General features: G+C 37.1%; 1 protein-coding gene and 2 long non-coding RNA genes across 4 annotated transcripts; 2 read left to right on the top strand and 1 right to left on the bottom strand.

Moving 5' to 3' along the window:
* The first annotated feature begins 25,298 nt into the window (after positions 1-25,298).
* LOC145630893 (uncharacterized) lies at positions 25,299-25,676 on the top strand. Its single transcript, XM_081683019.1, has one exon. The coding sequence runs from the start codon at positions 25,299-25,301 to the stop codon at positions 25,674-25,676; it is 378 nt and encodes a 125-aa protein (XP_081539145.1).
* Positions 25,677-36,476: 10,800 nt separating this feature from the next.
* LOC145580286 (uncharacterized) lies at positions 36,477-38,918 on the top strand. The gene is made up of 2 exons (XR_014099381.1): positions 36,477-37,040; positions 38,488-38,918. It is a non-coding gene; the product is annotated as an uncharacterized LOC145580286 (long non-coding RNA).
* Positions 38,919-49,332: 10,414 nt separating this feature from the next.
* On the bottom strand, positions 49,333-52,966 carry LOC145580208 (uncharacterized). 2 transcript variants are annotated; one of them, XR_014099359.1, is made up of 5 exons: positions 52,624-52,966; positions 51,302-51,418; positions 51,109-51,196; positions 49,771-50,096; positions 49,333-49,680 (listed from the first exon to the last, which is right to left on the bottom strand). It is a non-coding gene; the product is annotated as an uncharacterized LOC145580208 (long non-coding RNA). The 2 variants fall into 2 exon arrangements; XR_014099344.1 differs by lacking the exon at positions 51,302-51,418 and having other exon boundaries at positions 52,624-52,962.
* Positions 52,967-66,099: the final 13,133 nt, after the last annotated feature.

Genomic DNA, 66,099 nt, shown 5'->3' with positions numbered 1-66,099 from the left:
ACGGCCACATCTCCCAAAAGTAAGACGGCCTATCTTCGTCCAGGGAGGTTGACAAAGCTAAAGCTCTCTCTGCAGTGGCAAGACGACCGCATCTCCCAAAAGAAAGACGGTCTATCTCCGCCCGCGCCATTTGTATAGACAGGCGTTCGTTCTAAAATTTCCAGGCGGACGGAAAACCGACAAAACCATAATACCCCTGTACGCACTAAGGTTACTTGAGGTCAGAGGAGTCGGCCTGTAAGCGTACGAGCCACCCCCTCTGAGGGGAAAATGTTGTGGGTAAAAATACCCCGTATACGTGGACCAATACCATAATGACACGTGGCCCAGTTATAGGGTGACACGTGTCACCACGGGAAGATGCCACCTAATTACGAGCCCTTAAGGCCGTGGACCAATCCCATAGTGACACGTGGCCCAGTTATAGGGAGACACGTGTCACCATGGGAAGATGCCATGTGTTAAGGGCATCTGTTCCCTTAATAATCAATATGCCAGAAAGCCCTAATAACGTCAGGGCCCAAATCCCGAGAGATATCAATGAAAGCCGCAAAACGGCGCCCCCAGAGTAGCACGTGGCACTCACTGATTGCACAGCCAATCACGTCACGCAAATCTAGGGTATAAACCCTAGAAAGGGGCACGAGTCCCACCCCTATAAATACCCCAATCATTTATGATGAGGGGGGATTCAGACAATTAAAAAACAACAGAGCATTAAATAGCTCCAACTTCTCTCTCTAGCCTTTTCCGTTCTGATCACTGACTTGATCGTCGGAGGCGAATATTCCGTTGATCGGAATATTCGTTGTTTTGCAGGTGGGACCGACTCATTGCCAGCAGAGCGTGACCAGTATCCCAGGAAATCCAAAAAAGACTCGAAATATATTATAATATTAATTCCGAGCTATAACGAATATGAAAAACTCTATCCAAAACAGACACCCTTTCACTATTTCGGCCATATATTTTATTATACAAATGATTTTAATCTGATTCTAATTGATTTGGAAATTAAAAATTCAAGATATTTCCAACAACATATTATATGACTTATTTAGACTTCTGGATCAAAAGATATGATAAAAACAAAATCCGCAAAAAACTATCCCAGCACCAAACGATAGAGCCTGTCGCCATGCGTGATCCCTATCGTTTCGCAACAGACCTTGTCGGTGCGACAACTCTACGACAGAACCAATTTTATTCCGATTTGAATTCTAAATCTTTTCTATTGTTGCCGGACTTATTTCTCCATAAATAGGTTCGTATTTCCCTGTTTTTATTCACCAACAATCACCAATCATCTCTCTTTTCTCTCTAAGCTAAAGGTTATTCTCTCTATATTCTTTTTCTAAGCCTAGCCATTTTCAAAATACATCATACCTCATTCACAAGTTTTAGACAAACCTAGCCAAGCTCGAAGTTGCCTTTGCCCTAGACGTGAAAGGTTGATAATTTCTGAGGGTTTGGTCCCAAATCCCTATTTCAATTATTTAAATTAATTATTAATATTTTCCTTGAAGTTACTAATGCACGTATTTTGTTATTAGAAAGAGCTACGAGGCATCGAAGTAAGTAATTACTTTTTGTTATTAGAAAGAGGTACGAGGCTTCGAAGTAAGTAATTACTTTAATTATTCTTTTGATATAGAAATCATGTTTATAATTTTATAATTCCTAGTATCATGTTAGAATACTTTTATTGATTTCTAGTATCATGCTTAGGTTGCTTCCTATTTCTTCTATCATGTTAGTATCATGTTATGGATAAAGCTTTAATCATTATTGTTTAGTGACATGCTAGGATTAGTTATTAATCTTGTTCGTATCATGCCTAGGATCTTGCTAATATTATTATGCTTTGAGAATATTATTATGATGATGATTGTTATTATTATGTTGCTTGATATATTATTTTTGTTATTGCTTGATCGCGCCCTCTCTTGCAGGATAAAAGGGAATTTGTATTTGTAATCACGCTTAATAAGATAATTAATAATCTTGTTTATGCTAGTATGATTATAATTCAAGTGATCGCCAATAATAGATTTGTTTTGCGCATATATATTAAACCAACATAGATTCAACAGGTTTAGGATTAATATATTGATTGTATGTTAGTTAGAAAGCGCACATGAACACGAGAAGAATAAAGTAGAGGCCTATTATTAGGGAAAGTTCAATCTCTTTTAGGTTGGAGTTGTACTTTCATCCTAGAATATCCAGTCATGGTTCCAAACCACTATGGAGTTAGCGATCTAATCGATCGTGAAGGGGTGTATTCTTCACCCTGTACGTGAATGGTTTACAAGTTCCTAAAACTTGTTGGTGACTCTTATGCTCTAGCTTCCTTCCCTTTGGACGCCACCATGCTTAAGTGTATGATTTCAGTGGGGCTCAAGTGTGGGATGCTTGAAATATTTCCTACAGTTAGGATCGTATATCTCAATTGGGAGCACGACTTCAGTGCCGTAGACTAGAAAGAATGGGGTCTCTCCTGTTAAACTCTTAGCTGTGGTTCAAATAGTCCACAACACGTTCACCAACTCATCTGCCCAAAGGCTACCAGTTTTCTCAAGCTTGTGCTTGATTCCATTAGAGATAAACTTATTGTAAGACTCAACTTGGTTGTTACCTTGTGGGCGTCCGACCGAGGAAAAACAATGAGTGCTGCCCTGGTCACTTAGCCAATTTTTGAGTTGAGGCGTTTTGAATATGGGTCCATTGTCGAACACCATTGACTGTAGCACACCATAACGAGTGATTAAATTTTCCAGATAAATGTGGACACATCCTTCCATTGAATCCCTCGGATGGCCTCAGCTTCCACCCATCTGGTGAAGTAGTCTACTGCTACTAACACATACTGCCTCTGCCCGGACGTAGGAGTGTACAACCCCAAGATGTCCATGCCCCATTTTGCGAAGGGGATTGGACTGCTTATGGCTGACAAGCTATTTACAAGTTGGTGAATAAGGGTTGCAAACCTCTGGCACTTGTCACATTTTTTCACCATTCTCATGGCATCTGACTTTAAGGTCAGCCAATAGTACCCCAAATAGGTAGCCTTTTCTGCTAAGGCCCGTCCGCCTATATGGGATCCACATTGCCTATGGTAGAGGTCGTCCAACACATCATGCCCTTTCTCTAGGGTGATACACTTCAAGTGCGGCTTAACAAATGCTTTTTTGAATAGCTCCCCATTCTTCATCTGAACTATGCTGCTCTCTTTTTCATCAGCCCACTCTTCTTGGGACCGTCCTGGAGTGTCCCATCCTTCATATAAGAGATCACCCCGTCCATCCAAGTGGAGCTTTGATCTATGATCTGTACGGGCTCAGCATCAATACTCCTCTTTTCTTTTACTTCCCAAAATACCTATCTGGGAGTATCACATGATGCCAAGGATGCTAGCTTGGAGAGTGCGTCCGCTTGATTATTTTCTGAACGTGGAACTTGTTGTAAGGTGAAATGTTCTAGATCATTGACCTCATCTTTCACCATATGAATTAAGAATTTATGTCTTTGTCAAGTGCAATTACTAGATATTTAATGGATCAAATTATTGAGGTAATTAAGTATAATTAAGTTTGTTATTTTTGGTCATCATTACCTGTTTTTAGACGTGACCAATGATCTTTGGGCTATTCAAATAGTCCAAAGCCCAATAGAATAGATCCTATAATGTCACACAAAAGGGTGTTGGATTAAACAAAAGAAAGAAGCCCATTATTGGGCCTCATGGAGTGGCCGACAATATGGGTTGTAAAGGGAGAGTATTGTGGGTTTGGTTTGGACTCTAATTATACATATGATGTATAAATAGAGGCCTTGCCTAGGTTTTGATATAACACACTTGAGCAATCAATTGAGAATAGACTTGCAAGAAACCAAACTCTAGCCTAACACAATCTCTCTCCTTACTCCCTTCCTCCCATCTGTACAACCATACGACCTCCTTGTGAAAGGTGGTGCACGGTGATGGTGTGGTGGTGTTCGTGGTCGGTATTCTCCTCCCCTCTCCGTATAAGGTGGTTTGAAGTGTTCATGCCCAACTACCTAGCAGTAGTGGAGGTTCAATCCTATCCCGTGGACTAAGTAAAGGAGCAACGCTTGGGACTCTATTATCTCCCTGATTTTTAGTCAATTGCTTGTGAAAATCATGCGTCAAAGCTATGTATTATGTCATTCTTTATGTGTTATGATTGTAGATCCTGTTTAGGTGCGAACGAATATGATTCATTAAATTCCGCATTAAAGTACCTAAAACCCTAAAGTGGTATCAGTTAGCCTCTTGCATTTACGCATATTGATCATATATCTTTATAGTCTACAAATTTTAATTCAATTAAGAGGGAGAATAATTTAATTATGGTTCAATCTTTATATAAAATGGAGATTAATTTTTGGAATTTTATTAAATGTGATTTAATTTTGCTCAAAATAGCCTAGAATGGATCGAATTTTGCCATATTATGCTCGAAAATCTCGAAACCCCTAGCCCTTGATTCGAATTTTTTGAAACCCTAAACCCTAAAATTTTGTTTTTGTGTTTTGGTTTTTGAATAATATCGATTGTTTTATGCTTCATGATTTTAATCTAGTTGATTTCATGTATAAATTGTGAATTTTGCATGATCAATGATTTAATTTAAAAGTTAAATTAAATTGGGGATTATTTTTCATGAAGAACCCTAGAATTTGAAATTAGATTGTGAATTTAATTTTAATTTGATGAATTAGCATAAAAGTTATGTTTTAATTTATCATGGATCACTTTAGTTTTATTTAACAAAAGTTGTTGATTAAAATTGAAAAAAAAAACAAAATTTTGATTGAAGTTTTCAGGTGGCAACTGCGGCTAAGTGGCGCAGCCACGATGGCTGCCGCCGGTGGTGGTCCAAGAGGGAGGGCAAGGGTGGGACAGCAGAGGTCTGAGAGCAAAAGAGCAGCAGCAACACCGTGCAAAGTGTTGCGCGGCACTGCTGCACAACCGCTTCGGTAGCGTACACCGTTAGGTGTAGGACCACCGTGGCTGGTGAAAGGTTTTTTTTTTTTTTTTTAAAAAAAAATATTTTTATTTAAAAATATTTCAAGACAAATATGATTTATTTTGGGATAAAATAGAATTATTTTGAAATAAAATCTTTTATTTGAATAAAATCAAATCTTTTAAAAGTTGTTAAATTTGATATTATCCATGTTTAAATTTGTTAACCTTGATGATTTTTTATAATTAAAGTTGTAAATTTTGGATAAGATTTGTTAGGATATTTTGAGCATATCCCAAAAAGATAAAGATTGATTTAAATAATGTGATTGTCCCATAATTATTTTAGGATATAATTGATTTAAATTTTGTGATTGGCTAGTATTTAGGACAGAATTTCCTAATTTTTTTAGGAGAATCTTTGAGGATAAATATGATTTATCTTTTTAGATTAAATTAAGATTTGATTCTATATCATGCCTAATTTAAAATATATGATATTTTATTGATGGTCATGAATAATATATGATATTATCTAATTACAGTAATTTAAATATGAGATATTTAGGCACCGTGTTTCCTTAATTTTGAACATTCGATGTTGTAGTTTAGGAAAGCATTATGAGTGATTTATTATGTGGCGATTTTATAATATATGATATTATGTTGTTATATAATGACTAGTATGGTCTAGTAGATTGCTAAATATGATATCCGCATCGTGATGTATTTTTGTAATCTTAGTACGGGCTACGAATCGATAAAGTATATTTGTAATTTTATTTATTTTGTTTAAGTAGTAAATAGAATAGACTAGAATTACAGGTTGCAGTTAATCCAAGAAGCCCATGAAGTGAAGGCCCAAAGGAGCGAGGTGGATGAGATCCATGAAGGCTCAAGTAGGAGCATTTACTTTATTAGTTTTCTTAGGAATAGGGGCCATGATATGTCTTGTTTATGCATTCAGTATTTTATGCATGTTAGATTTTATTGATGTTTATGATGCTGTGCTAGAGTTCACTAAATTAATCATAACATAATAAATCTAAATCCTGGTAATATTGAGATTGCTTTTCCAATTAGTTACCCAACAATCCTTAGATTGTGAGTGATGGGTCGGTTTCAGCAGAGTGTCACTTGTTATCTTGGGTAATTTGGGGTAGATCACGTTCTACGCATTTAATTGGTTATGCTCAACAAGGTTACCTAAAGCGTTTAGAACCTTGAAGCAAAGGGTAATAATTAAGCATGAGATGGTTAATTATTCAACCAAGAGTTGCAGGAATCGCAATTAGTAAAGAGTTTACTCACCTTGAAAATGTAATGCTTGATGGTAGGGCCTCAGTCCGGTCAACTATTACACGAATAAAGGATCTTGGAATCACGTATTTCAATTGGGACACATATTATGAATAAATTGTTAAAGTAACCTATAAATTTAATTTAGGTACTTCAAAGATAATCATAATTGGATTTTGCATTTATTTATAAGTAATATTTGATAGGCTAAAGTTGTATCACCTAATCAAAAGTAATTCCTAAATCCTCTCACTATTGTAGATAGGGAAGTAGGGTCGAATCCACAGGGAAACTGGTCTTTCTATTCCTAATTAATTAAAGCAATCTAAATTATTAAGTAACCAATATATTGTAATTGAAGGATAACTAAACTACTAAGAGTAAAAGTAGGGAAGAATAAAAATAGAGAAAATCAATGAATAAAAGACCAAGGGCATAGGTTCACCAATAAACAATATTTTAGGGTAAAACATAACAATCAATCATCAATGCATAAATTAATCAGATCATAAAGGGCTTTCGCTACGTATTACAATCACAGAATTAATTTACCGGTATTAAATCTCATCTCTCGAATCTCGACTTAACCATTTATAAATTAACCTGCCTATTGAAACTAGACCTAAACATTAATTCTCATTTCTCGAATCTCGAATCAATATTGTCAAACTCATGCATAAAAGATCAGGCCTAATCTAGTCACAGAGCATTAAATCAATCAATACAAAATTAATCTAGCATTGATAATAAACAATCATAAATTATCCCTTCATATTATTTATGGATTCCCACAAACCCTAGAAAGAAAACTACTCAAATATAATTAAATCTAAACTAAACAAAGCCATTAAAGGAGACATGATTAAGATCAAAGCAAAGAAAATAAGTAATAAAGGAGAAAAGAGATAGTACCAAAAGAAAGAAATATAAAATTGCATAAAATAAAGAGTTTAGACAGAAATAAGAGAGATAGTAATACTAAGAGTTTAATTAAGAGGAGAGAGAGAGAAAAGTTTGAGCGAGAAAGAGAGTAAGAAGAAGTTAGAGAGAGAAAGAGAAAAGAAAATACTAAAATAAACTAAAAACTAAAAACTAATAATAAAACAAAACTCAATTAAGACTAAAACTCAAGAATACTACCTATTGCGTAACTCCTACGTAACTCCTTCTTTAAAATAAGATAGGAATAAGGAGTTTTACTCCTCATCAACTTCTATTCCCACTAGAAGTAAAGCCTGCGTCTAACATCCGCAATACGCAGGCTTTTTACATCTAAGCCCAATTAAAATATAACGGACCAAACACAGCAATGTGCTATCTGATCAAGCCTAGTCAACTGGGCAACGTGTTGGGCTGCTTTGATCCTCGGATCTGTAGCTTGTGATTTTATATAAATTGGCCCAATTTCCTTCTTCTTAATATCCAAGTATTAGACTAATAAAATTAGTACTCCAAACAAACCGAGCCCTTAATCATCGAATTAAATCTCTTCATCTCGGTATTGGGAAGATAATAGTGGATAAAAATATGATCCGACTCAAATGTCTTTGTAGTGGCTAATAAACTCAAGAATTGTCATAAATCTGCAAATTCCCACAAAATAATACCAACTTTACAAAAACACTAAAAAATGTATATTAGTAATAAAAATAGCTCCGCAGAGCTCAAATAAGCACAAATATGACCAAGGGACGGGGAATAAAAATATGTATAAAATAGAATCATCAATATTTCGTTCTAATTTTATTATTTATATAATCTCTTCGATTGAAAATAATGTTGGGAAACGTTAGCGAAAGATCAAAAGATAATCCATACCTATATTCCAATTTTTCTAAGATGGTTCTAAAAGCAAGTTTTAGAAACCCATGTCACATGCCTAAGTTGGTTTTCTTCAAAATGTTTAAATAAAATTCCAACATCATCTTCATTTTTAAAATTGTTTCAAAGGTTATAATGAGATGGGAGGTACAAAACCTTCTAAAAGACAAGTATAGAAGTCTAATAAAATCTCTTATCTTCAATATGATTGAAAATAAGAAAGTGATTGGAAATCCTTATGATAAAAAGTTGATCAAATGACATTATTCTTCATTTATTTCATATAGAGTTAATAGTAGATTAAACTCAAATATGAAAATGAATGAATAGACTTAGCAAAATCATGAAAAAAAGCTTAAAAGTTAAGAAAAACATCATTTTGAACCTAAGAGAAATGTTCTAAGTGGCTCAAACAGAAAAGGTTTAAGAATATGTGAGGTTTGCATTAAGAAGTTATAAACCAAGAAATGCAAACAAGTTGCTACTTCTCAAACCGAGAACTATTTACATGCTAAAAGTTGTTATGAACATCAAATGTTTCCAATTAAATAGACCAATTCCAATTGATTAGAAACAACCTCATACAGGTGGAAGGTTAAAGAATGGAAGTGTTCCAATTAAAGAAGTATATTATTGAAATTTATTTAGCAAATTACTACTTCTTGGATATATGATATCATGTTTAGTTCACGCTCATTGAGACTGTAGTTGAACTAAAAGAAGAAGTATGGCTAAAGGAGAAACAAATCTACAAGTTTAGAAGCAAATGTTTCTACTTCACAAGTAAAATCTACAAGTTTAGAAGCAAAAGTTGCAACTTTACAAGTAGAAGCTTATTTTCACCTTACCTAGTTGTGGCTTAGAATTAAGTAAATGTTAATTATTCTTGCCATAATCAAAATAACATTCAATGTTAGTAATGACTAACCATCGAAGATTCAAAAACATGGAGTAAATGTTATTCTATGCTTTATTGAGTCAATGTGTTTTGAATTGCTAAATAGGTTTAAAAACTCTATATGGTAGATATGATATAAATTGTATCTAAATGTCAAATGATTCGTATGAAAATGAACATTGCATGCGGAAGATCCAAAGGGATGGACTTTCAATATCATTAGATTCTAAGTCTATTGATATATGTGAACTTCATTCTAATTTGAAAATTTTGATACAGTCATCATTTAAAGAAATGATGATGCGAACTCGAGGTCGAATACATATCGATGTAAGAAAACTAAAGGTTGAAAGGCTAGAGTCGGACAATGAAACTTTATTTGTGATATGATCACTAGTGCTTAGTTGAAGCATAAGTGTGAAAAGTTTTGAAAAGTTCAAAAGTCCAGTATGAAGTTCAGAATCAACTCGACAAGATAGTGATTACATTACAAAATGATTGTAATCGTGAAAGTTTGAGTCAAGATATTTACTTGGCAATATATATTCATTTTATTGCGATATGATCGTGACAATGAGAATTCAAGCCAAGACCTTAACATCAAAGAGTTGTGAAATCTTTTACAACAAACTCCGAAATAAAACCTTATGAAGTGTTAATGAAAAGGAGTTATCAATCTATATGAAATATATTTTGATAATGGATGAAAATACCATATCTTCCAACTATTATTCAAGGGATATACTTTAATCTATAAAACTAAAAAAACTACATATGTCAAATCAAAATGTAGCAAAGGCTTCATATGTGATATGAATAAGAAAAGTTCTTATAAAGTCTTTTTACAAAGCAAGGAATGAAAGTTGTATTAAATTGTTTGATACACATTCGATTCCTATACAAAGCATGAGGTACTACAACACAAGTCATACTTAGCACAAAATGTTTGTTGCTCAAGTAGATGCCCTTATGAAAAACATGTCATTTCCAAAAGGTTAAGTGGGAGTAGTGTAAATCTCAAAAGAGTTCGAGAAAAGTAACAAACAAACATGGTTCAAACAATGGTTGGTTTACCCTATGCTAAATATGCCTCTTCAAAAGGCAAGTGGGAGTATAAACTAATTCGAAAATTTTGAGAGTCTTGAAAGAGTTTAAGAAAAATTAATTCAAAAATCTTGAAGAAATTCGAGAAATAATTGAATAAAAGCAACAATATGAGCATGACTCACCTCATGTTATAAATGACAACGCGTGGTCTCATTAAGTTAAATGGGATTAATAACCATGTGTTGAAGGTAGTACATTCCAAGTGCACACCCTCAATTGTCGTTTCTCATTGAAATCTAAACAAAGTTGTTGTATGAATTTTAATTGTTGCATAAAATTGATGAGTGGAATTTATGCCACTCTTTCATCCTTTTTTCTCTAAGGATTCTCCCCTCATTTGCACTTGTTTGGCCCTTTTCTAAGCATTTTACCTTAATTTTGTTTTCTCCTTTCCCTTCTCTTTTATCTTTCTTTTTCCTAGATTTTTGCCTACGCTTTATTTTGATTCCCATGCTTGTGTTTTGTAGGTATCATATGCCGAAAGAGGGAGGACTTCAAGGAGCTAAGTAAGATGTTCTGCGCGACTACTGCGCGGCAACTACGCGGGCTAGAATCCTTAGCTGTGCGGGTGCGCAGCCCTGTTCGAACCCGCGAAGCCAAGCTCAAGAAACAGAGCCAAACCAGAGATTTTGCGCGACATACTGCGCGGGCGCGTATCCTTGGATGTGCGGGCGCGCATCCCTATAAGAACCCTTGCAGCCAAGATCAAGAAACAGAGCCAAACCAGAGAGTTTTGCTACATCCTGTGCGGTCTCCGTGCGGGCGCACGACTTGCCGCGCGGGCGCGCAGCTTTGCAGTGCGAGCGCGCATGCAAGGGCCTCGTTTTCTCGTACCCTCAAAGTTGCGGCCGTGCAATATTGTGAGAGGGCGCGCATTGCTACTGCGCGAGCGCGTAGAATTTGTGTGCTGGCGCGCACCGCTGGGTTTCTGATTTCTTTGCGCCTTGTTGCTTAAGTTTCTTTCTTTCGGGGAGCCACATATATATAGTCCGGACACTTAGGAGAGAGACTGACTTAGTTCTAAATTCAGAATTTTAGCTTAATCTAGAGAGAGAAAGTGGATTATTACTCAAGTTTCCTTTATTGTATTCAACTTTGATCATGTGTAATCTTCAATCAAGCAACACTTCAAGTTTTCATCTTTCATTAATCCTTTCTTTAGTAATCTCTAATACTTTCTTTTAGCTTTATTTATTTGCTTTATTGTTGCTTATTTTTTTTTAATCTTATTAGTTCATCTAGTTATTATTGATTTCATTGTTCTTAATCAAGTTTTGTTTTGAGTTTCTTGAGTTTATTTCTAGTTTTGATATTATGTTTAATCTCCCTTCTCTAGGCTAATTTCTTAGCTAGGGGAAGGGGGTGGAAAATATGTGTTGATATTGGATGGATGATGATGGTTGGATTGAACTCATGCCATAAATTGATGAAAGACATGATTTTTGATAGCTTGAGATTATTGTTGCACTTTATTTGATGTTTTCTAGTTTAAATGCATGAAAGTGATTTGAACTAGATTAAGATCATCTCTATTTTCATGATTGCATGAGAATGAGTTATTAAAGTGGAGTTTTATGGATTGTGCTTCTTTATTCTCTTGATTTGATTGTAACTAATAGGATGCATGAGAATGATCCTTATTAGCATAGACCCTTTTTCATTGATTTGCCTAGACTATTGAATGAGAATGAATTGTTTAGGTAGAATCTTGTGTTCTTTGGCATGTATTTCATGATAATCATTATTATTTCCCTCTTTTTAATCATATTTGACACCCCCGTATCCCCAGCGTCATTCTCCCTTGATTTTAAACATCATCTTCTTTGCTTATTTGTAGTTTTAGTGCTCTTTACTAAAAAACCGACACAAACAATCCCCTTTTTACTCTTGCATTAGTGAATATTGATGTTGAATTAGTGTGCTTCCCCAGTGGTTCGACCCTTTTCTTGCCACTAACTAGTTTGGTGTAAGTTTAGATATTATAAATGATTAATTTGATTAGGGTAGTAGTTTAACTACCTATTTAACCCTCGATCAAATTTTGGCGTCGTTGCCGGGGAAGCGGCTTGTTTAGTGTCTACTTTTGCTTTTGTTAGAGTCATTGTACTTGATTCTCTTTTTATTTTGTTTGTTTTATCATCCTTGTCATTGTTAATTGTTTGCTTAGCTTTGGTGAATGCTTAGGAGGTCTCAAGGATCACCCTCACATCAAATTGATCATAAGATTGACCGAACTTTGAGACAAGTCCGTAGGCTTTATTAAGAAGAGGGAAGATGTTTTGGTGCAATAGTTAATAGTGAGAGTGGTTCTTACTCCTCAAGTTTGCAAAACGGATCAATGGCGGGACAAGAAGATGTTGTTTTGTTTCGTGAGTTCGGAAATCCGGAGAATTATGAGCTTACGGGAGGAATTTTGCTACCCGTCACGGAAACCAACTTCTCAATCCATCCTCATTATACTAGAATGGTCCAATCGGAGCAATTTTCCGGAAGTGCAAGTGAGGACCCTATTGAACATTTGGACCTATTCCTTAAGTTGTGCGCAATGATGCAAACCAATGAAGTGAGCCAAGACTACATTCGTATGCATATCTTCCGGCAATCTCTCACCGGACGAGCAAAGAAATGGATAAAGCAAGTAAAGCCTAACTCTCTCACAACATGGAGGGAGGTGGTAAAAGCATTCTTGAAGCGATTTATCTCCGAGGAGAAGACTGTCGAAATGAGAAGGAAAATCGCATCATTTGAGCAAGAAGCCAATGAAAGTCATGGTGAAGCTTAGGAGAAATTCAAAGAGTTGGTGCAAGGACCATGAGTACAATCAAGGGTTGCTCATGCAGTTTTTCTACGACAGATTGGAGCTCATGTCAAGAGCCAACTTGGATGCGGGGGCGGGTGGTCAATTAATCAAAATCCCTCAAAATCAAGTTGAAGCCACAATAGAAGAGGTAGCAAAGAACTACTCTTGGGGGGCCGAATAAGAAATGCTCCAAAGAAAGGTGGTATTTACGAATTGGAGAAAGTTGATCAATTGCAACATCAAATTGATCAACTAACAAAAGGAATTAACTCTTTCTCTTGTCAAAATTGCGGAGGAACGAACCATGATACATCTTATTATGGATGTCTGAGCCCCGAGCATGTAGCGGCATACAACAAAAGGCCAGAAGGATTTAGAGGAAGCGGCGGTGGAGTAGCTTGGAGACAACCACCACACGGGTTTGCATCTCAACCTCAACAATGGAACCAAAAAGATCAACCTTTCTACAATTCCAACCCTCAATATCAAAATCCACCTCCATCTCAACACCAAAACCCAAGAGGAAGCTACCCAAGGAACAACCAATACAACAATCAAACCTAAGCACCTCAAAGGAATCAAGAACAAGCACTTCAAGCGGAGCTAACACAAACTCAACTCCTTCAAGCCATGCATGCACAAATGCAAACTTTGGGCAACAAATGCAATAAATAAGAGCTCACAACAAGACGGTTGATTCACAACTAGCTCAATTGGCCGAGAGAACTCCTTTCAATTCACCATTTACTCTACCCGGACAACCACAACCTAACCCTTCTCATAACTTCAAACCCGATACATGCAAGGCGATTACATTGAGGTCAGGAACTTCCTATGAAGGACAAAATGAGGGGGATAGTGAGGAAAAGAAGGGAGGAGAAGAGAGTGTGAATGAAAACAAGAGAAGTGAGAAAGAAAAAGTTGATGAGATAGAAGGAGTTTCGGAGGAGAAGAAGCTTGAAAATGAGAAGACAACTTCAATTCCTAGTGAGGCTAGGAATCTTGATGGACCGGTTCCTTTTCTCGGTTGGCTTGCGGAGAGGAAGTTGAATGACAAGTTTGCAAAATTCCTTAGTGTGATGAAGAATTTGCACATCAACCTCCCTTTCCTTGAATTTGTGACAAAATGCCATCTTACTCCAAGTTCCTCAAAGATATTCTCACCAACAAGAGGAAGCTCACTGATGAGCTTATCACACTTCCACATCAAGTGAGTGCTCTTGTCCAACATAAGATTCCCAAGAAAGAAAAAGACCCGGGAAGCTTCACTTTGCCGGTGAAAATCGGGAACATGGAAGCTAGGGGCGCCTTAGCTGATCTTGGAGCAAGTGTTAGTTTAATCCCTCTATCCATTGCTCAAAAACTCAATATAGAGATGATCCCTACAAGGAAGACAATTCAATTGGTCGTTTGGTCGGTGAAATTACCTTGTGGAGAGCTTGAGGATGTTCCAATTCAAGTGGGACACATCTATGTGCCTTGTGACTTTGTAGTGATGGATAAGGAGGAAGATGTTAACACTCCTTTAATTTTGGGACGTGAAGCTCTTAAAACTTTGGGGGCGGTCATCAATTGCAAGAACAACACCATCACGTGTGAGGTGGCCGATGAGAAGATTGTCTTTGAGTTTTCTAAGTTGCTCAAGACCCCCATGGTTGAAAAATGCTATAGAGTTGGTGTTGTGAATGAGGAGCTAGATCGCTTGGGGAGGGTCATGATGAGGCCTCAAGATCCAATGATAGAGGCTCTAACATGCAAAGAAGAGTTCCACTCTCAAGAGGCAAAAGTGTTTGTCATTGCAATGGAGGAATCCTCAAAGGAGAAGGTTGAACAACAAGTTTAGATCGAGCTTGAGTCTAAGGAGGAGAAACTGAAGGAGAGTTCTAAACTCAAGCCCCTTACCCCTTCTTTGAAATATGCTTATCTTGATAAAGAGGGAAAATACCCTATTATTGTCAATGCTACCCTAGATTGTCTTAATTTGGAAAAAATACTTGATGTTTTGAGAAAATATAAGGATGTGATAAGGTATAGCATTGATGATGTCAAGGGTATTAGCCCTTCTTTATGCATGCATCGTATTCATCTTGAAGATGATCATTCCCCCTCCATTGAACCTCAAAGGAGGTTGAACCCCAACCTCCAACAAGTTGTCAAGAAAGAAATTTTGAAACTACGTGAGGCGGGCATCATATATGCTATCTCCGATAGCAAGTGGGTTAGCCCGGTTCATGTGGTTCCAAAAAAGGGTGGGATGACCATAATCAAGGGTGAAGGAGGAGAGGAAATCTCCACCCGGACGGTGACCGGGTGGAGAATGTGTATTGATTATAGGAGGTTGAACAAAAATACCAAGAAAGATAATTTCCCTCTCCCATTCATGGACCAAATGCTTGAGAGGCTCTCTCACCATGCTTTCTTTGTTTCTTGGATGGGTATTCCGGATTCTTCTAAATCCCTATCCATCCAAGGGATCAAGAGAAAACTACTTTCACATGTCCATATGGGAAATTTGCATACCGAAGAATGCCATTCGGTTTATGCAATGCTCTTTCTACCTTTCAAAGATGCATGACCTCCATTTTCTCCGAAATGCTTGAAAAAGAAATTAAAGTTTTCATGGATGATTTTAGTGTTGGTGGCTCGTCTTTTGACACTTGTCTTTTTAACCTTGAAAAAGTTTTGAAAAGGTGTCAAGAGACGAGTTTGGTTTTGAATGGGAAAAATGCCATTTCATGGTCGAGGAGGGCATTGTCCTCGTCCATAAAGTTTCAAAAAATGGCATTGAAGTTGATCCGGCCAAAGTTTTGGTGATTGAGAAATCGCCCCCTCCTACTTCTATCACGGGAGTACGAGATTTTCTTGGGCATGCCGGTTTCTAGTGGAGATTTATCAAAGATTTTTCGTCAATCGCCAAACCTTTGACAGAATTACTCAAAAAGGATGTTGCTTTTAACTTCAATGAGGCTTTCCTTGAAGCATTTCGTAAGCTCAAGGAAGCTCTCATATCCTCTCCCGCTGTGCAAGCTCCGGATTGGAGCTTGCCTTTTGAGCTAATGTGCGATACGAGTGATTTTGCAGTGGGTGTCGTGCTTGGACAAAAGAAAGAAGGAAAATCATGTGTCATCTACTATGCAAGTAGGACTCTTGATGAAGCTCAAAAGAACTATACAAAATAGAGAAGGAAATGCTAGCGGTTGTGTTTGCCTTTGATAAGTTTAGATCCTATCTTATTTGCTCTAAGGTGATTGTGTACATGGATCATATTGCGATGCGATATCTCATGAATAAGAAGGAAGCAAAGCCTCGCCTAATCCGTTGGTTTCTCTCTCTTCAAGATTTTCACATGGAAATGAGGGACAAAAAGGGAGCGGAGAACTACGTTGCGGATCATTTGTCTTGGCTATCTTTTGAGAACAAAAGTGATGTACCAATCAATGATGAGATAGGATTTGAAGCTCTCATGGATCTAGCTTCAACATGCAGTCATTCCCCCGAAGTTTTCTTCTCAAAATGGATGTACCAATTATCTTGCTTGTGGAGTCATTCCCCCGGAGTTTTCTTCTCAACAAAAGAAGAGGTTTTTCAAGGAAGTGAGGAGGTACTTCTGGAATGACCCATACTTGTACAAACAATGTGGAGATGGCCTTTTTAAAAAATGTGTTCCAGATCATGAAATCAAAGGAGTTCTTGAGCATTGCCATTCACTACCATGTGGAGGACATGGGGGTGTTGATAAGACGGTGGCAAAAATTTCTCAATCTCTATTGTGGTGGCCAACGATGCATAAGGATGCCCATAAGTTCGTTTCACAATGTGATAGGTGTCAAAGAAGTGGTGGCATAACCAAAAGGGATGAAATGCCTCAACAAAGTGTCTTGGAAGTTGAGCCCTTTGATGTTTGGGGAGTGGACTTTATGGGGCCTTTCGTTTCTTCTTGTGGAAATCTATATATCTTGGTAGCAGTTGATTTTGTGACAAAATGGATTGAATTCATACCCTCTCCTACCAATGATCACAAGGTTGTGCTTAAGCTTCTAAAGAAGATCATTTTTATAGGTTTGGGGTTCCAAGGGTGGTAATTAAAGATGGAGGCTCCCATTTTGCCAAAAAGCAATTTGAAGCTCTTCTCAAGAGATATGGAGTTCATCACAAGGTTGGATTAACTTACCACCCTCAAACTCAAGGACAAGTGGAGGTCTCGAATCGTGAAATCAAGAATATACTTGAAAGGATGGTGAACAAATCAAGGAAAAATTGGTCTCTCAAGCTCAATGACACACTATGGGCTCTTAAGACGGCGTACAAGACTCCAATTGGCACGATCCCCTATAGGTTGGTCTACGGAAAGGCTTGTCACTTGCCGGTTGAGTTAGAATACAAGGCTTGGTGGACCATAAAAGAAACTCAATATGGATTTATCATTGGCCGGTGAGAAGAAATTGCTTAAGCTCAATAAACTTGAAGAGCTTAGAGATGATGCTTATGAGAGCTCAAGATTGTATAAGGAGAAGACCAAAAAGTGGCATGACCAACATATACGAAACAAGAGCTTTAAGGTTGGATATAAGGTTTTGCTTTTCAACTAAAGGCTTCGTTTGTTTCCAGGTAAAGTCAAGTCCAAGTGGTCGTGTCCTTTTGTGATATTGAAGACTACTCCTTATGGTTATTTTGAGTTAGATGCGGATGGTAATAAGTTTATGGTCAATGGTCATCGTTTGAAGCATTACTTTTGCAAGGAAGAAGTTGGTCTCATTGAATGTCTAATGCTTGATCCTTTGGATCCTAAGACTCCCCCTTGATGAACTTTTCTCATGGTCAAGCTAGTGACCTCATAAAGAAGCGCTTCTCGAGAGGCAACCCGAGTTTCTAACCCTTTTCTACTCTTCTTTTTTCTTCTTATACCGATTTCAAGCTTCTTATTTCCATTTGAATTTCATTTTTACCTTTTTGGTTGATAGGTGTTTGGATGATGAGGGGTAAAGACATTTTCCATGTCGAAGATGAGAGAAGAAAGAATTTCAAGGCAGCACTGCGCGATCTTTGTGCGCCTTGTGTGCGGGCGTGTAAAGGAATTGTGCGCGGGCGCGCAGCCCTGTTAGAACCGGCGCACAATTGGTCGAAATTGAAGATTTGAGGCAAAAACTTTGCGCGACCCGTGTGCGGGTGCGCGTGTATCTGCGCGGGCGTGCAGAGTGCGTGCGTGGGCGCACAGAGCTGGGTAAATCGGGGCTAAAGTTTCTCTTCCCCATTTCACCCTCACATTTCTCCAACCAAATTTTCGTGCTCTCTTCTCTCACCTCACAAACTCAAACCCTAACCCTTCAAATTCACCCATAACTCACAAATTCCCTTGATTTTCCATAAAATCCATCATACTTTTTCACTTTACTCACAAATTTACCCACTTTCTCTCTCTAAAATACCCAAATTTCCTCCATTTTCATGGTTGTGCAAGCTTGGTTGAAGGTGGTAGTCTTGGGTGTTCTTGGTGGTGTTCAAGCTTCTCCTTAGTAGTATAACTCTAAATTTTGCTACTTTATTGCTTATTTTCACTAGTTTATGCAAAGTTTTGAGTTATTAAGCAAGGTTTAGCTTAAGTGAGTTTTATGTGATTTTGGATTTCTTTGCTAAGGATTGGTTGGATTTTAGTGTGATATTTTGTGACTGTGGAACATGGTTGTTGGCATTATTGATTTTGAAGCTATTTTCATGGAACTTATTTGAGTAATTTTGTGTTATTGTTAGTATTGATGATAATGCGACTATTTACATGAAAATTGCTTGTTAATCATAATATGTTGTGAATGTGTGCATTGTTGTTGATCCTAATTGTTCTTGGAGCTATTATTGTGTGGTTAGTTGTTGCTACTAACCTTTTGCAGATTGTTAAAGCTCGGTTAGTTGTTGTTGTTGTTGTTCAAATTTGGTTGAGTTTGAAGTGAGTTCCTACTTTGTTTGGTTGTCGGTGTGTTCTTTGAGATATTTGTATTGCTTGAGGCTGCAATGAGTAAAAGAAAGAGTAGATAGAATCCCCGGTTGGGAGTCAAGGAGCCTAGTGCCCAAGCTCAAACCCAGGCACCCAATGTTCCCCCCCAAACGAAATTCTTAAACAAGCTCCATTCTACTTTCTACAATGACCTTCAAAGCCGAAAGCTTAATCTCACAAGGCACTATGATCAACGTTCTATGAGGGCTTTTGGGATAGATGAAGACCTAAGGTCACTCCTTGGCAACCTTGGGATGAGTGAGTTCATTAAACACCATCATCGAACATACAAAAAACTCACTTTTGAATTCCTAGCCTCCTTCGAAAAAGAACCATATGGGAATAATGAATTCTAAATTTCTTTCCAATTATTCAACAACCAACATACCATGAATCTTCGTGATCTCAATGCCTTGTTGGACTTTAACCCTGATGCAGATCTCCTTGCCCCATCCTTGAGCCTTTTCCCCGAGTATGATCCATTCCGTTGGTGGCAAACGATTATTGATTTCAATGAGTTCAATACAAGGTATTCGGCAAGCCAAATCATCCACCCTGCTCTCCGTATCCTTCACCGCATCTTGGGGTATGCGGTGTTTAGTAAGCAAGATTTGAGCAAGGTCTCACATGAAGAGCTCTTTACTCTATGGGTTGCAACTAGAGAGGAGTGAAATCGCTCATGGTGGGATGATAACTAGGATTGCTAAGAAGCTTAAGTATGAACGCTTCTTTCCCGCCTGTACTCAAGTTGGGACCAATAAGGATCTAGTCATTGATATCCAGCAAATGAGAAGGTCAAGGTTCATCCAAGCAACTGCCGATACCAACAATTTTCATGATTGGTGTGTTGAGCGCGAACACCATTGCATCTTGCCTAATCCCAGCCGCACATCTTTGGAGAGGAATACTAGGAATGTGTGGAAAGTTCCACAAGACAATGGTGTGTTGCCCACCGCCTTGGGTGGCACAACAACAACAACAATAACAACAACAACAACAACAACAACAACAACAACAACAACAACAACAACATCAAGGCATGAGTAGCCTTGAGCAGCTAATGATGAGCATGCAACTTGGCATGCAAAGCTTGATTGAGAACCAACAAGGTATGTTCATGCAAAGTCAAGCTCTCTTCGGTGCGGCCGTGGATAGAGGTGAGGTCACCACCCCGGTCAATTACCCTTATTAGCTGCCTCAACAAGGCCCGGTCCCTCAATGGCAGGGATCGTAGCCTACTTGGCCCTATTGGCAAAGGCCCTCCTCCCAAGGCGTTCCCCGGGTAGACTATCCGACGGAAACCGAGTACGATTATCGTGCCCTAGGAGGGAGTGATTTTAGGGGTGACCCCAACTAACCTTATGTCGACCCTTCCCACCCTTCCCCGCTTCAAATTCCCGCCCCATTCGACCCGTTGCCTCAATGACAACAAGACCTCTATCGAGGTCACTATGGTTGGCCCCCGGATTTCACCGGTGGTTGGGACCCGCATGGAATTCCTCCGGACAGGTTCTCTTATGACCCCAAGGAAGATGGGGATGATGACAAAGCCGACCCTAGTGGCCACTAACCTCCCTCTTTTTTATTTCTCCCCTTTTTCCCTTTCATTGTTTTTATTTGGCGCACCGCGGACGGTGCATTGCTTTAGAGGTTGGGGGGGTGTAAGAAACAAAGGGATGTTTTTTTTGGTAGTGCGGGGGAAGGTTTAGCATCATGCTAGTGTGAGGGGGACTCCATTTTAGGTGGTAGAGCTTGCATGGTTCGGTTGGTTCTAGCATGATTTGATGTTGATTGTTTTTCTTGATTGTGATGATGATGTTTCAGGGCAATTTTGATGAGATCTTCCTAATGAGTTTTCAATGAAAATTTGAGTGTTTGTGTAGATGATGACGCTCCTAAGAAGGAAAATCCAAACTCCCGATAATCCAAATTTTCCTTGATCCAAACTTTGTAGATAGCTTTTTATTTCTATTTCTTCCTTTTGTTTATAGCTTTAGTCTCCTTCTTTGATTATTAACTTTTTTTTATTATTTTTGTTTTATCTTAGTAGTTTCTTTTGTTTTCGATCGTTTTTCAAGATTGGAAATGGAGATGAAGGAAGTTAAGGGGCAACTCGAGCTCCCTTGGTGAGATTGTATGATTTATCTTATCTTCCATTTAAAGTGGCGTTTGGTGAGACCTTTCCTATCTTATATTTTCTTTTTCTTTGGGTGTTTAGTTTAGGTTTAGCTTAAGAAGAAGTTGATTGGTTCGAGGATGTTTGCTTTTGGTTCTGTGGAACCTGGGATCGTTGATGTTGTTATCGAACGATCACTTGTATGATGATTGAGATTTAATTGGATCATATGACTCGTTTGTGAACCTTTTTGATTTCTTCCTCTTTCTTTTGTTTTGTTTTCCCCTTTTTGTGTTACAAGTATGACTATGACAAGTTGAAATGATTTTTGATTTGGAATTTGCTCATTCATTTGGATTGGTTTGCCTCTCATGATGATGTGTCTTTGAATGCTTATCTTCCTAGTTTATCAGTTTGAGAATACTTAGGGTTGAGTTAGACACATTTTAAGCTAAGGTAGCTCGGTTAAGAACTTTTGAGGACATTTGAACCCATAGCTCACGGGAAAGTGGTAAGATGGTGTTGCTCTCTATAGTGGATAGGATTACCTTTAGTTGGTATTTGCTTACTTCCCACCCCTTGTGAGGTCTAATATTGTTCAAGCCTTCATCATTCTTGTTGAACGACATTTAGGATCCTTGAATATAAGTATCTTAATCCTTGTGTTGGCCTCTAGCTCTCGAGATCGTGACTAAGCAACTTTAGAGGAGGAAAAGGGCGTTTTTCATTTTTCTTTGTTTTCCTTGTGTTTTGTTACAAATTTGGTTTTCACTTTTGCATCAACTTAATTGCTAACCAATTTGAGCCTTATTTCCCTTTCTTGACTTTACCATATTACTAACCTATCGGCCTATGTCTTATCGACCCTTGTAGTTAGTGAAGCATTGGCTTGTGATGTTTGAGTTTTGAGATTGTTGGATATGAGCAAGAAAAATGTGTAAATTGGTTCAAGTATAGTTTTGAAAGTTGAACATGAAAAGAATATGCAAAAAGGCTTGAGAAGAAAGATGTTATTCAAGAAGACCAAGTGAAGTTCAAAAAAAAAAAAAATGATGAAAAATGAATGAATGATGAAAAGGGATGAAGTAACGTTGTGAGGTTTGTATTGAAGGTTGTAGTTTGAGTTTAGGTTCAATTCTTATGTTGTTCATGAGAGATGGCCACTCTTTTGCTTCACTTAGGATTTGCCACCAAAATTTTCAAATTGATTCCCAACCTTAACTCTTAGCCATGACATTACAACCCTAGTTAAGACCCTTGGATTTTAGAGGAGCGAGGCCAAAGACCGGTGGAGGGAGATAGATTTCAACCCTATGGAGAGAGTATTCATAGTTGAGATGTCGGGATGATCTTATGATTCCACATTAAATTTCTTTTTCCGGTTCCCTCGAGGAATCATGAGGAGCTAACTAAGGGATGAATTGAAGCTAGTGGAGAGAACGTGGACCGTCTTGGTAGGGGCTAGGGAGGAGAATGAAATCATTAGTTCTCTATGCTTAGCTTAGGTTTGTCTCTTTCAACCTTGAGCATCTTAGAACGTGTTTTCCCTCTTTGAATTGAGAAAGGCAAGTATTCTTTGGTGCATTTATCTTCGTTTGAGTCCAAATGGAGCATTTCCTACCTTGAGGCTTGATTGGTTTTTCTAAAACCTTGTCATGTTATGTTTATTGTGTTTGTCTCTTTGTTTTAGTTTTCCTTTCTTGAGGACAAGCAAGAGGCAAGTGTGGGGGATTTTGATGAGTGGCATTTATGCCACTCTTTTATCCTTTTTTCTCTAAGGATTCTCCCCTCATTTGCACTTGTTTGTCCCTTTTCTAAGCATTTTACCTTAGTTTTGTTTTCTCCTTTCCCTTTTCTTTTATCTTCCTTTTTCCTAGATTTTTGCCTACTATTTATTTTGATTCCCATGCTTGTGTTTTGTATGTATCATATGCCGAAAGAGGGAGGACTTCAAGGAGCTAAGTAAGCTGTTCTACGCGACTACTACGCGGCAACTGCGCGGGCCCGCATCCTTGGTTGTGCGGGCGCGCAGCCCTGTCAGAACCCGCGTGTTGGGCCTGAATTAATATACGACCCAGTACATTTAGGGCACCACTCCATGATCAAGAAGTACATCAAATAAGACAAAGCGGCTTGATTGAAACAAGCAAGGAAAGCGAGATAAAGAATATCAATCAAGAAGATACTTACCAAAAATACACCTACAGAACAAGGAATGGAATAAATTAAAGAGATCTCCTACACTTTGAATATATTTTCAATATCTATGTAACCCTAGGAGTTCCTAAGTATAAATAGGAAAAGTCAGACACTATAACACTCATGTACGCTCACTGATATTTCAATATAAACTAGTTATTTTACTTTTGTCTACGGATCTGCATCCCTGCTGAACAAGGAAGCCTGTCCTTACTCAGTATTCTGTCTCTAAACTCGTCTTTTTGTTCTTATTGAATAATTATTGCTTATTTATTGGTTATTTTCTGCCTTGTTATCGTTCTAAATTGCTTTATATATTATTGGTGGAATGATTGTTATTACCCCTCAAAACCTAGCAAATTCTTAGATGTCCTAGCTGAGATTTGCTTAAACAATTTGGTGCCCATTATGGGGCTGATAATCAATTAACCTACCAATTCACCAAAAATCAAGACAATCACCATGATTGGATAGCCAGTACCCTTTACCATTGCTGAAATTAATGAAGGAATGAACGCATTCCGTCAAACCTTAGACCAGTAGAAAAGCCAAATCGAAACATTGTTGGCCCAAAAGGTTCAAACCGAAGCCAAACTCACTAGCTTAACCAAACAAAATGAAGCCCTCCGTAGCCAAATACAATCAGTTGCATCCAAAACGGTTAACACTAGAAAAAGTACCGAAAGTATAGCCATGCAGCTTGATATGTCCAGAACCTTCCACATCCCTAACGGGGAAAAAGGATCTAACAGCAGGGAAATTCCCCTATAACTAGATTCTCTGGATACAGGAACTCTCAAGATGGATAGAAAGGAAGGAACTGAGCAGGGAAAAATAGAGAAGGTGGTTAAGGAGTACCTCAAGGTATTTGAGGCTAAGATTGCCAAAATCCTTGGAGTGCCAAAGCCCATGGAAGAAGAAGCGGATGGCTGTATAGAGTCTCCTTTCTCAGAAGAGATCGCCATGGTAGAAGTGCCTAAGAGGTTCAGCACGCCCAACATGGCCATGTATGATGGAACAACGGACCCTGATGAGCACGTGTCCCTTTTCAAGCAAAAGAAGATGACGAGCTCAATCCCTAGAGAGATCAGAGAAGCCATCATGTGCAAAGGCTTTGGAGCCACGTTATCAGGTCCACCCCTAACTTGGTTCATTAATTTAGATAATGGGACAATTCGATCTTTTGCAGGAATGGTGAATCTATTCAAGATTCAATTTGCTAGTAGCAGAAAAATCGAGAAGCAATCCTCAGATCTGTACCGTGTTATGGAAAGACACGGAGAATCCTTGAGGGACTATCTTAACAGGTTCAATGGGGAGAAGATTGGGATACACAAATGCGATGCTCCTACAACAATCGAAGCATTCAGAAGAGGGTTGCTAGACCATAGTGAGATCTATAAAGAGCTGACCAAATATCCCTGTACGACCTTCGAGGATGTGCAAGCCAAAGCTATGGCTCAAGTTAGATTTGAAGAAGATGTCTACGCAAGAAAGACCCCAGAGCCAGATCGCTAGTAAAGAAGGAACAACAATTTTCCCAGGAGAGACCATCGATTCAAACCGTATTAGCGTTCCCACTTTGATGAAGGATTAGTCAATGTTGTCGAGGAAGAATTCTCAGATTGGAGGGAAGATCCTGAACTCCCACCTAAATTGCACAAATACTGTTTCAATGTTAACCCTTCAGGAGTAATTAGGACCCTAAATAAGATGGGAGATACCGTGTAGTGGCCTAGAAAGAGTGACAGGCTTGGAGAGAAAAAGGATCCATCAAAATGGTGCTACTTCCATTCAGATATTGGCTATACAATCGATGAATGCATTGCACTCAGAAAGGAGGTTGCCTACCTGTTGAAAAAAGGATATCTTAAAGAACTCCTATTAGACAGATCCAAAGCCTCAGGAAGGGAAAAAGAGTCCAGACAAGGTGGCCCCCCACCTCCTCCTCCAATTGTCATAACCATTTGCTTCATAACCATCTGCTTCATATCAGGCGGCCTAACATACTCAGTAGCGAAGCGGCATGCGAAATAAAGCAATAAGGATCAGTCCGACAGAAGTGAAAGGTAAAAAATGGAGATCCCCATCATGTTCGAAGAGAGCGATGCAGTGGAAGACCATCATGACGGCTTAGTAATTTCGCTCCCAGTTGGAAACTGTATGATCAAGCGAATCCTTGTTGACAATGGAAGCTCTGCAAACATCATCATGCTTGATACCTTGAAACACATGAACATCGATGAAAAGAACATCATCAACAAGTCAACAATGCTAGTAGGATTCAGTGGGGAAACCAAGAAGACAAGTGGTGAGATCACATTAGCCACCTATGCAAAAGGGGTCAATTTACAAGTCAAGTTCCTAGTGATCGACACTCTATCATCATACAATATTATTCTAGGCAGACCATGGATACATGAGATAAGAGCCATCCTCTCCACGTATCATTAAGGTTTTAAGTTCCCTACCAGATGGGGCATTCAGGAAATCAAAGGGGACCTTAAGGAAGCTAAGGAATGTTACAAGATCGCCCTAAAAGCAACATCTGCAGAGAAGGGTTCAGTATAGCAATCAGAGGGTCAGCTGGGCCAAGAGAAGATGAGTATAGCAGAAGAACAAGAAGCCACAGAAGTCCAGCTAAACCCCAACCACCCAGATCAGAAGGTCAGAATAGGGTCAGAATTGAATTCAGAACTTCGTCAGCAAATTTATGAATTCTTAGAGGAAGAAAAAGATGCATTCGCTTGGACTCACGAAGACATGAAGGCCATCCCCCTAGATGTGATCACCCACAAAATGAACGTAGACCCAATGCATACGCTAGTAAAGCAGAAGGGAAGAAAATTTGCACCAGAAAGGAACAAGGTCCTCAATGAGGAAATCCAAAACCTGTTGAAGACAGGAAAAATTAGAGAAGTAAAGTACCCAGAATGGCTTGCTAACGTAGTGGTTGTTAAAAAGAAGAACGGAAAATGGCGAATCTGTATTGACTTCACAGATATCAACAAGGCCTGCCCAAAGGATCCGTTCTCATTACCTCACATAGACGCCATGGTAGACGCAACAGTAGGGCACGAGCTGCTATCCTTCATGGACGCATACAGTGGGTACAATCAAATCCTAATGCACAAAGATGACTAGGAAAAAACCGCTTTCATCACTAGTCAGGGAATCTACTGCTACAGGGTAATGCCTTTTGGATTGAAGAACGCAGGAGCGACATACCAAAGGTTGGTGAACAAGATGTTTGAGGAACAGATCGGGAACACAATGGAGGTCTACATAGACGGCATGGTAGTGAAATTCAAGAAGGCAGCCGATCATGTCAAAGACCTTAGAGAAGCCTTCGTCGTCTTGAAGCAGTACGTCATGAAGTTAAATCCTACAAAGTGCACATTCGGAGTTCAGTCAGGAAAGTTCCTACGATACATGGTAACGCAAAGAGGAATTGAAGCCAGCCTAGACCAAGTCAAAGCCATACTGGATCTGGAACGACCAAAGTTAAAGAAGGAGGTACAAAGCTTAACAAGGAAAATTGCAGCACTGAACAGGTTCATCTCGAAATCTTCAGTCAAGAACAGAGCCTTCTATGAAGTCCTGAAGAAGAATAAGGAATTCAAATGGGAACAAGAGCACGACGAAGCATTTTAGAAGTTAAAGGAATACTTAGCCAACCCATTGATACTCTCTAAACCTAAAGAAGGGGAGCCACTCCAATTGTACCTCGCGGTATCTGAAGGGACGATCAGCGCAGTCCTCACCAGAGAAGAAGACAAAGAGCAATTCCCAATCTACTACGTAAGCAAAACCTTACTCAGTGCGGAAACGAGGTACGCATCCTTAGAAAAAATCATTTTAGCTTTAGTTACTGCTTCAATAAAGCTACGCCCATACTTTGAAAGCCATTATATACGAGTACGAACCAACTACCCCATCAAGGCCATCATGAGAAAGCCAGAAATGTCAGGGAGGATGGAGAAATGGGCCCTACATCTGAGCAGGTACGATATACAATATGAGCCCAGAACCGCAATCAAGTCACAAGCTCTGGCAGACTTTGTAGCAGACTTCAGCCCAACCCTTGAGGAAGAAGCACAGAAAGAGGTATTGGCCTTACAGGAGCCAAAGGCTACACAGAAATGGACACTCCATACAGATGGCGCAGCAAACATACGCGGTGTAGGCTTGGGAGTGGTACTAACATCACCACAGGGAGACAAAATAGCACGAGCAACAAGGTGTAACTTCAAGGCCACCAACAATGAGGCCGAGTACGAAGCACTAATCACAGGGTTAACTGTCGCAAGATATATGAAGATACAACATCTAGAGGTAATCTCAGATTCCTTACTCATGGTAAATCAAATCAATGGGGAATACACAGCAAAGGATGCCAGGATGATAGCCTACCTAGAAGTCACTAGAAAGCTCATTAAGGAATTTAAGGAGTTCAAGATAGACCAAGTACTCAGAAACTTAAACACTGAAGCAGACGCCATGGCAAACTTGGGGTCAAATATTAGCCCTGAAGAATTTGGAGCCATCCCCCTAGTACACGTACTCTCTTCAGCTATAGAAAAGGAGTCAACTATGAATGTCCACGAAATCCAAAAAGACCCTACAGGGGAGGAAGAAAGCAGCTGGACGAAACCTCTCAAGGACTACCTCCTGGACAAAACATTACCAGCAGGGAAAGTGGCAACCCAAGCACTTGCCCTAAAGGCCTCAAAGTATTGCCTAATCAACAACATACTCTTCAAAAAGTCTGTAGCAGGTCCCTTCTTACGATGCTTAGAAAGTGAAGAAGAGCAACAGGTCTTACAGTCCCTACACAGTGGTGAATGTGGAAATCATTCAGGAGGTAGAAACCTGGCCAACAGAGCACTCAGGATGGGATACTACTGGCCTAGCATGAGAAAGGACGCCGCAGAATTTTCCAAGAAGTGCTTAGCATGCCAGAAACACGCACCTTTAACACATATGCCATCTGAAGAGTTGCACCTAACATTGACACCTTGGCCATTCATGAAGTTGGGAATGGAGATAGTAAAGTTACCTCCATCATCAAGACAGAGAGGGTACTTCTTAGCAATGACGGATTACTTCTCAAAATGGTTCAAAGCAGAAGCCTACAAGGAAATCAAGGATAAGCACGTCATCTCATTTATCAAAAGGAACATCCTAAGCAGATTTGGAGTACCAGCAGAGATCATTACAGACAACGGGTCCCAGTTCATCAACAACAAAACCACAAAGTTCTGTAAAGAATGAAATATTTCCCTCATCATGTCTACACCAAGATACCCACAAGCAAATGGAAAAGCAGAGTCAAGCAATAAGGTCCTAATAAGAAACATGAAGAAAAGGTTAGAAGGAGCAAAAGGGAAATGGGCAGATGAAATACCCAACATATTGTGGGCAGACAAAACAACTCCAAAAGGCACCATAGGTCACACCCCCTTTTCATTAGTGTACGGATGCGAAGAAGTAATCCCAACAGAAGTAGAAGTCCCCACAGCAAGGTACGGGTTGATGACAGAAGAAAGGAACCAAGTTGAACTAATGCACAACCTAGACACGGTAGAGGAATTAAGGGAAGACGCAAGAATGAGGATGGCAGCCTACAGAAGTAGCAAGGTCCTTCAACAAGAATGTCAGAGCGAAAGTTTTCAAATTAGGAGATTGGGTCCTCAAAAAGGTGTACGAAAATACCAGAGAAGTAAATGTAGGAGAGCTAGCGCCCAACTGGGAAGACCATACGAAATCATCAAGGTAGTAGGCAACGGAGCCTACAGACTCATGAGCGGAGAAGGAAAAATGGTACAAAGAAGTTGGAACGCATCACATTTAAAACTCTATCATTTCTGAAGAACAAAGGTACGTAGTTATCATTTCAATTTCGTTTTCTTTTTCCAAAAATACAAAATACAAAAAATAAAACAAAAAAGCAACAAAAAAAAACGAAGAAAAACAAAAAAAAAACAAAAATCTCCAACGGCCAAAGGCAGCACGACATGTATTCTTCTTCACCTAAACTTTGCCAATTCAATTTATATTCACTACGAGTACTGACTTTGGCATCGGAGGGCCGTTGGGGAAACCCACGGCCACCCCTCACCCAATTCTATTTTGCAAGGAAAAACAGCTACACTGCCATACAAAGTACAACAAAGCACAAAAAGACAACGACTATCTATCCCTGCAAGGAGCAAATCAATTATCCCCACAAAGCAGGAAAACACTAGCAGCACATACATGTAAGAAATATTACATCTGTACTACAACTGTAATACAATTGTGATACAATAAGAAACACAAGCACAACATAGCAAAAGAAGTAAGATTACTTAGTTGCGAAAAGTAACAAAATGAGCAAATCATCCAACTGCAACAAGGCAGCACAAAAACAAAATAAAATAGCCAACTGCACTAGGGCAGTAAAAACAAACATTCTTCAAGGAAATTTAAATATTGTTCAGAACTAACAGGTGACACAACACCATTGAAACTAATTCTCCCTAGTGTTATCAGTAGGGACCTTCTCTTCAGCAGCGGACTTGGAATCCTCAGCACCATCCTTGACATCCTCGTTCATGGGGGAGTCAACATCTTCATCAGCATAACCTAACAGCAATGTACCAGCATCCCTGCAGGAAAAGTTTTCTCAAAGGCAGACTTCTCAGAAGCATAATCCCACGTCCCATGCTTCCCTTGCTGATAATCCTCCATCATCTCCAAGCGTGCCTTTCCAAAATAATAACTAGCTGCATCAAGAGAGTCGTTTGCAGCTTCCTTCAGAGTATTCTTCAGCCCATCCCAATCTGCAAGGCACTGCTTGTACTTGGTCATTTCAGTCTTCAAAGCGTCAGTGGCAGCCTTATACTTATCAACAAGAGCATCACTCTCCTTCTTCATAACATCATAAGCCTGAGTGAACTCTGACACCTTGCTCAACACACCAAGGACGACTGAAAGCTCTGCAAAAGCACACAACAAGGTTAGGGGACACAAAGGGACACTCAAAATTGTTTTGCCGATTCTTTTATTTAGGGGTATACTATACCAAGAAAGACTGCGCGGCAGCCTCTTGAGAAAGGTCAGCGAAAGTCTGCGAGGATTGGCGCTCCTTGAAGGCTGGGAAGAGCAAATTACTCACATGGGGGGCCAGAGAATCATAAGAAGAGTTAACAACATCAACGTCAGCAGGAATCTCAAGCTTCCTCTTAAAATTGGTACGAGGAGGGGGTGGAGGAGGAGCACTCCTTAGAGGCTTCACATTAGCTGGAGCAGGGACATCCTCTGAACCCTTAAAAGAGGCTCGCGATCTAATGCGACCCAAGATAGAGGAAGAACTAAGCAATTGATGAGACCTCAACGACCTTGAAGTATCTACAAGAAACATGACAAATTCAAAAGGGAATACAGCATGGAGTATAACAAGATCTATAAGGAACATAACAGACTCTATAAGAAGCATAAGAAGTACAGGGATGTTGAAGCATAAAGGTTTTGATGATGAGGAACTTAAACTAAAGCAAACTCGACTAATAAAGGTTTTCAAGTGTTTGATTAGTTTAGGTGAAGTTGATCATGGTGATGGAAGAAGTAGCTGGAACTAAGAAGACATAAAGAGATCTTTATCAAAGAAGTTAAACAAATTAGAAGAAGAGTTCTCTAACAAGAAATAGTTCTCTAACAAGAACTGAGTTCCCTAACAGGAATGTTCCCTAACAGGAACTTGAAGACAACAAGCTTAAGTTCTTTGGAGGAACTTAATAAGCTTGGAGCTCAAGTAATCTACGTGAACAAAGGCGCGGCGCAGCAATTATTTTAGTTAAGGTTTTTATCTTCTAGATTATTGTTAATATGTTAAGTAGGTTATTGCACGAAATTTATTAGAGGCGTGACAAGTTGGCTTGGTAAATAAAATAATACGGAAAGTAATAAAAGATAGATTTTAGGAAAAGATTTTCTAAAAAGTTTTATTTCCTTTAAATCGGGTTGTTAAAAAGATAATTCTTTTTAACAAATTATCTTTTTATCTTTATTTTCCGGAAAAGATTTTATTCACTTGATTTACATAAAACCGTATTTTAAAGATAAGTTAAGTCAACTTATTTATCTTTTAGAAAACCTACTTTCTATATGAGTGTTACTTGTATAAATGGTAGAGAGCAATATGGTTTTAGGTTTTTGTGAGTTTATGCTTGAAGAAATCATTGGGCTATAATTGAGTAAGTTTACCAAGCTTCTAACTTGTCATATTAGTTTCGGATTTCGTGCATTGCTTACCTATCATACTAGGTGTCGTACACTTGTATTGGGTTGGGTTATCTGGGTGAGTTTATTGTTTATTTTACACACAGTTTTGTAAGCTTCTTGGTGAGGCTGAGAGTTTTGTACTTTGGCAGTACGTGTAGTACTTTGGTGGTACGAGTGAATCTGAGTGTGGTGCTTAGGTTGGGTAGGATAGAGTCCTATCAAGTAGCAAGTCCAATGAGGATCTTGTGAAACTAAATGTCCGTGTCTAATAGGTTGTAACTTGGTGTTTGCCCTATTATAATGAAGTTTGTGTGTTTGAAATCCCTAAGGCAGGGTCGAGATTTTACTTCCAGTTGGGCCCTGGAAGGTTTCCTCGTAAAATATGTGTGTGCTAGCAAGTTCCTATATGCATTGTTTATTAATCCGCAAAAAGTAGTCATTAGGAACTCGATACAATTCACCCCACTTCTTGTATTAATCGTCTCAACTAACAATTGGTATCAGAGCAAGGTTCTCACGTGTAAGCAGATAACTTTGCTGAGTAAGTTCCTGGAGAGATGAATTACAAGGAGAAACTTGAAGAAGGGTATTCCACCCAACGTCCACCCATGTTCAATGGTAAGTTTTACACCTACTGGAAGAACAGGATGGAGATCTTTATCAAGGCTGAAAATTACCAGGTTTGGCGTGTTATTGAAACTGGTGATTTTGAAATAACTGCAACCAATGACAAGAACGAGGTAGTTCCTAAACTTATTTCTGATTATGATAAGAAAGATTATCAGAAACTTGAATTAAATGCTTTAGCTATAAAGTATTTGCACAGTGGACTTGGACCTCATGAACATAATCGTATCATGGGATGCAAGTCTGCTAAACAGATTTGGGATCTACTAGAGGTAACTCATGAAGGTACCAATGAGGTAAAACGTTCTAAAAATGATTTATTGATGTCTAGATATGAAAGGTTTGAAATGCAATAAAAGGAATCTATAGAGGAAATGTTTACTAGGTTCAATGATATTATTAATGAATTGAACTCCCTTGGAAGACACATTCCTATTGATGAACATGCTAGGAAGATCTTAAGGAGCCTACCATAAGATGAACGATGGAGATCCAAGGTTACTGCCATGCAAGAAGCCAAGGACTTCACGAAGTTTAACATGGAACAACTAGCTGGATCATTGATGACTCATGAACTTCACCTGAGTTCCAACTCTGAAAGTTCTAAGAACAAGAGTCTTGCTCTTAAGGCTCAAGACTCAGAGGAATCGGAAGCTGATGAGGAAGAAATGGCAATTCTAGTTAAAAAGTTCAAAAGGATAATGAACTACAAGAAGTTTGATAGGAACAAGAAGTATGCAAGTTCCAGAAACACAACTTGTTTCAAATGTGGGTCTAAAGATCACTTCATCAAAGATTGTCCTCCACCAGACGGTGAGAAAGTAAAGACAAAGGGCAAGGAGCAATCCAAAGAGTCAAGAGTCTATAAGCCTTACTTCACCAAGGACAATGTGAAGAAAGCCATGCTAGCTTCTTGGGGAAATTCAAATTCAGAGGAAGAGGAAGATCAACCGTCAGAAGAAACTGCACATCTATGCTTGATGACAAAAACTGATGAAAAGGCAAAACTGAAGGAACTAGAATCTGAGGTATGGTTTTCTCAAAAAGAACTTAGACATTTCTCTAAAGAAAACTTAATATTTGCTGTTTTAGAAATTCAAGAAGAATTGAAAGAATTGCACAGAGCTAAACAACAAAGTGATGAAGCTTTGGTAACTTATAAAGAAAACAGTGAGTGGGTCGATAATATGAAATTTGATATTCAATATAGATTCTTTAATCTGTTTGATGAAAATAATTATTTGAAAGAAACTATAGACAGGTTGAAACATGATAATATAATGTTAAATGTGGAACTATCCTTGATGAAACTCTGTCTTGAAACTCCTGATTCTGAAGTTCCTCCAATTGCTCAATATCCGAATTTCGAAAAACTAAAATCTGATTTGGAAGATATAAAAGCGGATAGGGCAAGACTTGAGGGGGAACTTGAGAAATCCAGGAAAGGTAAACAACCTATAGACTACAGAGTTCCAGATTGGATCACTAAAGCCCAAACCAAGAGAACAGAAGGTTTGGGTTTCAAAAAGAAGTTCCAAAAGGAAAGGAAGTATGTTGACCTGCCTAGTAGTATTGTTTGTTATTTCTGTGGCAAAACTGGACACAAACAGGTTAAGTGTCCTATGAAATAAAAGAGTACATAGAAAACGAAAATCATGTAGAACAGATTTGGATCAAGAAGAATGTTGAACCTGCTGCTGTTACACAGGAACCCCAGGAAACCTGGGTTCCTGGAACTAACGTTTGATTTCTTATGCAGATTCCAGTGAGGGGGAACAACAATTGGTACCTCGACAGTGGTTGTTCTAAGCACATGACTGGAGACAAATCTAGATTTCTCTCACTAGATGCCTACTATGGGGGAACTGTGACCTTTGGTAATAACATGACAGGAGATATAGTTGCGATTGGCAAAGTAGGAAGGTCAAGTTCCCATGCTATTGATAATGTATTTTTGGTCGAGGGTCTCAAGCACAACTTGTTAAGTATCTCACAATTTTGTGATAAAGGTAACTCTGTAAGCTTTACTTCCAATAAGTGTAGAATCATTCACAATGAAACTGGGAACATTATTTTAGAAGGAACTCGTAAAGGGAACACATATGTTGTGGATCTTAACGAGGTTCCTAACAACAGTCTAACATGTCTTAGTTTCATTGAGGATGATCCTCTATTATGGCACAAGAGATTTGGCCATGCAAGCTTTACTTTACTTGATAAATTGAGATCTAAGGAACTAGTAGAAGGACTTCCTTGCATTAAGTTTTTGTATGATAAAGTGTGTGATGCTTGTGTTAGAGGTAAACAAACTCGAATTTCTTTTAAGTCCAAGAAGATGGTAAGTACCAAATGACCTTTGGAACTCATTCATATGGATCTATGTGGTCCTATGAGAATCCAAAGCAGAAGTGGTAAGAGATATGTATGGTTATTGTTGATGATTTTTCAAGGTTTACTTGGGTTTTCTTTCTTGTTAGTAAAGATGAAACGTTAGATGAATTTGTAGCTTTTGTAAAGAAAGAACAGAGAAGAACAGGTAATCCATTGATTCACCTCAGATCAGACCATGGAACTGAATTTGAAAATTCAGAATTTGATGACTTTTGCACTGAGCACGGAATGGACCACAACTTCTATGCCCTAAGAACTCCACAACAAAATGGAGTGGTGGAACGCAAGAACAGAAGCCTTGAAGACATGGCTAGAACAATGCTGATCTCAAGTTGTCTGCCTAGGAACTTCTGGGCAGAAGCAGTGAATACAGCATGTTATATTCTGAATAGAGTATCACTTAGAGCCATCACCAACAAAACTCCTTATGAGCTGATCAAAGGGAGAAGGCCTAATATTTCTTACTTTAGATCTTTTGGTTGTAAATGTTTTGTTCATAACAATGGTAAAAGGAATCTAGGAAAGTTTGATGAACGTAGTGATGAGGCTGTATTCTTAGGATATGCCTCTAATAGTAAAGCATATAGAGTTTATAACAAAAGGACAATGTGTGTTGAGGAATCTGTACATATTATATTTGATGAAACTGAACAATTGAATGATGTACAGGATTGTGATGATGATTTTAAAATTGGACTTGTACGCAAGACAGATCCAGATGAAGAATCAACATCATTGCAGAAGCAGCAAGTTGAAGTTGCAGAGCAAACGAATCCTGAAGCAAATGAAGGTCAAGAAATGGAGAATGCACCAGGAACTCCCCCTCAAGAACATAATCTAAATTAGAATGAGGGAGATCCTGTAGAAGTTCCAACTGAGACTCAAGAACGAGTTCCTACAGAAGAACCAGTCAACAATGATCAGGAAAGATTGTATCCAGTCAAGGACTTTACACCTAAGCGATGGAAATATCAGAAGTCTCATCCTGTAGATGCAATTATGAGTGATATCTCAAAAGGAACTCAAGCTAGATCTCAGCTTAGAAACTTCTGTGCATTCTATGCATTCCTTTCTTCTATGGAACCTAAGAACTTTGTTGAAGCTTTATTTGACGCAGACTGGATTAATGCTATGCAAGCTGAACTAAATGAGTTTGAAAGAATAAAGTTTGGCATCTGGAACCTAGACCCAGGAATAAGAAGACTATAGGCTTAAAGTGGGTGTTTAGGAACAAGTTGGATGAGCATGGTATTATTGTCAGAAATAAAGCAAGACTTGTTGTACAAGGTTTCAATCAGCAAGAAGGAATAGACTATGAAGAAACATTTGCTCCAGTGGCCAGGTTAGAGGCTATTCGTTTACTTGTTGCTTTCGCTGCTTATATGGGATTCACGTTGTTTCAGATGGATGTTAAATGTGTATTTTTAAATGGATTTCTAAATAAAGAAGTCTATGTGGAACAACCTCCTGGATTTGAAAGTCAGGAGTTCCCAAACCATGTCTATAAGCTTGACAAAGCTCTTTATGGGTTGAAGCAAGCTCCTAAAGCATGGTATGAAAGGTTTTCAAAGTTCCTTTTGAAAAATGATTTTAAACGAGGCAAAATTGATAAAAATTTGTTTTTGAAGTCAAATGGAACTGATATCCTAGTTGTACAGATTTATGTAGATGATATTTTATTTGGTGCAACTAACGAATCTTTGTGCAAGTATTTTGCTGAAACTAGTACATAATTGAGTTTACGTAACACGTGTTGGTAACACTTTATGAATTGAAAAATTGTTAGATAAATAAGTAGCACTTTGGTAACATTTTTTTAGAATGTAACACTTAATGTAACACTTTTAACATAAGTAACAATACAAAGTAACACTTTTTATTTAGGTAAAATTTTATGGTAACATTAAGAATTTATGATGTGTTACCTTATTTTTATTACACTTAAAAAAAAAAAAACTTCGGATCACTCTCTAACCTCCTTAATACTTGTACAATGTTGTTCCCTCTAAAGCTCTCCCTCGTTCTCCTCTCCATGCCGTTCAAGGTTACGCCAAGTCGCCGCCCCTCCTCTTTCTTCCTCGTTAATTGTAACTGGCTGCCGGCCACCAGTGCAAGGGCGCCTGATGTATGTCAAGGGTTTCTACTATATTAGTGGGAGTAGGCCGCTGCGTAGGGTTTTGGCCACCGTTCTAATGGCAGATATCGAGGGTACAAACGGAGGTCGAGAAAAGCAACGTCATGGTTCATTTTTTGCTTAAATCTTTGTCAAACTTCTTAAAAATCTTGGTAAAAAGAAGGATCTAGTTAGGGTTTCATCTTAGTTTTAGAGAATTGATCTATATATATGAGTAGATTCGAATGGATTACTGTTTTCAAGGTGTGCGATGTGACAAATTGATAATTCTCTTCTCAAATTTTCTTCTCAAATTTTCTTCTCACTACTCATACTCCATTTAAACAGCACTACAGAAGTTATTGATTGTCCCTGGTGGTTGCGACGACGACGTCGAGGCGGTAATGGTGATGCTTATAGAGGTTTGATGTCTTTCTTATGTTTGTTTTGGGATATTTGTAATTTTTAGTTGGATTTTGTTCTGCTGATTTTTTCGAATCTTATTGTTTGATGGTGAATTTTTTATTACTAATTGGAGTTGTAGTGGTACGTTTAAGTACACTAAATTCAAAGTATAAGTTATACTTTGTGATAAATTCATTTTGATTTGCATTCAAGCTAATTCGATTTAATTAGCTAATTAAAGAGCTGAAATAATTTCCAATAACTTTCAATCTTAGTTAGTAGTTTGAGTTTTTTTATTATTAGCTCCATTTTAATTTTTCTAATGGGTTTTATAATAAATGAAATTTTAGCACTTTAAATCCCGTCACCTAACTAGAATGATTAGAAACTTCTCAACGTAGATTAAGTGGTAATTGTAGTATGTTTCTCGAATTGAACTAGATTTGGGCACTACAATCAAATTGTGTATGTTTTCTGGATAACCAACTTTAATTGGCATAATATTAAGTTGAATTTCTTGTGTGTCATATAGATATTGTAGCCACATGATGAAGGATTATTAGACTTGTAGTCTGTCCATTATTTTCCAAAATGAGAAGTATTTTTATGGACACCGTTTCCTGGAAGCTGAACTACATGCATGAATCATGCTCTTGCTTGTGTGCTTTTGGTCTTGGTAATTTAATTGTTGAAATTATAATTTGATATTTATCATAGGTATAAAAGCTTAGCACTGTGATTTATTTCTTTTAAACAAAATGCAATTTGTTTAGTAAACAGGATTGGAGATGTATATGTGCCTTCTTGAGCTAAAAATGCCCAGTCTATGACTAATATATTTAGACACTTCATATCCAACAAGTTTTAGTTTAAATTGTTATACCTACTCATTTTTTTTATGTTTGCGTGTCTGCCTAATAATCATTTTAAGAAACTGAAGACTTCATCTTTCAGATTAGGGTGTTAATTGAATGTGGCCTTCCTGGAATACATTATTTGAAGTGACATAGACTGTGTGATTGGATGCAGGTAGTTTAGTAAAGTTATGTCTTTAGTTAGGATTGGATATGGATTTGGTTCTATTATTACTATAGATAATAAGGATTGCATAATTTAATCATTTGTAGCCTGACAATGTGATATTAGGTACGGGCCGAATGCCATGGCTATTTTTGACATTAGCATGGCTCTTATGATGCCATGAAACCTTCCTAAATGCATGTAACTTGTTGAAAGTATATTAAAGTCTACTCTTAGTTCTCATTTGCATTGTATTCATGATCAAGTTCTTATGTTTGAGACATAGGTTGTGATCTCCTTTGTCATTTACGCATATATCGAATTGTCATCAAATAAGCTAAATAAATTTTTTAATACTCTATTGCCTCCATTGAGTAATTTAGTGTAGTAATTTTTTTTTTGTAGTAATTTTTTTTTAATTTTTTTAATTTTTTTTTCTTCTAGTAGGGAGATTGAATGGTATGACAAAATAAGGTGTGAAAAGAAGTAGGATTTCAGCAAGGGTTCTATGGGACTATTGGCATTGTAAAATAACAATGGATTTCCTCGTCTATTTTGAGCCAATATATTATTCTGATTGGTATCCAGCTAAAATACTCACAACATGAGCTTCTCAACAAGGATGCCTTGTCTAAAGCAAGGAGTTGTCTGCTGTAACTAATGCGGCTTCTGATGCTGTCACTATTATCGCTGATTGCTATCGCTGTTATTGCATTTACTGGACTTACTACTGCTATACTGCTATCTGTTGCTATTGTTATATGTTGTTGCTGCTAGCTGTTGGTGTCCGGTATTACTACTACTATTAGTTTGCAACTATGCTGGTGGTTGTTTTGGAATTCGGCAGTCAAAAGACCGAAGTTGACTTTTCTTTCTTTTTTTTTTTTCAAATTATTAGAATGTTTAGCCAAACAAAAAAAAAGGGTGTTTATTGATTTTTACCAAGTTTGTTAAGAAAGTATGAAATTATATCAATTCAAATTATTATTTATTGTATTTGTTAATTTCACTTTCATGGTTGTTGTACATGTTTATATTATTTTTAGATATTTAATAAAATAAAAAAGTTAAATATTTTAATATATCATAGAATCAGTAGTAGTTGGAAATAATAATAATAAATGCTACCTATTAATTAACAAGGTGTTACATTAGTTTGCCCCAAAGTGATAAATATGTCTAATATAGTGATACTGTATTTTAAAGATAATTGAAAAGTGTTACCTAATAATCAATAAGGTGTTACATTAGTTCACAAAAGTGATATACAATGTCTGATAATGTGTTACTATAGGATTGAAAAATGTTACTCAATATTTGTAAGTGTTACATAAGAAATAAAAGGTAACACTTTAAAAATGACACTATTAATATAAAAAAGTGTTACATAAGAGAGTTTATAGTATCCCTTTTAAAAGTGTTAGCATACATTACCCAAAGTGTTACATAAGACCTTAGATAACATGGGCGGATGTATCACCCACTAAAGTGTTACCTATTGTCTATAATAACACTTTTACCACTTTATGTAACACTTTTGGGTGTTACTTAAGGTTAGTTATGTACTAGTATGACCTTATGAGTGGAGAGTTTGAAATGAGTATGATGGAAGAATTAAATTTCTTCCTCGGATTGCAAATCAAGCAAACCGAAGGAGGAATCATGATCCATCAACAAAAGTACATCAAGGAACTGATCAAGAAATACAAGCTTGAAAATGCTAAGACCAATGATACTCCAATGGGCTTAGCAACTAGATTGGATGAAGATCCAATCGGAACTTGTGTTGATCAACCTATGTATCGAGGTATGATAGGATCTCTACTTTACCTAACAGCTAGTAGACCTGACATATCTTTCAGTGTAGGTTTGTGTGCCAGGTTCCAAGCAAATCCAAAGGAGTCTCACCTGAAAGCAGTAAAGAGAATCCTTAAATACTTGAAAGGAAATGATGACTTGTGTCTCTTCTATCCTAGAAGTGACTCATTTGATTTAAATGACTATACTGATGCTGACTATGCAGGTGATTTGGTTAATAGAAAAAGCACTTCAGGTATTGTACATGTTTTAGGACCTTGTTTAGTTTCTTAGGGTTTCAAGAAGCAAAACACAGTTGCATTATCTACAGCTGAAGCTGAGTATGTGGCAGTAGCAGCAGCAACATGTTGTTCACAAGTACTCTGGATAAAGCAACAGGTTAGAGATTTTGGTCTTATTTTTGAATGTGTGCCTATTTACTGTGATAACACAAGTGCTATATGTATTTCTAAGGATCCAGTTCAGCACTTTAAGGTAAAACACATCCACATTAGGCATCACTTTCTAAAAGATAATGTGGAGCAAGGGAATATTAAATTGGAATTTTGTAATATTGAATATCAACTTGCAGATATTTTGACCAAACCCTTGAATAGAGAAAGATTTGAGAAATTGAGACTGGAACTTGGGATGATCAAGCTGAATTGATTGCTTCTGAAGTTCCAAGATATGGCAAAGTCGAAAATAATGTAAATAGAGCAAAAAGAGCATTTAGCACAATCTTGGTGTGCTAAACATAGCTGAAGTGTCACCGTTGTTGATCACTAGAGGTTAGTTCATTAAACGCTTAATTAAATTTGCTAGTAGTAATGTACATTGCATATGTGTAGAAAGCGTGTTCCAATTGCGTGTTTTATTTTCAGAAAGTTTTTTTTTGAAAATTAAATGAATTTGGAAAGAAAAGAATTTTGGTAAATTCATCCTGCCAAATTGATTTTGGAAAATTAATTGAACGTGTTTAATTAATGACTGCTCAGTAAACTCCTTAACGTCTTTACATCGCCTCATTAAATATAAAAGGCATCTTCATCCACCTTACATCATCACTGTCAAATCAAATTTACACCTCAGTGAAAAATTTCTACAACCTTCCTAAAACCCTCAAGAAGATAACTATGGCCATAATCACCTCAATTGCCTCTTCCGAAAATTCTCAAAATAATCATCACTCTGACCAGGAAGAAGTAAGTTCACTTTCAATTGTCACCTTCACCGAAACACAATCAATACCCCCTCTTTCAGACAGCATGCAAAATCCAAAATCCGCTGAAATCGAAAACCTAACCTATGAGCAAGTGATCGAAAAATTGAAAGAATGGAAAGAGAAGCAAGGACAGAGGAAGACGGTTGAAGAGCACATTAAGGAAGTTGAGGATTTCGCTGAGAAGATAGAAAATTCTGATAAAGAGGAATCGGAGAAGGAAGAAGAAGAGGAGATCGCTGATCAAGCTGAACTTGAGTCACAAGCAGGGAGGTATGTAGTGGGTCACAGAATTGATTTGAATTGGTGTAGACAAGCTAAGTTCCTAGAATTTCTTGATTTAATTAAATTCCAGGGGTGGGAATATATGTTGACTAAAGCCTAAGATAATTTCATGTATCCAATTGCAATGACTGAATTTTGTCAAAATTTTAAAGCAAAATTGGGGGTAATTACTAGTGAAGTTGATGGTATTAAAATTGAACTTGATGTTGAAACTCTGGGTAAAATCTTGAAAACTCCTACTGAGGGATATGAAACATACATTAAAGGAAAAGCTAGTGTGAAAGTGGATAATTATCTGAGTGGGGATATAGTTGAAGCTTTAGGAGGAAAAAGGGGGAAGAACATCATGAATCACAATGATCCAAGTCCTATGAACAAATTGTTGTTTAACCTTGTTAAGAAAACAATTCTACCTAGAACTGCTAAGAAAGGAGAAGCATGTTTAATGGATATGGCAGTAATTTTCTGCATTTCTAGGAAAATAAAGGTTAATTTTCCCTCCTTAATGAATCAACACTTAGCACATTGTGCTCCTTGAAAGAAAAAAGTTGGATAAGTAGCTATTTTGTCTACTATCTTTGAAAGTATGGGTGTAGTGTTAAAAAGGAAGTATGGTGGTTTGGATGAGAAGCCAGAAAATGTAATCAATGGAGAAACACTGGCTGGTCTTAGTCTAGAGGTGGTGCAAGGGAAAATACAGAAGTTGGAAAAGGAACAGCAGAAGAAAGAAAAGAGAACAGGAAAAAGAAAGGAAAAAGAAGTGGTGGAGCAACCTGTTAGGAAAAGCAGGAGGCTATCAACAAGTACTATTCCTCAAACCAGTATGGAGAAACCATTGGAACAGGATACTGATGAGGGAGTGCTTGTGGGGCAAGTTGCAGAACTGGCAGACAGAATGGATCTGATTAAGAGACAGGTGAAAGAAGCTGCTGCAAAGAGTCATGTGCAGTAGCTGGAGAAGACTTTGCAGGATCAGAACAAAGAGCTGAAAGTGCTGAAAAAGCTGATCCAGGAACAGGACAAGATTCTGAAGAAGCAACAAGATGAGTTCCAGGAGAAACTCAGGGTCTTGAAGACAAAATTGAAGCCCTGATTGCACAACAAAGAGAGGACAGTAAACAGATTATGGATCTTCTCCAAACCTAACCTGTTATAAGCCTTAACCTTTCTAGCCTATCCTAGTTTCTTTTGCAGTCATGAACATTTTCAGTTTATGTTTTTAATGCTTGAACAATTTATTTTGGTTTGTAAAAAGTTGTTCAGCGGGATGTTAATATTTCAGTTTTTTAATGAATGCTTTTGGAGCTGCCTATACATGTGTGTATGTGTATATTATGAATGCTTATGCAGGAAAGTGGAACTAACTCAAGGGAAGTTAGCAGCGCTGCCTTCAGTTTCCCACACTCGATGAATTACTTGTGGGGTTGTGGCTTGATGCTTAATAAACGTGAAAAAGCAAGACTTTTTGTTAATGCCAAAAGGGGGAAAAGAAGAAGCAAACTTGGATGCTGAAGTTGTTTTGGGTTCCAGTTGAGAAAGTATCACAAATTTCTCTGATATGATGCTATAGTAGTTTAGTTTTATTTTTGTTTAGTTTACTTTGTTTATTTTTGTTCTTTTTGTTTTTGTTTTTATTTCAGTGTGTGTTTACTTTCAGTCAATAAACCAAAAACACAAAAATACGACCTTCTATTTTGTTTAACTTGTTTCTAGAGTTTGCTTAAGTTTGTCATCATCAAAAAGGGGGAAATTGTTGAAGCATAAAGGTTTTGATGATGAGGAACTTAAACTAAAGCAAACTCGACTAATAAAGGTTTTCAAGTGTTTGATTAGTTTAGGTGAAGTTGATCATGGTGATGGAAGAAGTAGCTGGAACTAAGAAGACATAAAGAGATCTTTATTAAAGAAGTTAAACAAATTAGAAAAAGAGTTCTCTAACAAGAACTGAGTTCCCTAACAGTAACGTTCCCTAACAGGAACTTGAAGACAACAAGCTTAAGTTCTTTGGTGGAACTTAATAAGCTTGGAGCTCAAGTAATCTACGTGAACAAAGGTGCGGCGCAACAATTATTTTAGTTAAGGTTTTTATCTTCTAGATTATTGTTAATATGTTAAGTAGGTTATTGCACGAAATTTATTAGAGGCGTGACAAGTTGGCTTGGTAAATAAAATAATACGGAAAGTAATAAAAGATAGATTTTAGGAAAAGATTTTCTAAAAAGTTTTATTTCCTTTAAATCGGGTTGTTAAAAAGATAATTCTTTTTAACAAAATATCTTTTTATCTTTATTTTCCGGAATAGTATTTATTCACTTGATTTACATAAAACCATGTTTTAAAGATAAGTTAAGTCAACTTATTTATCTTTTAAAAAACCTACTTTCTATACGAGTGTTACTTGTATAAATAGTAGAGAGCAATATGGTTTTAGGTTTTTGTGAGTTTATGCGTGAAGAAATCATTGTGCTATAATTGAGTAAGTTTACCAAGCTTCTATATTGTCATATTAGATTCGGATTTCGTGCATTGCTTACCTATCATACTAGGTGTCGTACACTTGTATTGGGTTGGGTTATTTGGGTGAGTTTATTGTTTATTTTACACACAGTTTTGTAAGCTTCTTTGTGAGGCTGAGAGTTTTGTACTTTGGCAGTACGTGTAGTACTTTGGTGGTACGAGTGAATCTGAGTGTGGTGCTTAGGTTGGGTAGGATAGGGTCCTATCAAGTAGCAAGTCCAGTGAGGATCTTGTGAAACTAAAGGTCCGTGTCTAATAGGTTGTAACTTGGTGTTTGCCCTATTATAGTGAAGTTTGTGTGTTTGAAATCCCTAAGGCAGGGTCGTGGTTTTACTTCCAGTTGGGCCCTGGAAGGTTTCTTCGTAAAATTTGTGTGTGCTAGCAAGTTCCTATATGCATTGCTTATTAATCCGCAAAAAATAGTCATTAGGAACTCGATACAATTCACCCCCCCTCTTGTATTAATCGTCTCAACTAACAAGGGACAACAAACTTAATAGGGTATAATTAACCCAAAAGGGAAAGCAAACAGGAGGCCAACCGAATTTATAACAACAACACAAAAAACGAAATTGAAATACCACAAGCAGATTTACAAACAGGATCAACATAACAGCAATGTGTAGGGACAACAAAAAGGAAAACAAACCTTGAGACATAGCAGGGGCAACCTTCCGTTCAGAATCAGAATCGTCCAGAGACTCTATCTGGGTAACTGCCTCGGGCTGTGTCAATTTGATGAAAGATCTCTCGTCCGCACTCAACTCGTATAGTTTATCAACCAAAGATGGAGATTGAGAGCGTTGCTTCAACTTACTCACTGCAACCATCAAGCAAATAAGCCTAAATCAACAAAGAAGGAAAGCAAGACACAGAAAAACAAGAAAATAGAATACCTTCAACCTCAACAGTGTCAATAAAAAAATCACAATCATCACCCAACGAATCAATCCTCACAAAGAAATACTTGTGATACCACTTCTTGTCAAACGCCTTCTCCAAGTCGGTCACCAAAGGGCCAACACCATCCTTCAAACGGAGACCAACCCGACCCTTACCACTGGTCCTAATAGTGTAAGGATAACATAAATCCCTCACATCAAGTTCTATACCCAATTTCGCACTCAACAAATCAAGAATTCTCAAGACCCTCCAAGTTTGGGGAAACAACTGACAAGGTGAAACCCTAACCCTAGACAGATATTGACGAACAAGGGGGGAGAAAGGGAAGGTATGCCCAATCACAAAGGGATACTCAAAGAAGCACACCCAACCAGGGGCAGTCCAGTCAGCACTTTCCCTAGAAGACGGGATTTTCACCACCACTCCATTAGGAAATCGCGCAACAGCGGCAATCTTCTAAACCTCCTCCTTTGTCACTGTTGAAGGATAAACATCCTTAGCAGGGAAGACATTTTGCGCAACCAAAGTCGGCTTCTTCACACCCTCATCAACCCCAGTAAACACTACTCTCACAGTGTCGCCCATCACAAAAACACAAGAGAAGCAAAGAAGTAAAGAAACAGAGAAGAACAGAAGAGAGAGAAAATACCTGTGGAAATTCGAAATTGGGGCAAAGAGTAAAGTAACTAGACGTGAGCCTGCACACTGAATAAATATTGGCAGGAGAAATAAACTGCCCTTCACGATTACCGACAAAATTGCCTTAAAATTGCCACCACATTCCTTATTTTTGTTAACTATTGAAATAACTTCTAAAAATTCGAAAATCCTTCAACGACTTCTTTAGGTAATTTTCACCTTCAATACTTGAAAATAAAAATTAAGGACAATTGTTGGGCCCGTATTAATATACGACCCAATATATTTAGGGCACCACTCCATGATCAAGAAGTACAACAAATCAGACAAAGTGGCTTGATTGAAACAAGCAAGGAAAGCGAGATCAAGAATATCAATCAAGAAGATACTTGCCAAAATACACCTATAGAACAAGGAATGGAATAAATTAAAGAGATCTCCCACACTTTGAATATATTTTCAATATCTATGTAACCCTAGGAGTTCCTATGTATAAATAGGAAAAGTCAGACACTGTAACACTCATGTACGCTCACTGATATTTCAATATAAACAAGTTATTCTACTTTTGTCTACAGATCTGCATCCCTGTTGAACAAGGAAGCTTGTCCTTACTCAGTATTGTGTCTCTAAACTCGTCTTTTTGTTCTTATTGAATACTTATTGCTTATTTATTGGTTATTTACTGCCTTGTTATCGTTCTAAATTGCTTTATATATTATTGGTGGAATGATTGTTATTACCCCTCAAAACCTAGCAAATTCTTAGATGTCCTAGTTGAGATTTGCCTAAACACCGCGCAGCAAAGCTCAAGAAACAGAGCCAAACCAGAGAGTTTGCGCGACATAGTTCGCGGCAACTACGTGGACGCGCATCCTTGGCTGTGCGGGTGCGCAGCCCTGTCAGAACCCGCGCAGCTAAGCTCAAGAAACAGAGCCAAACTAGAGAAATTGCGCGCCATACGGTGCGGTCTTCGTGCGGGCGCGCGACCTGATGCGCGGGCGCACATGCAAGGGCCTCGTTTCCCCGTACCCTCAAAGTTGCGGCCGCGCAAGATTGTGAGAGGGCGCACATTGCCACTGCACGGGCGCGCATAATTGTTCTTAATCATGTTTTGTTTTGAGTTTCTTGAGTTTATTTCTAGTTTTTATATTATGTTTATTCTCCCTTCTCTAGGCTAATTTCTTAGCTAGGGGAAGGGGGTGGAAAATATGTGTTGATATTAGATGAATGATGGTGGTTGGATTGAACTCATGCCATAAATTGATGAAAGACATGATTTTTGATAGCTTAAGATTATTGTTACACTTTATTTGATGTTTTCTAGTTTAACTGCATGAAAGTGATTTGAACTAGATTAAGATCATCTCTATTTTAATGATTGCATGAGAATGAGTTATTAAAGTTGAGTTTTATGGATTGTGGTTCTTTATTCTCTTGATTTGATTGTAACTAATAGGATGGATGAGAATGATCCTTATTTGCATAGACTCTTTTACATTGATTTGCCTAGACTTTTGCATGAGAATGAATTGTTTAGGTAGAATCTTGTGTTTTTTTGCATGTTTTTCATGATAATCATTATTATTCCCCTCTTTCTAATCATATTTGACACCCCCGTATCCCTAGCATCATTCTCCCTTGATTTTAAACATCATCTTCTTTGCTTATTTGCAGTTTTAGTGCTCTTTACTCAAAAACCAACAAAAACGATCCCCTTTTTCCTCTTGCATTAAAGAATATTGATGTTGAATTAGTGTGCTTCCCTAGTTGTTCGACCCTTTACTTGCCACTAACTAGTTTGGTGTAAGTTTAGGTATTATAAATGATTAATTTGATTAGGGTAGTAGTTTAATGACCTATTTAACCCTCGATCAAAAATCCACAATGATGAATAACATATATAAAACATAGCCAAAGAAATATAATTTCGTATTGACTAAGAGTTCTAAAATATTTATTTTGGAACATGATGATTATGCAAGTAATAAAGATCATTTGACAAGTTTCAACTCCAAGTGGTTTAAAAACCATGGAAATCTTAAAAAGATTCTAAATCTGTAACCATGTGTATGACACTTGATTAATTTTCCTAATTGGGTGAGACCCAATATAAGCAAAATAGACAAGGAAGAAAAATGTTTTCTAACCAAAGCAGAGACTTGTTAAAGGATTCAACAAGTTCATAATATTACTATGACTACGATGAAATCTTTGCATTAATTAGTCATGTTGCCAATATCTATTAAAGATATTTTAGTGATTTCTACTATATGAGATTTGGTTGACGGATTTCAAAACACTTTCTTGAAATTGTTCATGAAAGATGATTTGTATACGATACAATCAGAATAGTTTTGAAAATCTAATAATCTTAAAGGATCAAAGAAAGCATCATGGAGTTAGTATTCTTAATTTTGTGAGTTAATCAAAATTGTTTGATGTTCTCATAAAATGAAGATGTTATGTATACAAGATGTTTAGTGGGAGCTATGAAGTCTTCTTGGTCTAGTATAAAAAGCAATTATTCATTGCTTGAAGAGTCAATTAATGGGTAATGCATTTTGTATGAAAAACCTTGAAGAGGAAGGTGAGTACAGTTGGGCGTCAAGATGTATAAAGATAGGTCTCGAAGGATGTCTGAGTTTAATTAAGAAGCTTTTATTGATAAGGTTCTTATGAGATTCAGCATTATATTGAAAAGAGTTTCAATCCCATATAACATGACACATTGCTTAAAGATTCAATACTTTGAGAAAGGTTGATGAAATTAATGTTTTGAGTAATGTCCCTTATGCATTTTTTGAAGGATGCATCATTCATGTCATAGTCTATACTCGTCTATTTTGATTCATATGTTTTAAGAACAAGTGATGATAGATTTCAATCGAAATCCAATGTAACGTTGGAATACAATTAGAAATTTCTTTATTTTTTTCTAGTAAAATGATGAAAGAAAGTTCTTGGTGTATGGAGATGAATATTATTATGAAATTTAGAAGTTTAAAAATTCATATTTATGAGAATGTATCATGAATTATACTTACCAAACCCCTTCCATAACCAAGGTATGAGAGTCATATTAAGGTTCTTGGATTGAAGTAAGTTATGTAATTTAAGTTGTTTATGTTTTAAGAAAACATATTACATAAGTAATACATTAACTTGCAGAATTATGTTTATCAATTGAAACAAAGTTTCAATCTTATTTAATTACGGATTTTGATATTAAATAAAATGTCCAAAATAATTATGTATTGATAGGCTCATCAGGTTGATGACCTGGTGAATGAAACACCACAGGTGAACTAAATTCATACATTATTTAAATTCCTAGTTAAAAATCATTAAAGTGGACATTAATGATTTCAATAAATGGTCTAGCATGTAAGATTGATTGTATAACGCAGTTTCATGGGCTATAGGGGCATAGTGATGCTCGGTTAATCATATGGATATGCATGAATGATGTATGATTGAACTAGTGACCTACTTTGAAGTTCAAGTATAGAACTTCCGGATATTTTAGTGGATTCCTTTGACATGAGTGGAACATTGATTTCATTCAATGATTTGTTTAACACTAGTGGAAAAATAGCTATCCGTAACGAGCAAAAAAGTCATATCCGTAACGGGCAACGGGCGTTACGTATGCCACCGTTACGGATAGCAAGTGTTAGTTGTAACGGGCAGTGTCCGTTACGAATAACGGGCAGTTGAAATGCCCGTTACGAATAACCCGTCATTAGTAAAGGACATTTCAAGTGCCCGTTACAAATAACCCGTTATTTTTAACGGGCTTTTCAACTGCCAGTTACGAATAACAAGGTTATTTGTAACGGGCATGATATCTACCCGTTACAAATAGTTTTACCCCAATTTAAAAAAAAATCCAGCACATGCTGTGCTGGATTAGTTAGCTTGCATAATAATTATAGCACAATTATTTTATTAATTAACTGAGATAAAAATAGTACTTCATATTTATACAATAATAAAAAAAAATACATTTATTATCATCTTATAACTAAAACTAAAAAAAAACAAAGCAAAAGAAAATCTCAATGGCAATAAGAGATTTAAATGATTTTCCACTAAATTAATGTTAAATCATTTACATCTTCCACCAATTTTTCAAGTTAGTGCAACTTTGATCTCAAATTCTGTGACAGCATCAGTTTACACTTCATCTTCCGATCTGGTCGACCTACTTGATCTATTACCAACTCCATTGCTAGTCCTCCTGTTTATAGTAGTCTCCACAACTTTACCACCTACCAAATATTCAATCAAAAACCCACTTCAAAACCATCATTCATACAACATATATCAAGCAATGAACGGGAAATAAAATCGATTATTACTTGGGCTCGCATGTTCATAAAGAATGATTCATGGATCCTTGTTAGAGGATTATTATTGAGCATTAGCATAGTAAGTTCTGGGGTCAAAGATGCCATACCACTTGGAATCTTCTCGATTTTGTTATGACTCAATGACACCTTTACCATACCATTGCTTCATTGCTCCACTTCAGGCCTTTTTCCTGGATGTATCTCTGCATTCTTCAAGACTATGAGGTTATCTGATTCAACAGCAGTGAGAAAGTCTACTTTTCTCTTATAAGTCTTCAACTCGTCATCTAAGTTAATAGCCAATAAATTGCACAAGACTCCATTCATTGCAATTCCTGAAAAAGAATTAAATATCTATTAGGTAACATATATTGTAGGTATGCCTTGAAAGTTTGTATTCGATTTCCTTGCTGCATATTTCCAACATCAAATAAATGTATAATATTCAACTAATTAGCTTGCTGAAATCGTGGTATATCTAATTGGCAAAAAGTTTAGGAAAAGCCTGACAAATAAAAGAATGGCAATGCTTGAACTTGACTGATTAGTAGTTGTTATCTTGTTCTGGTAAATTAAGCAATAGTCAATATAAATGACTAAATGATAAACAAAGAAACAGTAACTAGAAGAATAAGAACAATCCAAAATGCAAGAGATTACAATCAAATACAAAAAAAAGAAAAAAAATTTGTCTTTATAATTCTTCCATGGTTGCAGTTCATTACACATATTACTAGAATACTAGTATAGGTCAAGGTTCTCAATATTACGCCTTTTAAAGCTAGATCAACAAGTACATTGAGTTGTAGGCTAGATTATGATTTATGAATGCACATAAGGAAATAATGAAATCAAAATTTCATCACCCTATTGGTTTGTCCCAGAAAAATTCACTACTCCCTTTGCTAAAAACGTAGTTACGAAAATAAAAAAAATTTGGCTTTTGAAAACTGATGAATTCATAACCAGTCGAGTGCCACAAGCAGATGTACAACAAAGAATTTCTTTTTCATATGAAGTCAAACCACTAGATGCAAACCAGAGCTGGCAGCTCTTACCAAGGAAAGTACTTGAAGGGGAAACTCATTCAAACCTAGAGAGCCTCGGTAAAAGTCAAACATACACCTACATTTTTAGATCATAATAGGACTATTATAAAGTAATGAATGTAGTCCACAATAGAAACTAGTTGAAGTCTATGTATCAACCAAGTATAATAAAGCACCACAATTATAACATGATAAGTAACTAAACATGAGCCAAAAAAAAAAAAACAATTTAAATGAGGTTAAACAAGCAAATAAGTAAAGATAAACAACGACAAAAGCTAATAAAAAATATGCTTACCCTGATGGTGTCGTAGTGGTTCCAACTGACTTCCATTGATAGACGGCCAAGCAAGCAGTATTTGTGACCCTTGTGAAGCCTCAACACCCTGAATTAACCCAACATGAGACACTGTTAATACTTAGAGGCAAAATGTCACAACAAAATCAAATTTGAAACTGTAATCAACAAAATTAAGAATGATCCAACTCACTTGAGAGTGTCGGGAACAACAACCCTCTTTATTTTGTCATAAGGTGGGGGAACTCCCTCATAAACCTTCAACCTTGTCAATGATGCAGCTCCCCTCTTTGTCTTGTGAGGAATCATACTAAACAAGCAATTTCACAATCAATACCATTTACCACAAACGATGATCACTAAACAAAAAATCAAACTCTAATCACAAGGAGACCAGAACCCCTAAAACCATAAGCGTGTATTAATTTACGAGAAGATCCAACCATATTTTATCTCACAATTCAATCTCTTTCTTCTACTCTGTATGTTTCAAGTAATAAAAGCTTTTTAATAATGTGGCACAAAAACAAATAGAGCAATTTGTGAGAGGAGATAAACATGAATGTTAATCTTGGAGAATAACTTTAAATTGGATATTATCAAAAGCAAGGATAATTCCTATATCAAACAATAAGATAAAACTTTGCAAGTAGAAGCAATGACAATTCCCAAGTTATAAGAAGGAGAATAATCCATACTGTAATATTGAATTTTTTTTTTTATAATTGATACAGAGTATATATGTACAGTATATAAATTGAAACTAACAAGATTAATAAGCATATTTTTAAACTTGAATTGAAACGAAGGAGAAAATCCCAATTGAAAACTATATATTTACAGATATAAATTGAAACTAACACATTGAAAGAACATTAATTAGCATATTTTAAAACTTAAAATCCCAATTCACAACTAGAAAATATCTTACTTTTTTCACATAAAGTTTAGCTTTATTCTACTAAAAATAAGAGTTATAAAACAAAACATCAGCCAAAAATATCTTACAATTTGTTCATGATAATCCAAAAAATCAAGAAAAAATTCAAAATTCTAAAATAAGCATCAAAACCAATACTCACTAAATAAAGACGAAATAACACAAAAATAACAAACAAAAAAATTCAAGATAAGTTTTGAGAGGACGAAAATTCAGATAAAAAGATAACAAAGAAATTGAGTGAAAAATGAAACATATAACAGAATCATAATACCCAATATGCATATCCTAAATTTAGGTGAGAAACTTCTAGACCAAAGCAGATAGTATCTCAAACACCACAAAATCCCAAAATCAATGAAAAAAAAAGCCAAAAATCCGTGCTTAAGAACACATAAAAATGCAGATAATTGACAAACATAACATATTCAAAGCAAATAATTCCTCAATTACCAGAAAAAAAAATGCAAAAACATACAAAGAAACGCTTAAATAATTACAATTAGAAAATGTTTTAAAAATTGAGAAATAGTTAAATTCAGACTAAAATTAATTAAAAAAATGGTTGAAATAACCTGAATATGCTGATAGAGGAAGGCAAGTAGTGTTTGGGGAAGGAAGAGGCGCCATTAAAGAGTAAATTTGCCACAGTAAAGCATAGTGCCCAACAACCATCCCCCCACCGGGAACCCAGATTCCACGACGTAATTCACACCCACGAAGCCAGAAACCCAGATCTGGCCATGAACACCACCCTCACAAACCCACAAAACCTATTACCCATGAAATCACAAAACTAATATAAGAGTAAAGCAACGAAAAAATTGAGGAATTTAGATAGAAAAATAAGGGAGACTGAGTGACGGCGGCAAAGGGAGACTTAGGGACGGCGGCAAAGAGAGATTGAGTGAGTAAAATATTGAAAATTAAGGGAAATGAAAGAGGTGAGAAGATAAAGAGGGGGGAGGGTAAGAATTGACGGCTAAAGAGTGAAACCCTAATACGAGTAGTAAATGGGCTATGGGCTATGGGCTCCTCTCCATCAGTTGGACTAAATTATTTGTGACGGGCACTTTATGCCTGTTAAGAATAATATAGTATTTATAACGGGCAATATTTTGCCCGTTACGAATATTATATATTTGTAACGGGCAGTATTTTGCCCGTTACGAATATTATATATTTGTAACGAAGTCCTATTTTGACCATTACGGATATATTTAATGTAACGGGCATAGCTTTGCCCGTTACGAATAGCCTGTTACGAATGACAATTTTTCCACTAGTGTAACTGTGGTACTTTCAAACGTCTACCCGTAACTAGAGAGTATAAAGGATGTTTCCTGGTTACTCTAATAGTTGAGTAGGAGCTTTGGTTGCCAGAAGATTGGATTGAGTCTACATGGTAATAATGAAGAATGTTTCATCGCGACTTGAAGAGGGAGAATTCAGTAAATGCGTGGCCGCGCTCAAATGTATTACTCAATAATCATTTGTTTTGTAATTCTAACTCAGATTTCAAGAAAAGATTTGCAGATTAATATGATCTCGACATGTGATGCAATTATATTATTAAATCGACACATATTGCCTTAAGGAATTTGAATATTGCACACTTGTCTCAAACAAGTAGGAGATTGAAGGATATATGTCTTCGTCGTGTGCAATTACTAGATATATAATGGATCAAATTATGGAGATAATTAAGTTCGTTCGTTTGTTTCGTCATTATCTGTTCCTAGACGTGATCAACCGTATTTGGTCTAGTCAAATAGTCCAAATCCCAATAGAATGGATCCTATAAGGTCACACAAAAGGGTGTTGGATTGAACAAAAGAAAGAAGCCCAATATTAGGCCTCATGGAGTTGCCGACTATATTGGTTGTAAAGAGAGAGTGTTGTGGGCTTGGTTTGGACTCTAATTATAAATATGATGTATAAATAGAGGCCTTGCCTAGGGTTTGATATAACACACTTGAGCAGTTAATTGAGAATAGACTTCCAAGCAACCAAACCCTAGCCTCATGCAATCTCTCTCCTTACTCTCTTCATCCCATCCGTACAAGGGTACAACCTTCTTGTGCAAGGTGGTTTACGGTGTTGGTGTGGTGGTGTTCGTGGTCGGTATTCTCCTCCCCTCTCCGTAGAAGGTAGCTCGAATTGTTCGTGCCCAACTACCTAGCAGTAGTGGAAATTCAATTCTATCCCGTGGACTAAGTAGAGGAGCAACTCTTGGCCTCTATTATCTCCCTAATTGTTAGTCAATTGCTTGTGGAAATCACGCGTTAAAGGTATGGATTATGTGATTCTTTATGTGTTATGCTTGTAGATATTGTTTAGGTGCAAACGAATATGATTTGTGAAATTCCGCATTAAAGAACTTAAAACCCTACACTGAATTGAAGATACTTCATCATGACCGGCTTCCTGGCCTCGTAGTCACCACTCACCTGACTGACTATCAACTAGGATTTAGAAGTAGCATCAATTTTTGTTACCCCGTGTAAACACCCAATTGTGTCTCCCAAAAACCAAACCCGGTGTTGAATACCTTTTGCACCGAATCATAATCGAATGAAGTGAAAGTGTGGAAAGTCTAATGTTGTTGTTAGTTTTTATTAAAAAATCTTTCTTTCTGTTTTCGAAATCCTACTCTATTTTATGAAAAGCCAATCCATTTTAGTTTGGTCCATGACAAGGGTAAAATAATGGTGTAGTTGGATTGGGCTCGAAAAGAGCTTTCCAACGATATATTATAAGGCTAATTCCGATGAATAATGAGGAAGTTATGGCCAGAATACTAAACTGGGCCCGGTTTGATTCTTATATGCGGCCCAATGATCTAGAAGAGGGCCTATTATGAATTATCATTCCTAATGCAATTAGGATTGATTATAGTCTTCTAGAAAGTTCTTTTGAATCCTAATGAGATTAGGATTGATAGTTATGTTTTATGAGTTTTATTTGGAATAAAGGACGTGTTTTATATGAAATTACGATTTTACCCTTCTTACGGATTTTATGACTTGATTTTATCAAAAAGTAGATTCCGCGTTGAAAACGCGTGGAAAACCTTCTGCATCGCCAAATGACAGTTTCGTCTCATACATTAGCACTAGAAACACCTAGCCAAGTTCGAAGTTGCCTTCGCCCTAGACGTGAAAGGTTTGATATTTCTGAGGGTTTGATCCCAAATCTCTATTTCAACTATTTAATTTAATTCTTAAATTTTATTAATTTCCTTGAAGTTACTAACGTGTGTATTTTGTTATTAGAAAGAGATACGAGACATCCATGTAAGTAATTTAATTGTTTAATTGATATTATGATATAGAAATCATGCTTAGATTATTATTTTGATTCCTAGTATCATGTTTAGGGTAATGAATAAGTTTCTTAAATAAATTATAATTTCTATGATGCTTCTTATTTTCTTTCCTAATATCATGTTAGTATCATGTTAGGGATAAAGCTTTGATATTTATTGTTTAGTGACATGTTAGGGTTTTTTTTTTTTTTATTATTCTTGTTAGTATCATGCCTAGGATCTTGCTATTTTTATGCTTTAGCATTGATATGATTATGATTATTATTATGTTGCTTATTATTGTTATTGCTTGATCACGCTTTTTATGCATGTTTAAAGGGAATTTGTATCACGCTTAATAAGATAATTAATAATCTTGTTTAGGGCTAATATATGATTATAATTCAAGGGATCGACAATAATAGTTTTATTTGTGCATTAGTATTCAACTGACATAGATAAACAGGTTTAGGGTAAACCTAATGATTGCATGTTAGTCAGAAAGCGCACATGAATACGAGAAGAATAAAGTAGAGGCCTATTATTAGCGCAGGTTCTTTCCCTTTTAGATTGGATTTGTACCTTCATCCCTGAACACCAGTCATGGTTCCAGACCAATTGGAGCTAACGATCTCCTTGATCGTTAAGGGGTGTAACCTTCACCCTGTGAACGGCTTACAAGTTCCTAAAATTTGTTGGCGACTCTTTTGCTCTAGCTTCCTTCCCTTTGGACGCCACCATGCTTAAGTGTATAATCACAGTGGGGTTCTAGTTTGGGGTAGTGCCTGAAATATTCCATACAGTTTTTTGGCGACTCCGCTGGGGAGGATTTAGAATGAGTGGATGAGACTCGAAAAGTTCTTAGTATTTCATGTGCGTAATTTAGAATGAGTGGATGAGACTCGAAAAGTTCTTAGTATTTCATGTGCGTAATTTTGATTGAAATTATTGGCATAAACATAAAAATTCTCACTGGAAAGACCATCTGTAATGAGTAAAAAACATAGGATTTTTACGCGTAGGAAATTTGAGGAATATCTTTCACAACTAGAATCGAAATAATACTGCGAAAACTAGAAAATTCTAAGAACACAGAAAGCTTTGAGGCATGTAGGAACTAGCGTCTACAACATGGAGACAATTTTGTCGCCTGGCGACAGAGCTATTTTCTGGTGACTGACTCTATTGTTCGGCGCCAAGTTCTTCCATTACCGAGCCAGAACTTTGCCTTCTTGTTTTGACTGGTTCCAGCACTTTTGGCTCGATTCTACTTCCTGATTGAGTTTTATCTCTTTTCTGAAACCCATATGTGTTCTACATATAGACATAACCCTCTGGGAATTCATCAGAGAATGTTGAATTCACCAAACCATGGAAGCGAGTTTAACTCGCGGGGTCCCATCCACACGCGCCAACCCTTCCAAAGGTAAGGCTTCCTCGCGGTACATCTAGACTCATAACCATGGACCCTCTTTGACTAAACCATATCTTGAACTTTAGAGAACTAGAGCCATGGTTAGGTTGAAAACTCATTGCATCATATTGTGCCTACTTGACTACTTGTGCATTATTTGCTGTGCATACTCTATGTGTTTTTCCTAACTGTTTGTTTGACTTGTGATTAAGTATAAATAAACTAATTAATGACTAAAAAGGACTTTGCTTAATTAATTAATTAATTAATTAGAGTAATTATAGTCTAATAAATTAATCAAACTGACTCAGTACGACTTTAGGCCTGTCCCTATAGAGTAAAAATACTGGAAACAGTCCCAGATCGATGTTCTTGTAATGACACAAATGTTTGGGTTGTGGCGCCAAATGCCATTGTGCAACGCCGTGCGAAAATTATGTCGTCTTGGTCTGCACTGCAGAGTGCGGCGACAGTTCAGTTCTTTACTCGAGTCATCACGACAAATCTAATTAAACAGTTTATTAATAAGTTTGATCATTTTGTTAAGGGAAGTAACCTTATTTAGTCCTTAATTGAGTCTAAGCACTTAGTCTCATGGTCATACACAAGTCTTAACATGTCACCTACACTCACTAGTCTTAGCACACACTTTGTATATGTCACCATGACCATGTCTTAGGTTCATGCATGAGTCATTTTTTGTCATTCGAGTGGGGGGATCCAATCTATTCCCATTCTCTTCCACATTCTCTTCCATGTTGAATGGAGCTTAAGTCAAAATAAATAATAAAAAAAGAAAACTTACTCCTAACTTCCTTTTCCTCAGCACTTGATCGAGGAGAGAAGAAGCATTTAACCAAGACAACACTTTTGATAAAGCATCACATTTTTTTATAAAACAAAAAGGGTTGTAATAATGGCCGGCGAAAAAGAAATTTTCTTAAGTAATATAGTGAAAACTTGTCAAGCCTGGAAGAGGACGTTCAGGAATTACGAAATACCGTTGTCACGCTTATGGGTGCAATAGAAGGATTAAGAGATTGGATAATGGTTATCGAACAACGTTCTCATTATCAACTCCATAGAGGCCATGATCACACTACCGAAGGACATTTCATCATCAAAGATTGCATTCAAGACCTCATTGACTCAAGTCTCCTCCATGTCCCTCCAAGCAACAAGAAGGCAAAGATTAGTAACAATAACAACAATTGCTGGAAAGGAAAGAAGAACGACTATCCTTCTTCTTCCGAAAACACCTACTCTATTAACGGTGTTGTACTTTCGACCTTGATAAAATATTAGCCATGGATAATCGAGGACTTAGAAAGCAACTAGGAAAGGGTTTCGCCCCTATTGAAATTAGCTACGATGCTGCTTTCGATCAACTCCATGCCAAGGGACTCATTACTCCCATTGGACTCATTCAAGATCCCCCACTTGAGAAGAGATTGCCTAGTTGGAACCCAAATGTACACTGCAAGTACCATCAAGGTAGGGGTCATACTACCAAGGGCTGTTAGAAGCTAAAGGAAGCAATCTAATATTTGATCGACAATAACAGGCTTCCAATACCTCCAACCTGCAAGAACACCAAGTGATGATAAGGTAAAGGACAAGTGGCAAGATTCAACGACAAGATTTCGTGATCTCTTTTCTGTTTCTTCTTTTCCTTTCCCCCATAAGTCTAGCATAGACACCTTTTATTTTTCTTAGATATACTTTATAGGTTTCTTCTTTTTCCTTTTTAATAAAATGAGCATTTATTTTCTTGCATGTGATCATTGCATTACATTGCATGAAAAAATAAAATTCATGTCGAACTAAGCACAAGGTATATCAATGATTTGAGGCACCCCTTGTAGCCACATCATATCATCTTTCACCCTTCAAATATACAATCCTTTTTTGATAAACCTTTTTGAGCCTTGTCTAACGATAAACCTTTCTTTCTTCAACCCACATCTAACTAACCTTGGGATGGGACAGTGTGCAACTTATGCAATTTTATAAAGCTTGAGTGATTTCAAAAGATCAAAATAAATAAAAAAGCAATAAAAATAAATAAAAGTGTATAAAAGGGCAAGTGTTCCAATGTCTCTGATATGAAAATATCTTTGATAAGAACACGTCTCAGATTGCGTCTCTTATCGAGTGCTCGATACCGTGCCTGAGAAACATGAATGCCAAGTGAGTGATATACCACATGATCAGGATTTCCCACATTTATAAAAATAAAATAAATGTAAAAGCAAAAGAGAGAGAAAAATATCAACGAAAAAAAGAAAAGAGAGCTAAAAAAGAGTTTAAAAGCCTCAAGCATAAAAATATAATGATTTCTAAAGCAAGGTTTCACACCTTGGGGGGCTTATCTAGGGTCGGTCTTGAGCCTTTATCCCCTTTTTCTTCAAACCTTTAGCCTAACCACGTTACAACCCTTCAAAAGACCTATTTGAGGTATACACACACTTGTGCGAGGTTCGGCTAGAGCTACGTTTAGCCTGATTCTTAAAGGATACGTAGGCAACCTCACATCAAGGTGCGGTTGTAGTAAAAATGTATTCATATTTGCTTTCATAATTGATCATATCAAGGAATTTCTTGTGCTCAACCTTATCCATTTAGAGCTAGACTTGGGGGCTTGATCCTTACATTATTAGCCAACCCAACCTAAGAGTCACCACCATTTGACTCTTTTTTATATATTTTTTTCACACTTAGCCCTTGCGGCCTAACTTTAGTGTCACTATCACACACATCACAGATACATGACCAAATATACTTTCCTTAGGAACCCTTTGTCATGAAATCTTAACACAACGTTGAAGCATGCCTTGTCATATCAAAATAACTCATCACTTGTAATCGTTATCGCATCACGAAGTATGAATTGCTTAGCCTCCGTGCCTAAGCTACCTACATACTTTCATTATTGAGTAAACTAGGATAGCCTAGGATGAATTAACCCTTGCACCTTGAGAGACAGCATCAAACACATATACTTGGCTAAGTTATTCATCATGCACTCTCAAACATTTACTTTAATTCCAGGAGAAAGTCGGTACCCTCCCACGAAAATGGCGGAAATATTTGTTTTTCAGGTCATGCACACATTGAGCCGTGAGTCATCACTTTGCACACACGAGTCACACATAGTGAGTCATGATTTAGGCAGGTTACACCTTAAGTTATGTGTGTCAAAACATTTTGAGTTGAGTCATGACAAGTCATGTGTGTTAAAAATACATTAAGTCTTAATTGAGCCTTAGGTCAACCCTAAGATAATTACAAAGATGAGCAAAGTCCTATAGTCCAAAATATAAATGCAGGTACAATCCAAAGATCAAACAAGTAAGAATATTCCTAGATTTTTTTGAAAAAACTGCGAATTTAGATGCATGAGATTCTTCTAAGGATAAGAGGGGGTTAAGCAAAACTTACAAATTAGAGACGAAGAGCTTTAATTTAAGTAGATTTGATAGAAAGGAAACAAGCAAGTTAAAGGTTCGGAGTGAAACCGGGCAATGAACAGCGGCAGCATAAGGAAACGGGTTTATGCAAAAATCCCAATTGCAGCGCCAGACGACGAAATTGTCGCCTGGCAATAAGCCTGTCGTCTAGAGACAAGCAGAATGTGTGGCGACAGCGTTTTCCAGCAGGCGCTGGTGCAGCGATAGAATGTGTGGCCCCGTAATATGGTTATAAGGGCCTCATGCAGCAGTTCGAGTTCCTTGGTACGCCAGTTAGCCCTATAAGAAATTTGACATGATTTAGTGATCGACTCGATTATAATCACAGAAAGTGATCGACCTGATAACTGATCGTCTCACTCCACTAAAAGCGCCTAAGCATTTGCTTATCAGAGGCACCGACATAATGGTTCACAAGCAGCAGAAAGCACCGACGTAATGGTTCACAAGCAGCAAAATGTGCCGACTTATTGGCACTGCGGAAATTTCAGCAAAAATTCAAGCGAGCTTTAAGGGTTAAAAAGCGTTGGTCTTCGATAATTTTTTCGGAATATTATCACAACAAATAAGGATGACTTCAAACGAAGATATCTTTGACAGCGTTCCCTAGCTTGCGGTGGGTTGTCACGAATAACTGAGGATGACTTCAAGCGAAGATGTCTTCGACAGCGTTCCCTAGCTTGTGAGGGTTGTCACAAATAACTAGATGTGAATTCAAGCGAAGTTATCTTCGATCATGTTCCCTGGCTTGCGGAAGATGGTCACAAGGCAGTAGAAGATCGTTTCAAGCGAAGCAATCTTCGATAGTATTCTCTGGCTTGCAAAATACTATTACAGCGGAAATTGGAGGTCGTTACAAGCGTAGCAGTCTTCAAGCGGTATCCCCTAGCTTGAGGAAGATCGTCACAACAAATTGGTTACCTCTAGAGACGTGTGCTCGACGGTGCCAGATACACGTTTATTAACTCTCTTATCTGTTTTAAATTAATGCTAGTTTGAAGGTATCAGCATTACAAGAATGTTTTAGGATCGCAGAACGTTTTGAATCATTCTCCGTCCCTATCGCTACTTTGACTTTTGTTTCCGAAACTTGCATTTTTTCCAAACTCATTCAAAGTGGAGGCTTCTGTAGACACCCAATTGTGTCTCCCCAAAACAAAACCCGATGATGAATACCTTTCACGCCGAATCATAATCGAATGAAGTGAAAGTGTGGAAAGTCTAATGTCGTGGTTAGTTTTTATTAAAAAATCTTTCTTTCTGTTTTCGAAAACCTACTCTATTCAATGAAAATATCCAATCCAGTATAGTTTGGTCCATGACAAGGGTACAATAATAATTAAGTAGGATTAGGCTCAAAGAGAGCTTTCCAACGATATATTATAAGCCCAATTCTGATGAATAATGAGGAAGTTATGGCCAAAATACTAAACTGGACCCGGTTTGATTCTTATATGCGACCCAATGATCTAGAGGAGGGCCTATTATGAATTATCATTCCTATTGCAATTAGGATTGATTATAGTCTTCTAGAATCTTCTAGAAGGTTCTTTTGAATCCTAATGGGATTATGATTGATAATTATGTTTTATGAGTTTTATTTGGAATAAAAGAAGTGTTTTATATGAAATTACGATTTTACCCTTCGTACGGATTTTACGAATTGATTTTATCAAAAAGTAGATTTCGCGTTGGAAACCTTCTACATCGCCAAACTACAGTTTCGCCACCTGGCGACGAGCCCTGTCGTTGGCTGCAGAAGAGTGTTTTATTCCTTTTCGAACTCCGATTCGTTTTTATTTGACTATTTTCTTATAAATAGGGTCCCTATACCTCTGTTTTTCAATAACAAGAATTCTCTAGTTCTTCTCTCTCTCTAAGCTAAAGCTTATTATCTCTCCCTCTGTTTGGCCTAGCCTATTACAAACACAATTCCTCATACATTAGCACTAGAAACATCTAGCCAAGTTCGAAGTTGCCTTCGGGTGAAAGGTTTGATTTTTCTGAGGGTTTGGTCCCAAATATCTATTTCAATTATTTAATTTAATTATTTAATTTTATTATTTTCCTTGAAGTTATAATCGTGTGTATTTTGGTATTAGAAAGAGATACGAGACATCCAAGTAAGTAATTTAATTGTTTAACTGATATTGTGATATAGAAATCATGCTTAAATTATTATTTTGATTCCTAGTATCATGTTTAGGGTAATTAATAAGTTTCTTAAATCAATTATGATTTTTATGATGCTTCCTATTTTCTTTACTAATATATTGTTAGTATCATGTTAGGGCTAAAGCTTTTATTTTTATTATTTAGTTACATGTTAGGGTTTGTTATTCATCTTGTTAGTATCATGCCTAGGATCTTGCTATTATTATGCTTTAGCATTGATATGATTATGATTATTATTATGTTGCTTATTATTGTTATTGCTTGATCACACCTTTTCTGCATGTTTAAAGGGAATTTGTATCACGCTTAATAAGATAATTAATAATCTTGTTTGGGATAACATGATTATAATTCAAGTGATTGTCAATAATAGTTTTATTTGTGCATTAATATTCAACCAATATAGATAAACAGGTTTAGGGTAAACCTAATGATTGCATGTTAGTTAGAAAGCACACATGTATACGAGAAGATTAAAGTAGAGGCCTATTATTAGAGCATGTTCTTTCTCTTTTAGATTGGATTTGTACCTTCATCCCCGAGTACTAGTCATGGTTCCATACCAATTGGAGTTAACGATCTCTTGGATCGTTAAGGGGTGTAACCTTCACCCTGTGAACGGTTTACAAGTTCCTAAAACTTGTTCGTGACTCTTTTGCTCTAGCTTCCTTCCCTTTGGACGCTACCATGCTCAAGTGTATGATCACAATCGGGTTCAAATTTGGGGTAATGCTTGAAATATTCCATACAATTTTTTTGCGACTCCGCTGGGGAGGATTTCAATTTTAAATCCTGAAATTTATTTTGGCAATAATTTAGAATGAGTGGATGAGACTCGAAAAGTTCTAAGTATTTCATGTGCGTAATTTGGATTGACATTATTGACATAAGCATAAAAAAGGAGACTCACAAATAATACCAGCACCACATCCGATCGATGTAGCGCTTTGATGAGTGATATTTATGTCACTCTTAGGGAGTAGTTTTAGAGCTATTTTCGTGTTTATTTTCCCTTATTTTCCTTTTATTCTTTTGTTTTCTCTTTAATAAAGTTTCTAGTTTATTTTGGTAATTTTGGAGCATCTTAGTTTATTTTCTTTATTTTATTAATTTTAGTTTATTTTTGTATTTTATTTTACTTTATTTGCTTGTATAGTTTTTGTTTTATTTTTATTAGTTTAGTTTTATTTCTCTTATTTTCTATTTCATTTTATTTATTTCTATTTTATTTATTTTATTTTATTTGTCTTGGTGTTGTTTTATTTCGTCCTTTATTTTTTCATTTTATTTTATTCTTTTTTTCTTTGTCCCAATCCTTTCTCGGTTTTTTGTGTAGGTGTTCGGGTTTCGTGTCAAGTGAGTTCGAGTTTAAATTTGAGTCAAATGCCACCTTTCCCCTTTCACCACCGCACAACAACACCAGAACAACCCCTTAATTTCAGCCACCACCACCTCAAATCTACCACCAAACACCACCAATTTCACCCCCGCAACCACACAACAGCCCACCAACACCACCGCAGCCACATCCCTCACACCAACCTCCCCCACGCACACAACAGCCCACCAAAACCTCGCGCAGCCACCAATCAACTCCACCTCATAGCCGCTGTTACCACCTTCACCCACAATCAACCACCAAACAATTCACAACCACCAACCTTTCCCCTGCTCCCCCACGCAACCACCAATTACCAACCCAGCCACACCGCTGCTGCCTCCTTCCACCAAAATCAGCCACAAACCATCAATTTCAACCTCACGCCTGCCACCTAGCAGCCGCGCAATTTCTGGCCACCGCGCACAACAACCCTTCACCGCATCTACCAACCATCACAAACCACTTGCAACACCAACAACAACAAACACAACAACACTAGCACCTCAATTCCACTCCCACGCAACCAACACCCCGCAACATACCTCACACCAACCATCCCGCAACAGCAAAACCAGAGCAGCCCGCAACTCCAATTCTCCAACCACCACCAATCTCCACACCTACTGCAATTCGGCCCCTCATTTAAGCAAATGTCATAGTAAATTTTGATTTCAATCAAGTTCGGGCAAACCGCATAGGAGTTTGATAGAAATGTTAAAAAATGTCAAAAGAGTCAGAAACTTTGGAGGTTTTGTTATTCGAAGAGGAGTGGTCGAACACACCCATGGTTCGGCTGAACCAACCCCGTAGTTCGGTCGAACCAACCATCGGTTCGATCGAACCATTTTACGAGACTCGCACATGATGTTTAATCAGACCGAACGGTTGATATTGAAGGTCGAAGCGAGGATAGCCATTGATGGTTGATGAACGGCGGTGATGGTGATGCGCTTAATGGAGTTTAGAGCAGCCAATTGATATCGAAGAAGAAGCTTGAGGAAGGCTGATGTTTTTAGGAATTTTGGGATTTATTTCTCCTTTTTCTTTTATTTTTATTTCTTTTTTCCTTTCCCTTTTCTTATTTCTTTCTTTAGTTTTACTTTATTTCTTTTTTATTTTCCTTTTCTTTCTTTATTTTATTTCCTTCTTTTATTTTTCTTACTTTGGCTAGCTTAGTATAAATACCCAATTTTGGGGGTAATTAAAACAATTAGACAATAACCATCTATTCTACTCTCTAATTATTTTTAGGAGAGCTTCTCTCTCTAGGTTTAGGTTAGGATTAGGATAATTTAGAGAGAGAAAGTGAGGGTTTCACCATTGTTGAGCTTGGATATTGAAGAAGAAGATTGACTATCTTGTTTGTAGATTTTCATATTCAATCAATGAGAATCTCTAACTCTCTCTCCTCTTTTTTTATTTGCTTTATTTTGATTATTATTTTAGTTGTTGGTATTGCTTGTTAATCATGTTTATTCTTGATTGTTTGTTAATTAATCTTGATATTAGCATGATTAGTGAGTAATTTCCCCATTAAGGGGATGGTTGTGGTGTAGTTGGATCTTGAGCATGTTCTAGGGTTTAGAATTGATTTATTTGTGATTAAAGTCTTTATATGCTTGATATTCTTTAATCTTCTTACAAGTGCACATTGTTGGGTGATTAAAGGTGAATCTTTGCTAACAAGGAACGGAAGTTGACTTATTTAAGGTTCATTACTATCGATTTTTATTTAATAGTACCTCATAGTATATGGTTCTAATATGGAAACATAGAGGCTATGTTAGGAGAAGCCAATTGACCCCGGAAGGCGGCTAGATTGGACCCTTTATTTCGATATTCATGCATGTTTAGTTCATAATTAATTCAATCTGTATGCCTTTGTTTATGTTCAAGTGAATGTTATACCTAAACCATTTCCCTTAATGTTTTATTTCTTGTTTTAGCATCCTTAGACTTTAGTTTATTTATCTCCTATTCCGGACTAGCTTAATTGTCGATAACATTTGATGGTGTTTATCCGTTCTCTGTGGTTCGACCCCTATGCTTGCCTTATACTCGTATTAGGTTTGTATAGGTTGTATAAATTGTATTTGATCTAGGGATAGACAATTGACGACGCGTTTATTCCCTTGCCACGCTTCCATCCACAAAAACCTTCCAATTCTGATCTTTTACCGGTTGTAAATCTGGTCGGTCCATTTCAGCTAAAAAATCAGCAAAGGCCTGCCCCTTAGTTGCTTTCCTAGGCTCTAACGTTATGTTAAAACCTCTTAATTCCAAGGTCAACTTAAGCATTCGGCC

This window comes from Chenopodium album, chromosome 1 (assembly GCF_948465745.1).
Source record: "Chenopodium album chromosome 1, dcCheAlbu1.1, whole genome shotgun sequence".
NCBI classification, from domain to species: Eukaryota; Viridiplantae; Streptophyta; class Magnoliopsida; order Caryophyllales; family Amaranthaceae; genus Chenopodium; species Chenopodium album.
This window is presented reverse-complemented; position numbering and strand designations above follow the sequence as displayed.

What these genes read in the sequence shown, in the direction of transcription:
- LOC145630893 (XM_081683019.1), top strand. Translation starts at nt 25,299, where the DNA reads ATGGAGATCCCCATCATGTTCGAAGAGAGCGATGCAGTGGAAGACCAT.